The sequence below is a fragment of the Eriocheir sinensis genome, chromosome 9 (genome assembly GCF_024679095.1).
Source record: "Eriocheir sinensis breed Jianghai 21 chromosome 9, ASM2467909v1, whole genome shotgun sequence".
NCBI lineage: Eukaryota > Metazoa > Arthropoda > Malacostraca > Decapoda > Varunidae > Eriocheir > Eriocheir sinensis.
The window spans coordinates 20,583,112-20,654,357 of NC_066517.1; the positions used below are offsets into that span (position 1 = coordinate 20,583,112).

At 42.7% G+C, this 71,246-nt stretch overlaps 1 protein-coding gene and 1 long non-coding RNA gene across 3 annotated transcripts; both read left to right on the forward strand.

The window, feature by feature from the left end:
• Positions 1–309: 309 nt before the first annotated feature.
• LOC126996323 (uncharacterized) lies at positions 310–2,118 on the forward strand. Of its 2 annotated transcripts, none has more exons than XM_050856697.1 (2): positions 310–1,314; positions 1,435–2,118. In XM_050856697.1, the coding sequence occupies exons 1-2, from the start codon at positions 316–318 to the stop codon at positions 2,014–2,016; spliced, it is 1,581 nt and encodes a 526-aa protein (XP_050712654.1). In that variant the 5' UTR covers positions 310–315; the 3' UTR covers positions 2,017–2,118. The 2 variants fall into 2 exon arrangements, with proteins under 2 accessions (XP_050712654.1, XP_050712656.1); XM_050856699.1 differs by having other exon boundaries at positions 1,495–2,118.
• Positions 2,119–12,050: 9,932 nt separating this feature from the next.
• Positions 12,051–59,377, forward strand: LOC126996325 (uncharacterized). The gene is made up of 3 exons (XR_007751134.1): positions 12,051–12,371; positions 16,043–16,098; positions 59,277–59,377. It is a non-coding gene; the product is annotated as an uncharacterized LOC126996325 (long non-coding RNA).
• The last annotated feature ends 11,869 nt before the right edge of the window (positions 59,378–71,246 follow it).

Below are 71,246 nucleotides of genomic sequence, written 5' to 3' on the forward strand. Positions count from 1 at the left end.
AAACAAGGAGAAACCTCTTTGTGTGTTTTCTGTTTTGTCTTTTTCTCTGTTTTTTTTTATATTCTCTCTCTCTCTCTCTCTCTCTCTCTCTCTCTCTCTCTCTCTCTCTCTCTCTCTCTCTCTCTCTCACACACACACACACACACACACACACACACACACACACACATACACACGATGCTGTTGCTTGTTTCAAGCAAATAATGCTGTAAACTGAGCCTTGGCAGCAGTGCGGGAAGGGTCTGCCCTTCACGGGGCGCCGGCCGCCACCATCTCACTCTGTCGTAACTGCCGCCGCCTCGTTCACCGTGACTTATGTCAAACATTGATAATAAAATGTACACAAAAACAGTGAGCAAAGACAAAATCCGGCGCATCGTATACGGCACCTGCGTTGTGCTGGCCGCCGACGGCGGCGCCAGCGGCGGGGCGCGGCCCCGCAAGGTGACCATCACCCTCCTCCGGCGTCGGGGGTGCTGGCGAGCCCTCAGCTCGCGGAGGGTGGCCGTCTTCGCCTTCCCGGAGGCGTGCGGCCCCTTCTCCGTCCCTGCCCCGCTGGACCTGGAGTACCTCTTCAGGTGCAGCGGCAAGGCAGACGCCGGAGCCATGCAGATCAAGATCTGCGTGGCGTACTACTGCCGCGGTGCCCCTCGCAAGGCCCGCGTTAGCCTGGAGGAGTTCATGGAGCCGCTGCTGGATGGAGGCCGACCTGGCAGTTTCTACCTGTATATCTACGAAGACAAGGTCGCCCTCCAGCAGGCAAGCCAACAGTTCCAGGCTCTTCCCACGGCATGGCCACTGGAACAGAAACCCGGCAAGGGAAAGAAGGCCATGTGTAACGAAGGACACACTGACAATGACGACACCTACACTGAATGGAAGGCTTACCTGGAAAAGGTGTTTTCGATGGATGATGATGATGAAGAAAGCACCGACAATAATGACGACACCTACAGTGAATGGAAGACTTACCTGGAAAAGGTGTTCTCAGTGGAAAGTGATGAAGCAAACACCGACAACGATGATGACACCAACACTGAATGGAAGGTTCCCTCGGAAAAAGTGTTTGCGGTGGAATATAACGAACCTGACGAGGCGGTCCACGAGGTTGTGGAAGCCTCTGATATGGATGGCACTGATGCACACGAGGCGGTCCACGAGGTTGTGGAAGCCTCTGATATGGATGGCACTGATGCATACAAGGCGGTCAACGAAATGGGGGAAGCCTCTGCTGGCACTGCTGCAGAAGAGGAGGCCCCCGAGCTACACCCCGAGCTGGAGCAAGCCTCTGCTGGCACTGCTGCAGAGGAGGAGGCCCCCGAGCTGCTCCCCGAGCTGGAGCAAGCCTCTGGTGGCACTGCTGCAGAGGAGGAGGCTCCCGAGCTGCACCCCGAGCTGGGGGAAGCCTCTGGTGGCACTGCTGCAGAGGAGAAGGCCCCCGAGCTACACCCCGAGCTGGAGCAAGCCTCTGGTGGCACTGCTGCAGAGGAGGAGGCCCCCGAGCTACACCCCGAGCTGGAGCAAGCCTCTGGTGGCACTGCTGCAGAGGAGGAGGCCCCCGAGCTGCTCCCCGAGCTGGAGCAAGCCTCTGGTGGCACTGCCGCTGAAGAGGAGCCCCCCGAGCTACACCCCGAGCTGGGGGAAGCCTCTGGTGGCACTGCCGCAGAGGAGGATGCCACCGAGCTTGGGGAAGGCTCTCGGAGCGGGAACAGTGCCACAGACAGGGGAGTTTCCCGTCAAGGCGAGGCCCCTTCACCAGTGTCCGTCTCTGCCGCCGCCGCCACAGGTTTCCACGCCTACCGCAGCCTCACCGTGGCTCAGAGGTTCATCGCCCGTCTCGCAGGCCCCAGTGACCGCCAGCTGGAGGACCTGCAGCGGAGCCACGGCGTCAGCATCGTGCGGGTCAGGCGAACCCTGCACATCAAGGGCCACAGGGACGCCGTCCTGCAGTGCCACAGCCACGTGCGCGATGTGATCGTTGAGTGGCGGAGGCGCGAGGCCGCCGAGGCTCAGTAAGCGGCCCACAGACATGCCTGTGACCCGTGACGGCCTCGTCACCACCGTGTTTCTTAGCATTTCTTAGCATTTCTTAACATTCCTCTCAATCTAGATATTCTGTTGTGTTTGTTGTTATCTTGTTTGTTGTTGCTGATGCTGTTGTTGTTGTTACACCCACCTCTCCAACAAGATCACGACAGATCACTCGGTTCTGTTGAGTCATCGTGATCCGGTTCCGAGTTTTGGGTCAAAGCGCTGAACGGAGCGGTGCAGACCCCGGGAACCCGGACCAGGGGACGGATCACTGCAAGGCGAGAGAGGGTTTGACAGACTTGCAGCCAACAGGAAAACTTATGTCTTATATTTCTCTACGAGTTAATTAATCGAATTAATTAATTCTGACAGCCGCAACTAAGAGAGAGAGAGAGAGAGAGAGAGAGAGAATTAAGGAAGTATTTTTAGCACTAACAGGTTCCCCTTTTGGCCTATGATCTGTCTATTTATCTATTTATCTTTTTTCTGTCTGTCTGTATCTACGTTCATACAGTATTGTCTGTGTGTCCGTCCCAACTGCATATGTTCTCCCTTTCTGTCCATCCCTTCTTCCATCTGTCCATCCATCCCTCCTATTCATCCGTTGTCTTTCCCTACATTCACTCTAATCTTCTTATCTATCAATCCGTCGTTCTCTTCTTCTTTTCTCGTGTCCAGGTTCATAGCGAGGAACTTTGAGTACAGGACGCCGGGAGTAATGTTGTCCTTGTATAACTCGCTGGTGGGACCCCACCTGGAACACGCCGTATAGTTCTGGTCCCCAAATTACAAGAAGGGCATCGAAATGCTCGAGAGACCAGCGAGCGCTACGAAAATGATACCATCATTGAGGAACGACTCAAGCAACTCAGCTCTTTACGTTGGAAATTAAACGACTGCAGGAGGACCTGATCCAGGCCTTCAAATACTTGAACAAGTTCAGTCATGTCGATCATTCTAAGCTCTTCACGCCTCAAACAAACACGAGGAGGGGAAACAACGGTCATACAATTAATGTGAAGAGATTTAGCAGACATCAGCAGGAGTTACATTTCGGAGAATCGTCCGCCACTGAAACGGCCTTCCTGCAGAAGTAGTTTGTGCGAAAACAATTAATTTACTTAAAAACCGTAATGACCGTCACTATGCTGCGTCAAGGGCTAACTGAGCGTAACGGTGTACGTCCAAAAGTTGTTTGATCTTCCTACAGGTCACTCAATTGACTGAGGAACCGATTAAATGACTAAAACAGGCAGCCAACAGGCTTTCTGTTGTCTGCTCCTCCATGTTTCCATGTTTCCTCCTCCTCCTCCTCCTCCTCCTCCAGCCATCTACCTTTCACCTGCCGTTCCACCTTTAAACCCAAAACTCATCCTGACACCTGTAGACTTACCTATCCTACCCCTTCTCCCCTCTCCCCTCCTCCTTCCCCCCTCTTCCAGCCCTCCATTACCTGCCTGTCTCCTGTTCCTTCCTTTCCTTCCTCTTTCTTCTCCCTCTCTGTAACTTCCTCGTCGCACTCTCTCTGTAGCACTTTTCTCACCTTCTCACCTTCTTGCTCTACTTTTTTTTCTTCTCTGCCCCCTCCTTTTCCTCCACCTCCTCCTCCTCCTATTCCTCCTCTTCCTTCTCCTCCTCTGGGAAATGGAAAGAGATAGAAGAATAGACACAATATTTGAATACACAAAACGTAAACAAGAAAACAAGTGCATAGAAAAAAGAGTAAAAGAAAAGAGAAAGAGTGAGGCCACTGAACGTTGGAGGGGAAGAGGATATACAAACTAAAGCAGGAGGAGGAGGAGGAAGAGGAGGAGGAAGGGGAGGGCACTTAGAGGGCAAAACAGGATGAGGATCTTGCGCGAGAGTAAAAAAAAAAAAAAATGAAAAATGTAGTAATTCTATGCATAAGTGGCATAAGTGTGTGTGTGAGGGGGGAGTGTCAAAGAGAGAGAGAGAGAGAGAGAGAGAGAGAGAGAGAGAGAGAGAGAGAGAGAGAGAGACGCGAAAAAGAAGACTTAACACACCTTCTTTTATCTTAGTTCCTCCTCCTCCTCCTCCTCCTCCTCCTCCTCCTCCTCCTCCCTCACCTGGTGCACCTGTCAGCTGTTGGGCTCCAGGTGAATTCTCCTTGTGCAGGTTATGTTTATTTATGTGTATGTGCGTGTGTGTGTGTGTGTGTGTGTGTGTGTGTGTGTGTGTGTGTATGTAATAGTTTTTCTTATCTTCTTTTCTATATATATATTTTTGTTGTTAATCTTTGCTTTCTATGATTTTTAGGATTAATTAATTTATTACTTTTTTCCTTCGTATCATTCCAATTTTTATCCTTTTGAGTCCTCCATTCTTCTGTAACACTCTTTTTGTAGATATTTTGTTCCTGTTTCTCATTTTCTATCCAATCTTTTTTCCTCTTATATTCATCCTTATTTTCACTTCTTTCCCCTTTTTTTTCTTTCCGTCCTCCTTTCCCTCCTTCCTCCCTCCCGGGCTCCCGCAAGATGGAGTCGCGTCCTGTCACTTTCAATAATAAACTTTTCACGACGAGACACACCCACGAGGAAGACTGAGACGGGGCACCAGGATGTGAAGGCAGGGAGGAGGAGGAGGAGGAGGAGGAGGAGGAAACTAAGATGTGCATAAAGAAAGTGGGAAGTAAAAGAAACAGGAGTAAGAAAAAAAAACTAAAAAAATAATGAAAGGAAGCAAGAAATGAAGGTTTAGAAGAAGAAAAAAAAATCTTGTTGAGTTAGGAAGTGCGAATGGGGAACTTCCACAACGTTTAAACAGAGGGCGCCAGGCCACTGTATATACTCTCCCAATGCGGTTAATAAAACTCGCTTGCTTATTTACGCACTCCGAAATACTATACTAATTGTGTGTACCGCTCTCTGGGGCAATTTTTTAATACATTTGGAAAATATCTCTTGGGCTGTATTTCATTCGCGTCCACCACCAATTAATTTGAGGGTAATTGCTCTGATTGCTTATTAAATCACTCCCGTCCGTGCGGTTTTCAATTTCTCGCCATTGTTCGTGATGTGTTTTTGCATGGACTAACATCACAAAATAAAAGTATACGGGTAAATGTGATTGATAAAGAGACACATAAAGTGAACCAGGAGATACATAGGTAGATAGGCAGATAAAGAGATAGACAATAAAATAAATACATACATTAGTGTTGGAAAAATGAAATGAGGAAAACTATAGATTCTGGAAATGTAAAGGAAGAGGAAGAGAATGCAGAGGATTAGGAAGAAGAGGATAAGGAGGACGAGGGTGAAGATGAGGAGGAGGAAGTATAAGAAGTATAAGAAAAGAAAAGGATATGATTAAAACGGGGAAAAGGAGTGAGAAGGAAATATAAGAAAAAAGAATGAAAGAAACTAAAAATAAGGGAGACGTAAGAGAATGGGAAAAAAATGAGAGGAGAAGGAGGAGGAAAGGAAGAGGAGCAACAAAAAGGAGAAAGATCAGGGTTGCATTTAGACATTCCTCTCACCATTCACCCTTCACACATGAATTTGTAACTTGCTGAAATATATCACGTGAATATCCATGTACGTTATACCGGGACCCAGGTAACACGGGTATCAGAGCCTCTCGCTTTTCCACGTAAAAACACAGGTTGCCCCTCACCTGCGCACCTGCTCGCTCGCTGCACCTGCAATAAATACCACCTGTGCGGCCCCGGCGTGCATGCATTACTGATGGGTTTCTGTCCTTTAATTATGGATAGGTAGGATCGGAAGGGAAGGGAAATGCTGTTATACTGTTTTGTTAGGCTTGAGTTGTTTGTTGTGTTGCTTCTGTGTGTTGTATTGCTTTAATGGTGATTGTTTTAGTTTAGGTTACGTAAGGACAGGTTAGGTCATTATTTAGAGGCAGGATGAAGAGGAATGGGAAATGCGGTGATACTATTTTGTCAGGTTATTTGAGTTTGTTTCTGTTATTGCTTTTTCGTATCGATTCTTGTAAGGTTAAAATAAGGGGAAGTTAGTTAAGAATGGACAGATTAAGTTAGATTGGATAGGAAGGGAAATGCTGTGATACTGTTTTGTTAGGTTTATTTGTGTTGTTTGTTTTGTTGTTGATGTTTGTTCAAAAGGTTAGGTTAAAATAAGGGCAGGTTAGTTAAGCATGGACAGGCCAGCGTTGCCAGATTGTCATTTTCACCACATTGTATATATAATTTTTAAGCCTCAAACTCTCTCGTATCTACACAAATAACGAAAGAATATTAAAGTTAACGTTAAAACTGTTATTTGGTGATGTTTGTGTGTTTGTGTTTGCTATAGATATCAAGCAGAAACTACGAATATGCATTATGGTGTGTACAACAATTTGGGAATGCTGGGACAGGCTTTATCGGAGGGAAGAGAAGTGCTGTGATGCTATTCTGTTTAGTTTCGTTGAGTTGCAGTTTGTGTGTTGCCTGTGTAGTATTGTCGTGATGAAGAATGTAGGTTGCTTTCGAACAGTTCCCCTTAATTAATGAGAACATGTACGATCGGAAGGGGAAGGGAAATGGTTTGATGTGATGCTTTTCTTTTATATGTGTTGGTGGTGGTGTTGTGATCTTAATGTTGTTTTGATGTGGATGTTCAACCGAGAGATGGACTATTGTTCTGTGATTGTTGTTTCTTTATATTTTATGGACTGGTAGAATCGGGGTATCGGGTAGAAGGGGAATGATCTGATGTGATGCTTTTCTTTTATATGTATTGGTGGTGGTGTTGTGATCTTAAGGTTGTTTTGATGTGGCAGTTCGACCGAGTGATGGAATATTGTTCTGTGATTGTTGTTTCTTTATATTTTATGGACAGGTAAAATCGGGGGAGGGGAAGCGAAATGCCATGAGAGAATGCAATGTTTGGGTGTGTTGCTTTGCTTCATTGTTGGTATCGTTTATTGTTAGTGGGAGCGGCGAGTAGCGAGCTTTTTTTTTGTACTCTTTTTCTTGCCCTTGAGCCGCATCCTTTGACGTAAAAAAGAAAAAAATGTGGTGGTGACGGTTGGAAATGAACAATAGAGTTAAACCTTTTTATATACTATGTTAGATGTATTTATGATAGCGACTGGAGATGGTGAATAGCTAGTCCTTAGGAGCTGCCGCGTGTACACAGACCGGCCCATAATAGTCTCCTTGTACCCTTGTGTCGTTCACCTTGGTTCACCGGACTCGCGATCGGCAGCCATGTTTGTGTGCTTTGTGTTTTCATCATGTTACGGTTTTCCTGTTGATTGAATCCATCTTTTATTGGGAGTGTGATGACGTTGTATTATTTAACTTAGTTTATATTGTTTTGGGAGTTTCCTCAATATTGGTATGACAGTAATATATTCGTTTATAGCTGCGTTTATAAACAAGATGAAAGATAACGAGTGCTCTATTTACTTGTTTAAATCATTAAGCTAACGGCATGATGAAATTTTGGAACATATATCGACTTTACAGAATATAAGTACATTTGAAATAATTCTCTTACGAATTTCAGAACACGAGATACATGTGGCCAACGCAGCAGTGAACGTGTCGGAATATTGCATCATGGTTTGCGAGAAAAAAAATATAGAGAGCAAGTATGATATAACAGGAACAAATAGAATAATGGGATTGAGGGTTTCAGAGACAAGATGAGCGCAGAGACTTGCAGCCGTGCAGTGGAAATGCCTTTAGCAATAGTGCCGGACGGAAGAGGAATTGTAATGCAGCCAACCAATGAAAATTACAGAGAGAGAGAGAGAGAGAGAGAGAGAGAAGTAAAACTGATACGATTCATTAAGCATGGGAAGTAGACTGCATGAGAGAGAGAGAGAGAGAGAGAGAGAGAGAGAGAGAGAGAAAATAATGAGATGAATGACCCCTTGACTCTACCCTCTTTAACATGGAAAACGTTCTGCGTGGAGGACTGCAAGAGAGAGACAGAGAGACACAGAAGGATAAAAGAACTGAAGAAACGACTTGTCCCTAGTTAGCATGGAGAGCGTACTACATCGAGAGAGGGAGAGAGAGGAGCGTGTCGGCAACGAGTTTTAATACCCGTTAGAAATTGGGGTGTGGCAGCCGCTTCCGAAATACCTGACTTAATTGAAAGAGAGAGAGAGAGAGAGAGAGAGAGAGAGAGAGAGAGAGAGAGAGAGAGAGAGTGGAGGCTTTTGATCCTTGTTATACGCACCAAGTCACAAAACCTTCAAAATACAGCAGTACTTCAAAATATATAAATAAGTAAACCACGACCCTCCAAATATTAAAGCAAAATACATGGGCCGCCTTCTCACTTACTTAATAATAAAACAGATCGAATGTTTTTTGGGGAAATGAGGCGATACGAGATTAAAGGCGAAAAAACACAAATACCAAGAAAAAAAGACTTTCAATTTCCTGTGACTGAATAATGAAATGTGTGTCTAGTGTTTTTTTTTATGTGGGGAATGTGGCGAGACGAAATTAGAAGGAAAATACACATCAATACAAAAAGTAAACGTTCAATTTTATATGAGTAAATAATGAAATATGTGTGGAGTTTTTTTATGTAGGGAATGCGGTAAGGCGAGATTAAAGGACAAAAAACAACAACTAATTAGAAAGACAAAACAAACATTCAATTGGATATGCCTCCACCCGAAATAGATCTCTCTTTCGGCCACTCTTCCATACTCTTATATACGACCAGTGATTAGCGGACTTTGTTTTCTTCTCATTTATTTTATTTTTTTTGCTCTTGATCTGCTCCCTTTACTGTAAAAAGATGCCAAGTGTTTTTATATGGGAAATGTGGATTGCAACGTAGATAAGATGAATGTGTAAGAAGACAATTACTGAGAAAAAAATAGAGATAAGACAGATAACTGGTGACAAGGTTCTTAAAGGTCAGAAAAGGTGTTGGAAAGATTGACCTTCACCTGTGCCTTACCTGTATCTTACCTGTCCTCCTGCACACTTGTCCCCGCCCCCGCCTCTCGAGTACCCATAAGATTGACAGGTGTCCGATGGCGCCGCACACTCCCGCTCAGGTGTGTCTGTCTGTCTGTCTGTCTCTCTGTCTGTTTTTCTTTTATTCTGTTGGTGACGTTGAGATCTTGTTTCTTTCGTTCTCAAGTTTTTCTTTGCTAAACGTTCGTCCCTCTCCTTTTTTTTCTGTTTTGTTTTTTCATTATTTTTTTCTTGTTATCTTTTGTTTTAATGACTTTGTTTTCATCAATTCTTTTCTATTTGTACTTTTTTCATATGTTCCTCCATTTTCATTTTGTTAATACTCGACGGTGAGCTCCTTTTCCACTTATTTTTTTGTACAGTTTTATTCATTTGTTTTTTGTTTTTCTTTTTTTTACAACAAAGGAAGCAACTCAAGGGAAACAAAAAGAAAATGTAGGAGAAAAAGCCCGCTAATCACTGCTCCCATAAAAGACGAAGTACAGAGTAGCCAAAAGAGAGGTCAATTTCGGGTGGAGAGCTGTCTATTTTTTTTTTTTTTGTTATGTCTGTCCAGTGTCTTTTTTTTTGTTTCGTTTGGTTCGATTTGGACACTTTTTGGGGTATTGTATTTACTGGTATTTTTTTTTCTTTGTGTTCGTGGAATGTTTCGCGTGGCCAGAGTACCATTTCTCTTCCTTTTTGCGAGGTTGATCTGTTCCATTTGTCTTGCTTTTCCGACGTTTTTGTCCTGTGTGTCAGATCATTCCCCGTTACATTTTTCCTGTGAGAGGTTAAAGTTTTTGTTCCTTTGGTTGTACTTCTAGGAGGCCTTCGTTTAGTCCTATCGACTTCTTTATTCCTTTATATTTGTCCTCGTTTTTCTACTTTTTTTTTTTTTAAGTTTTTTTTGTTTATTTGTTGTACCTTTAGGGCCTATTTAGTTATATATTTTTTTTCGACTCTACTTTATTCCTTTATATTTGTCCTCGTGTGAGATTATTTCACTTTACTTTTCCGCCAGTTAAGTTTCTGTTCATTTTGTTGTACCCTTAGGAGGCCTTCATTTAGTCATATTTTTTTTTCGACTCTACTTTATTCCTTTATATTTGTCCTCGTGTGAGATTATTGCCCTTTACTTTTCCGCCAGTTGAGTTTTTGTTTCCTTTGTTGTACTTTTAGAGGGCCTTCATTGAGTCCTATGATTTTTTGCTTTTTTTCCGATTTTACTTTATTCATGTATTTTTTGCCGTATTTAAACCTATGATACATGACTGTAAACCCATTCAGCGCGTCCCCGGGTGACCATTAGAGGCATCCGCCACAACGCCTCGTAAATGGCCACAAAAAAGGGCCATAATGGTCTGAAAAATGTCCTCTGAAAGGCCTCGCCAAGCCCCTGCGAAGCATATACAAGCAATGGCAAGGTGCAGGATTTGGGGCCACGGAAAATAAATCGGTTTTAAATCCACGTCGACGCATAGGAAAGATGGAGGGAGAGAGAGAGAGAGAGAGAGAGAGAGAGAGAGAGAGAGAGAGAGAGAGAGAGAGAGAGAGAGAGAGAGAGAGAGAGAGAGAGAGAGAGAGAGAGAGAGAGAGAGAGAGAGAGAGAGAGAGAGAGAGAGAGAGAGAGAGAGAGAGAGAAAAGAGGAAAGTTTTAGGGTTAGGAAGAACGGAAAGAAAGGAAAGAAGGCAGGTCTTGTTTGTTTGTTTGTTTATTTGCGTGTGTGTGTGTGTGTGTGTGTGTGTGTGTGTGTGTGTGTGTGTGTGTGTAATTCAGTGATATGTGGGACCTGATGCCTAATGGAGTGTGTGTGTGTGTGTGTGTGTGTGTGTGTGTGTGTGTGTGTCCCTGGCAGTGGTTGATGGTAAGAAACTGATAGATGGAGAGAGGGAGATAGATGGATAGCAAGGAAGACGAATACGTGGAGTGTAGGAAGATGAATGTGTAGGAAGACAAACACTGAGAAAAGATAAACAAGTAGATAGATAGCTAGGGAGATCTATAGAAAAAATATACTGAAATTCATATAGTTTTTTTTTTTTTTTTTTACAACATAGGAGGCAGCTCAAAGGCACAAAAAAAGGAAACAATAATAAAAAAAGCCCGCTACTCGGTGCTCGTAAATACATAGAGGCACATTCAATCACCAACAGGTAGATATAGACAGGTATATGATGGATAAAGGAACAGGTATTGAACTAAGGATGAATTGAACAGATAGATATACGAATACAGATAGACAGACAAAGACAGACACAAAAAGCAAGACAGACATAAAGACAGGTAAGGGCATGCACGGACTGGTTTTAGAGGCGAGAAAAAAATCAACTCAATATGCTTGGAATGTCATGGTTTGGGAGAGAATGTCAGGAATTGAGTTTCGTTGTGAGAGATGACTCCGGCGAGACCTTAAAAGCCTTGGGCGGGGGACCGGGGGGGGGGGGGAGTGCGTGTGTGTGTGTGGGGGGGGGGGTTGGGAGAAAGGAAAAATAATGGTAAAAAAGAGAGATACGTACTTTAGTGTTTGTTTTATTTTTGTCATGTGAGTATTCATTTATTTTTTTTTATTTCCTGTCTTTTTTTTACAACAAAGGAGACAACTCGAGGGCACAAAAAAAGGAGACAATACTAAAAAAAAAAAGGCCCGCGTGTGAATCTGAACGTTAACCCGATTTCTTGTAGTGTCATATTTCATTTGTAACGCGTATATACTTTTCATTGATATAGTTCACTTTCAGTTATTATCTGCCACAGGCTCAAGGGATAATGCGACTAGGATGAGCACTGAGGCCACGCGCAGCAATAAAGTATGCCCAAAACTTTACTTTTAATATATTTGTACATAGTGTTTATCCCTACAATGTGGCAGCGTGGGTGTCACCTCCCCCGGAAGCGAGGGAGGAAGGATGGGGTGCAATGATTCGCTGCTTCACGCTGACGAACCATGTATTATGAAGCACCGAGACGGTGAACACTAAATGGCGATATGGATACTTCAACATAGAGAGCTGCCTAGCGTTGCCAAGTGTCCGGAATATAATGTTGGGCATGAATTAACGAGTTTAGTGTTATTTTCTTAAACTTTACATGCATGTCAAAACTATCCTATCTATCTCGACAAAATATACGGTGGGACATTATTGGTAAGGCAATTCAAAGCGGGGGATTGTGGGTAAAGAGCTGAGCATTAGTGACGAGGATGACGTGACGTGTTCCTCCCCTCCCCCAGAGCGGCGCGCGTCGTCCAAGAGGCAGGAAGTGTCTGTGACCTTGTGCGTGTGTGCCCGGCGGCGGTGCGTTTCCTTTGTCCCGTGTGCCCGGCGGGGGTGTTTTGCGCGACTCTTTTGTGCGCCCGGCGTTGTGTGTGTGTCTAAGAGGGGTCATGTATTTGGTGGAGGCGGCTGCATCACAACGATAAAGGTGAGCGCCAGAGATTCATTGTACTACCTGGAGGACGGAACGCGGGGGATTAAATAATTAAGGCGGTGGAAGGCGGCAAGTGGGTGTGTCCCGCCGACCCGTGTCTTCCCTCGTCTCGCCTCCTTTGTCCATAGTTTTCTTGATGGAATTGTTGAAACTGATCCATGTAAAAAGCTACAAACTGAGGGCCTAAAAGATAATGGGGAGCTGTGAGTGATGTGGGGCAAGGCGATTCGCAGCGGCAGACTGTGACGTCACTTCCGCCTGGCCAGTGATCTTGACGCCGGCGACCCACACGAGAGGGCGAGCAGTGTGTGTGTGTGTGTGTGTGTGTGTGTGTGTGTGTCATCACCTAAACGCAATGCTGGGTATACAATTGGCTCAGGGCAAGGGAAGGGTGAATAAGAGGGTAATAAAGAGTACTTTTTTATGCCCTTGAACTGTTTGCTTTAAAAAAAAAAAAAAACCTGTCCTTCGTCTTCCCCCTTCTGCACCTTCTCCATTAACCCACCTCGTCTTGTTATACCTTAAAAGTCATCGTACCTCAAGCTGTAGGGTTGAGGATGGGCGGGAGAGAACGGGAGGGAGGGAATGGTGAAATGAGTGGTTAGAGAGGCGGGGTTCGTGAGGCGTGAGTCGAAGCGTCTGGTGTCTCATAAATAGACTGCTCATTTTTATCTTGTTATTCTATTATTCATCGTTGCCTAACATTATATTTTTCTGTGACTTTCCATTCTTATTTTACGTACGCTAATCCTCCTTTGACCGTGATGCCGTATTGTTGATAGTTAAGTGAAGTTGCGAGCCAGATATTCTTTTTAGCAGCGATTAGCGTTTTTTTTTTTTTTTAACATTATTGCCTTCAGCCCCTCTTACTGTTAAAAAAAAAAGCTTCACTGTGACTCGAATAACCTAACAATACCTACCTAGGCTAACTCATCTGTCTTAACACATTATCAAGCGAAAGCTAACCTAACAAAGCACGCCATCAGGTATTTTGCTCTTTGCACTTTCAGTGAAGGTGTTAATGAGGCTTTCGTTTTGAGGGTCGTGAAGGGGCAGAAATATATTTGTTTCCCAACGACTGTGTTGGCTTGCGATCTTAATACAAATAATACGATCTAATTAAAATTGAAACCCGATGGTGGTGAATTCATGATAGTGTCAATGATTTGAGAGTGTTGTCGGTGAATTAGTGATCGTGTGAGTGGATCTTGATAGTATTATGGTGTTAATCGTGGTAGTGAATCGGAACAGTGTTATAAGGCTATTTATTTATTTTTTTGTTTTGTTTTATCATCAGTCGGTTGTGTTCAATATTCTTTTTAAATTCAATAATGGCAGTAGTAATGATAATGATAATAATAATAACAATAATAATAGTACTTATGACGGTGGAAGTGGTGAATTGGTGATTGTGTTGTGATTCGAAAGTGTTGTAGGTGAATTAGTGATCCTGGGAGTGTTAATGGCAAAGTGATGATCGTGTTAGTGGATCGGAACAGTTTTAGTGGCAAATTAGCTTCCCGAAGCAGACTGAATCAAATAGCCCCAAATTGTGTACCCGACTGTGTGATATTTTAATGGATGTTTTCCCTGCCCATCAAATGAGTCAATCACTGCTTATACCAGGACGGGCGTTGTCTGAAGTTAGAAGGTAACAAGAGATGGTAATAACCATAACAACACCTTGACAAAAAAAGGGCTTCACTTCCTCTCCTTTCTCTCTCTCAATTTGTTTATTATTTTTTTTTCTTTCTGCCTTCCATTTCATTTTGTTTGGAGAGGCGGTGGCTGAGTGGTTAGCGTGCCGACGCCGCGTCCGGGTGATCCAGGAGGGACGCGGGTTCGAATCCTGGCCGCCACACAGCTGGGATTTTTCAGTCACCGCCGAATGGCCTAAGACTACCCACATGGTGCCCTGAAGACCACCTATCAACCCGGACTCTAGATAACCCCTCCAAAGAGAGGCTCAAAGATGAGCTCCGGAGGGCAGTATGAGCCAAAACAAGATGGCGCCACTATAAACACTCGCCTGCGCCACAACGGGCTGCGCCGACCATCAGGCCCCACCAGTGAAAAAGCCTAACGGCTCAATACGCCACGACGTAAAAAAAACTATAAAAAAAAAACTTGCCTTCTTTGACCCTAAAACCACCGCGGTAAAACGCTCGTGAATAAATCGCTAAATCATTCGGTGGAGTGGAGTGGATGCGTCGAGTGGCAATTAAATTAGAAAAAGCGTTAAGTGGAGCCTGTACTGCTGGCTAAATACCATGATGAAAATACTTTTTTATCTATACTATAATTCTGATATATATACTACACATCTTTTTCTACGATCTGCTATTACTATTACTATTTTTTTATCATTATTATTAAATTTTCGCTCTTGGGCTGCCTCCTTTACTGTAAAAAAATGAGCTATTAAAGTAGGGAGCTATAAACCCAGGCAAATAAAGCGGAAGTTGAGGAAGAGAAAGGAAAAGGAAGAAGTGGAGGAGGAAAAAAATGAAAAATATGAAAAGGGAGAAGAGGAGGAGGAAGGCAAAAGTGTAAGGTATAGAGAATTTTTATTTATACCATGGAATGAAATAAAGGATTGAAGTATATAATTGAGCACTAACTTCTGCCTAACCGATACCGAAAGTGAGACCGATACCGTAAGACTAACTAATGGTCGGCCTTGATCACGAGGACACAACCCGGATTTAATCTCTGCCGGACAGGACTATGCACTAAAAGCTGCACGGATTTACATACGAGTCGCGTAATCAAGGCGCTGTATAAAATTACCCGGAATGGATGAACTGAGGAACAGAGAACGGATGAAATGTGGCGCGTGAGGTGAAGTAGAGATGGGAGGGAGAAGAGGAGGGGAAAAAGGAAATAGGAAATAGAAATAGGAAGATTTGAGGCAGGGAAAATAAATTGGAAGTTGAGGACGATGAAAGGTGGAGAGAGAGGTAAAGTAGAGATGGAAGGGAGAGGAGGAGGAGAAAAAGGAAATAGGAAATAGAAGTAGGAAGATTTGAAGCGAGGAAAATAAATTGGAAGTTGAGGAGGATGAAAGGTGAAGGGAGAGGTTAAGTAGAAACGGGATGAGTAAGAGGAACTGGAGGAGGAGGAGGAGGAGGAGAAAAAGGAAATAGGTAATACAAGTAGAAAGATTTGAAACGAGGAAAATAAATTGGTTGTTGAGGAGGATGAAAGGTGGAGAGAGAGGTTAAGTAGAGACGGGAGGAACTGGAGGAGGAGGAGGAGGAGGCGGAGAAAGAGGAAAACAGATATTAGGAGTAGGAAGATCTGAACCGGGGAAAATAAAGCAGAAGTTGAGGAGGAGGAGGAGTAAGGAAAAGAAAGAAGTGGAAGAGTAAAGATAATAAAAAAAAACTATGGAGAAGAAGAAGAAGAGAAGGTATAGGGAATTATGAAGTGAGGAAGGAAGAAGGGGAAAGGTACTATGGGAAGTAAAGAAGGGAGGGAAATAATAAGATAATAAAAAAAGAGGAGGTAGAAGATGGCAAAATATTCTAATGTACAGGAAATAAACTAAGGAAGAAAAAACAAAAAAAGTGCTATTGTAGGTTAAATAGGAAGGAACACAGAACAGAAATAGGAAGAAAAAGCATAGATGTGTTGTACTGACCTCTTTCTTTTTTCTTTTCCAGTGAAGACGAAGAGAAAGAAGAGCGAAGAGGAGGAGGAAAGTTTTGCATCCTTGGAGGTAAGACACGTAATTGCTTTCTCTTCCTCTTTCCGCTAATGACACTTGTTTAAATGCTTGTACGTGTGTCTATTAATTGGCTAACTTACGGGGAAAGGATGCGTCCGTTGTGTTCTATTCCTGCATTCTTTATTCTCCTGTATTCTTCTTATCCATTATTTTTTGTCTATTCTTTATTTTGTCTTTATTTATCCTGGTGCTTCTTTTCATGCATTCAGTTAACAGTTATGGGGCGATGTAGTGTGTGTATGTGTGTGTGTGTGTGTGTGTGTGTGTGTGTGTGTGTGTGTGTGTGTGTGTGTGCTTTTATACCTCCTTGCTCTAATTAATATTGATTTTTACTGGATTGAGTGAAGCTCGCGTAATGTTGTGTGTGTGTGTGTGTGTGTGTGTGTGTATTTACCTAGTTTACCTAGTTGTAGTTTTACAGAGCCTGGGCTTACGCTCGTGTGGTTCCGTCTCCGTATCTGTATTTGTCCAGATGTGTGTGTGTGTGTGTGTGTGTGTGTGTGTGTGTGTGTGTGTGTGTGCAGGAGTTTAAAGATATGGAGATACTTTTTCATCCTCTTTAATATCCATGTACTTCCCCATTTCCTCTTTTTTCCCTTTATCTCGTATGCAGGCGGCTGAGGAGAGCACACCCGCGGTAAGGCCACAAAGGGTTTATATATTTTATCCGCTATTGACAAGACCTTCCATATAAATGTCGTTGGGGGCGTCCGAACATGTGAGACTTGACTTCGAACACAACAAATTATCAAACACAAACGTAACACGACTTTTAAACCATTCACACCCCGACTATAGACTTCGACTCCCTTAAACCGAATCCATAAACCCTATCTGACCCTTTACAAACCAAGAGCAGGATGTTTATGAGAAAGATAAGTCGAGAGGAAGGAATCGAACACAGGTCTCCGCCGGTGACGTCACGGCTGCGGGGACTCGGAGATCAAGCGACCCAAACAAAAACATTGATTATAAAAAAAAACCGCCTCACCTTGCCACTTCCTTGCCGGAGAGGGACGAGTTTACCCCCGAGGCAGCCGAAGCACCCTCACCACCGCCCTGACGAGGCAACACGCGGAGAATCAAAGGGGAGAGGAGAAAGAGAAGGGGTGAAGGTTGTGATGGTGGTGGTGGTGGGGTGGTTGGGGACGAAGACGAGGAGGAAGAGGAAGGAGGAGGAGGAGGAGGAGGAGGAGGAGGAATGAAGGAACTAAGGTCGTGGAATATAAAGAGGTTGTATATATGTTTCCTTCCACTATGATCGGTTTTATTTCTTTATTTTTTGTTTTGTTTTATCATCAATCGGTTGGGTTCAATATTCTTTTTAAAATCAATAATGGCCATAGTAATGATAATGATAATAGCAACGATAATAATAATAATAATAATAGTAATAATAGTGTTATCAATCCTGTATCAGTTTTCTATTACTTCTTAAACTACAATCTTTTCCAACGTCCTCTCTTACATTTTCCTCTGAACTCAATTTTACTTTCTTTTCCCTTTTCACCGCTTTTTTTTTTCTTCCCATTGCTTTCTCTTTTCTCTTTCCTTCATTTCCCTCCATTTCTCTTCCATTCCCTTTCTTATTTCTCCATTTCCTTCCCTTTCCTTCCCGTCCCTTCCCATCCTTTCCCTTCCCTTCTATTCCCTTTCCTTCCCTTCCCTTCCCTTCCGTCTTTTCCCCTTCATTACACCCTCCATCTCCTGCTTCCGTCCACTCTCCTGTCCCCTCTCCAATCCCCATTACGCCATTTTCCCCTCCTCCTCCTCCTCCTCCACCTCCCTCTCTTCCTTCCCCTCTACCTCCTGATTTTCCTCCTCCTCCTCCTCAAATTCTTCCTATTCAATATAGAAATTCTTGTACTCTGCCTCATACCATTCATCTATTTATATTTTTTCTTTCTCCTCATACCTCAGTTTATCTATGTATCTATCTACCAGTCTATTTGTGTCCATCAATCTTGCTATTTTCTGTTTATTATTTATCTCACTGGTCTTGTTTTTCCATTTCCCTCACACCTATTTTTTTTCCTTTATGTTTCCGCTTTAATTTCTCACTCTTTGCTTCCTTGCACTTTTTCATCCTCTCTCTATTCTCTTTCTTCCTTATGTTTACTTGATCCCTCTTCCTTCTTCGGTCTATGTATCTTTTCTTCTTCTTTCTTTTTATTTGGTTGTCTCAATTTCACCTGTATCACATTTCCCACCTGTGCGCTCTCTCTCTCTCTCTCTCTCTCTCTCTCTCACGTGTTCATATATGCATTGAAAAGTCATTGATATTTAGAGTTTCTCAATATTCAATACCGGATTCGTCTGCTCCACGCGCGTGTCTCCTGCAGTCTGTGGGAATGAAGTCTGCTGCTTGCTTCCTCCTCCTCCTCTTCATCTTCTTTTTCTTCTTCGTCTTCTTCTTCCTCCTCATCTTTTTCTTCTTCGTCTTCCTCTTCGTCATCGTCTTCGTCTTCCTCTACGTCTTCGTTTTCGTCTTTCTCTTCGTCTTCCTTTTTTCCCTTTTCCTTGGTTCCACTCTCCTCCTCCATCTCTTCCTCTTCCTCCTCTTCCGTCTCATCCTCATCATTGACGTCTTCGCTCTTCCTTCTCTTCCTCCTCCTCCTCATCGCCTCATCCTCTTCCTCCTCCTCATCGTCTCTCTCCTCCTCCTCCCCCTCCTCCTCCTCCTCCTCCTCCTCCTCCTCCTCCTCCTCCTCCTCTTCGTGTACTCAAATCTGATCAAGTCGAAGTTTCAGGATGGAAGTTTTTGCTCGTTGGAGATTTATCGGGATTTTTTTCTCCTTCCGTCTCGTCCTTATTTGCACGTCTTTCTCTATCGATTTATTCATTGCGGTTACTCTTTTTTATAGCCCTCTTCCTTCCTTCATTCCTTTACGTCTTCCTATCACATCTTAAATTTTACTAACATATTTTTCCTTTTATTTTCTATACTCTATACCCTTTCTCTTCCTCCTCCTCTTTCTCTTCATCTTCATTTTCTTCTTCGTCTTCCTCTTCGTCATCGTCTTCGTCTTCCTCTCTCTTCTCCTTCATCCCACACAACACCACTCTTCCTCCTCTTCTCTCCTCTTCCTTCTCTACCTCATCTCCATGCCTTCTCCTCCTCCTCCTCCTTCCTCCTCACCGTGACACCCTTCGCCACAGCCTCACACCGGGGGAGGAACACAGGCGCAGTCCCTCGAAGACCAGATAGGAAGGTCCCCGCGGGAAGGTTAGCGGAGGAGAGAGTAAGATTTTTATGTGTCCTCGAGGGTGAGCGGAGGGCGGAAGAGTGTTGCTGGAGGAGGAGGAGGAGGAGGGGGAGATGCTGGTGTTTAAGAGTTGGGGTTCTCTATGTTTGGAAGACGAGGTAGAGGAAGAGGTGGATAAGAAGAAATAACAATGGATGAAGATGAAGGAAAATAAGAGGAAAACGAGGAGGAGGGAGTAATATGCGAGTGGGAGGAAGAAAGACATTAAAGGAGGAGGAGGAGGAGATAAGGAGGAGGTGGAGGAAGCATAATCGAAGAGGAAAAAGAAATAGAAGAGGTAAAGGAAGAGGAAAACAAGAGAATGAAGAAGAGGAGGAGGAGGAAGTAATGCGAGTGTGGGAGGAAGAAGGATGATAGAGGAGGAGGAGGAGGAGCAGGAAGAGAAGGAGGAGGAGGAGGAGGAGGAGGAAGAGGAGGAGGAAGATCAGAATACGCTATTTATCAAGGGCAGGATTGAGTCGGGGCGTATTGGATGCTTCAGAAGGAGGAGGGGAAGGAAGAAGAATAGGAGGAGGAGGAGGAGGAGGAGGAAGACGACGACGAGGAAGAAGAGGAAGCGGAGGAGGAGACACAAAATGAGAATGAGGTTGGACATAAGCCTCTTCCTCCTCCGCCATCACCTCTTCCTTCCCTCCTCCTCCTCCTCCTCCTCCTCCTCCACCTCGTTACTAACCTTTTAATCAACGTTATCTGCGCGTATCATCTCCCTCCCTCCTTTGCCTGCCAGCTCACCTGTCCCCGCGCGTCGGCCACACCTGTAATTAAGGCGTGATTACCTGGCAACGTGTGTGAGAAACTCCTCATCCCGCCGGAAGACGTTTTGTGGCGAGAACATGAAAGTGGGAAGGACCATAAGCCTGGCTCATTTGGGAGGGTGTGAGGGAGGGAAGGAGGGGGGGGGGTGAAGGGAGGGGGATAGGGATGGAGTGAGGGGGGGTGGGTGGGAAGGAATGAGGAAGGGAGAGAGAGAGAGAGAGAGAGAGAGAGAGAGAGAGAGAGAGAGAGAGCAGCAAACAGATAAATGGAAAAGTGAGATAGATAAGTACATATAGAAATAGATAGATAGATCGATAGGTAGACAGATACAGACAGATAGATAGAAAAAAAAGAGAACAGCTAGATAATTAGATGAATAGTTAAGTAAATATTTCAAGAGACAGGAAAGATAGATAAAGAGAAACAGCTGGAGGGACAGACAGGCAGACAGACACACAGACACACGCATAGAGACATACAGACAGACAGACCCCCAAACAGACATACAGACACAGACAGACAGGCAGTATAGAGGGGAGCGGGCTCAGGGCATAAAGATACGTGTTTTGTGGGTCACGGACGGCCCGAGATGATGTGTGACGAGCGGCCGTGAGTGGCTGAGGCGGCGGACCAATCAGCGGCCGAGTTGTTATTTATGGGCCGGTGTGATTGGCTGGCGCGCCGGATGACGTGAGCGCTAATTACCTGCCGAAGGAACACGTCACACCTTGATTAAAACACCTCCACGATGTCTCTCTCTCTCTCTCTCTCTCTCTCTCTCTCTCTCTCTCTCTCTCTCACGTCCCTTTTCTATGTCATTGTGTTATTTATCTCTCCTAATCCATCTTTCTTTTCCTCGCATTTTCTTTCTTTCTTTCTTTTTTTTCTTTTTTCCTTCTATCCTTCTTTCCTTCCTGCTATCTTTCTTTCCTTTTGTCATTCTCTCTCTCTCTCTCTCTCTCTCTCTCTCTCTCTCTCTCTCTCTCTCTCTCTCTCTCTCCTACAACACCTGAATAAGACATGAACCTTTAATTTTCGGTGAATGTCGCGAGAAAGGAGGAGGAAAAGGAGGAGGAGGGGGAGGAGGAGGAGGAGGAGGAGGAGGAGGAGGAGGAGGAAATGGAGAGAAGGAGAGAGGAAATGGAGGGAAGGAAAAGAAACCTGGTGTACAATTAGCCAGCATGAGTCTTAATAGCCTTGAGCTCCCACCTGCGTCATGGAGAGAGAGAGAGAGAGAGAGAGAGAGAGAGAGAGAGAGAGAGAGAGAGAGAGAGAGAGAGAGAGAGAGAGAGAGAGAGAGAGAATTACATAAAACAACATGCAATGCTCTTAGGTGCAGGTGTGAGTATGAGAGAGAGAGAGAGAGAGAGAGAGAGAGAGAGAGAGAGAGAGAGAGAGAGAGAGAGAGAGAGAGAGAGAGAGAGAGAGAGAGAGAGAGAGAGAGAGAGAGTCGTGTTTCTGAAGGTGTGCTTAGGAGGGAGCGGAGAGGAAAATCTTAATCTGGAGAGAAGAATAGAATCACGGGTGGAGGGAAAAAAAAAAACATTGATTGGCCTTTCTCAGGTGGAGGAAAGTCTTGCCTGGTGGAGGAAAGGAGAGGGAGGAAAAGAGGAAAGAGGAAGTGATGGAGGACGCTAGAGGAGGAAAGATATAGAGGAAAACAAGGTTGAGAAGAAAAAAAATGAAGAAAATTTATGGAGTAAAAAAATTGATCTAGTGCTGAAAAAAAACTTGAGGAAATTTTTGGGGAGGAATTTTTCTTTTTTCATTCAGAGAGAAAATTTTCCGGTTAGAGAGAGATACATGGATATAATTTTCCGGTTGAGAGAGAGAGAGAGAGAGAGAGAGTAACTCGTCATTCAGCCAATCGTGTGTGTAATCATTTCGTTTCCAAACAGAATGAAATTGCAATCCTATGTTTTGAGTGGATTAACAAACACGCAAAAGAGAGAGAGAGAGAGAGAGAGAGAGAGAGAGAGAGAGAGTGTGTGTGTGTGTGTGTGTGTGTGTGTGTGTGTGTGTGTGTGTGTGTGTGTGTGTGTGTGTGTGTTGCAGATAATTGCTTCGTTTGTATTGTCAACTGGAGGGAATCGGTGCTGCCTGAGGTGTTGCCCGTCTTGCTGTTTGTGTCTGTCTGTGTTTGTTTCCTTGTACGCGTGTGTGTTTGTGTGTTTGTTTCCCCGTTTGTTTGTGTGTTTGTCCGTATCATTACACTGCCTCGTTGTCGTTCGATATTTCATGCATAGAGATTGCATCCGAGTGTTTGTTTGTTTGTTTGGGTTTGGGTTTTAAAGTGTATTGGCTTGCGGTGATGTAGTGTGATTCTCTCTCTCTCTCTCTCTCTCTCTCTCTCTCTCTCTCTCTCTCTCTCTCTCTCTTACTTGTGTGTGTGTGTGTGTGTGTGTGTGTGTGTGTGTGTGTGTGTGTGTGTGTGTGTGTGTGTGTGTGTTTCATGTAGGTTCAAAGCGTGTCAGTCGATCTAAACCTGTTGCCACTCTGTAAAAGACTTGTTCCCCCTTTTCTGTTTTTTTTCTTTTATTCTTTTTATTTTCCTTGCCTGTGCCTTACTCTGCTTTTCCTCCTTCCCCTCACCGCAGTGCAGTAACGCCAATCTCTCTCTCTCTCTCTCTCTCTCTCTCTCTCTCTCTCTCTCTCTCTCTCTCTCTCGTATCATTTAATAGACGGATTGCCGTTCATTATAACTTTCTTTTCCTTCTGTGTTATTAATCACTTGCTTTCCATCAAAGTTTTCATTACTTCTTTTAATTGGTGAAGTTTTTTTCTTGTATTAATTTGTCCAGAAGGAACACCTAAAAATGTTCCTCCAAGAAGTTTTTATAGTTCAAGATTAGTGTTACTTATTGTTGATTTTTTTTTCTTTGTCTTTTTGCTCAAGTGAATTTATTGGTGCTATTTAAGGTCGGCACTAACTAATTACTTATGTATGATAAAGACTAAGTTTCGTTTTATATCCGTTTTATTTTGTTTCGACAATCTCGTGAAAACCAAACACCACCATATTTGTTCAACTCAACATGTAAAGAAAAAGCGTTATCAAGCGCAATTCATGTTATTTTGGCGAATATATCATCAATTAATTACTTTTACCACGATTGTTATATGCCAGGTGCTGATTACAGATATATATTTTCGTTCCCTTTTGTCTGCCTTATTGAATGGTCAGATACTTGTTTTACTCAGTTGTATTTTAATGAGTTAATGAGACGAACAAACTAGCAACTCATCCTTCTCTCTTTATGACTTGTATTTTGCTTTAGGTTAACCGTCATGATAAGTGTGATATGACGATAGATAGATAAACTTTAGGAAACTGAAACTCATAGGTCTATATTCTCAAGCATTTCAGGTCCTACACACCCACACATATTATAGGACCTTCGTAGAGGTTATGGATACTTCTTTGAGGAATTTCGTTGAGGTTATGGATATTTCTTTGAGTATTTCTATTGGCCTCGTGATAGTTTGGCAAGGCTCTGCATCATGAACTCGAAAATAACACTCATGAAAACCCGACTAATCTCCTTTGTGGACTTTGGAAATAGTTTTTTGAGAGCCGAAAGCGTCCTAGAAAACGGGCCTTAAAGTCGAGTATCCGAGGCGCTTCTGGTGGTTGATGGCCCCGAGGCGTCTCAGCGTTAGTCCCTCGAAGTACAGAATTTGTCCTTCACGCACCATAGCCGCTGGAAAATGCATCTCCTGTTGTCGGCCGATTTCTCCACACACACACACACACACACACACACACACACACGTTCACACACACGCACACGGTAGCGAGCCTGGCAAGAGGAGAGGCAAAAAAGAGTATATTGCCCTCATTTGTTTTGGAACGATGTTGGTTTCCTCTACTTATAGGGTTTGTTTGGTTTATGTGTTTATAGTCTGCTGGGTTGGAAAGTTGGGGGTGTAGGTTTTTGTTTTTTATGTTTTTGTTTTTATTTGTTTTGGGGTTTATCTTTGTTTGTTTTGATGCGTTTTTTTTTTTTTTTGCGTTTTATATGTTTCAGTCCGTATTTTTTGTTTACTTTCAACTTTATTATTTTACTGTTTTAACTTTTCTTGTGTGTTTTGTATTTCACGTTGTTCATATTCTTTGTTTCTTTAAATTTCCATGTTTTTTGCACCTTTATTCTCTGCTCCTTGCTTTTTTATCACACGTTTCTCCTCTCTACTTTCCATCCTTCCTTCCTTCCTTCTTTCTATCGTTCTCTTTCTTATTTCTTTCGTTTTCTTCATTTCTTTCTTCGTTCCTTGTCACTTGGTTCTCATTTCCCCTCCTTCCTTATTCCCCTCCTTTCATCTCATTCCCTCAACCACGTCTTCCTATCTTTCCTGTCCCCTCTCTTTATCATCCTTCTCCTCCTTCTCTCCATTTTCATCAGCATTCCTTCCGGTCGCTTTCTCTCCTCCACCCGTGCAGATCTTTCTTCTCCTTTCCCATCTCTTCCTCCCCTCTCTTCATTTACCTCCTCTTGTCTTCCTCCCTGTGTCCCCTTCCTCCTCCTCCTCCTCCTCCTCCTCCTCTCTCTTCCTCTTCCTCGTCATGGTCAGCTTAGTGAACGGAAAACCAACGCAGGTCATCTTCAAACCACCATTCAGACTGACTTTGTTTTTTACTTTTTTTTTAACTGGTCCTGAAGTTAAGATTGAACAATAGAACTTCTCCCTCCCTCTATCTCCCTTTTCCTTCCCTCCCTTTCTCCCCCTCTCTCTCTCTCTCCTTGTTCCCTTCTCTCCTCTCCCTCTCTTCCTCCTTCCGATGTCTACTATCCTTTTCTTTCTATTCTTTCGCATCTTTTAATTTTTCTTTCATTTTTTTGTGATTCTTTTCTACTTTGTCTTCTTTCTCTTCTCTTCTCTTCTCTTCCTACCTTCTGTTTCCTCTACTATCCTTTTTTTCTGTTCTTTCGCTTTTTTCATTTTTTCTTTCATTTTTTTGTGATTCTTTTTTACTTTGTCTTCTTTCACTTCTCTCCTCCTTTCTTCCTACCTTCTGTTTCCTCTTCTCTTTTGTTTCTCACTTGCCCTGTTCTTATTTTCCTTTGCTCTTTTTTCCCTTCTATACTACATTTCTCATTTTCTGTTCTTTTCTTCTTCCTCTTTTCTTCCATTTCTCCTAATCTCTCCATCCCTTCATCCCCTCTTTCCATTTTCATTTGCTTTTTTCTTGTGTTATTTGCTCTGTCCTTCCCTTTCTTCGTCTCTTCCCTCCGTCTCCCCTTTCCTTCTATTCTTTTTCCTGTGTCTCTTTCCTTCTTCCCTTATTTCAGTCTTCTTCTATTTCTTCTTCTTACTTATACTCGTGCACGTGTCATTATCCTCTTCCTCTTCCTTCTCCTCCTCCTCCTCCTTCACCTGCATCTTTTTTCTTTTCCTTCTCCTCCGTCTTTTTTTTCTCCTTCTCCTCCTCCTCCCTATTCATCCCTTGCCTCGTCCACGCTAGCATTCTCAGCCTGTCTCCTCGTTCTACTCCTCCTCCTCCTCGTCCTCCTCCTCCTCCTCCTCCTCCTCCTCCTCCTGGTAATGGGTGGTAGTCTCGAAATTGGGTTCTTCCGCGGCTGAAGTAGTGAGGCAGGTTCTCCTCCTCCTCCTCCTCCTCCTCTGCTCACTTGGAAGGCTTAGAGAACTCTGCAAGTTATTCCTCAGTTCTCGCCTCTTTACCCCCTCCTCCTCCTCCTACTCCCCCCCCCTCTCCTTCTTTCAATTCTTCTTCCTCCACCTCCACTGTCCTTCCCCTTCTACTCTTGTATTTCCTTCTCCTATTTTCTCCTCGTCCTCGTCCTCGTCGTCTCCTACTTCTTTACTCCTCCTCTTCCTTCTTCTTGTTCATCCTTTCCTCTTCTACTTTTGTTTTTCCTCCTACTGGTTCTTCCTCCTTCTCCACTTATTCCACCCTGTCCTCCTCCTTCTTCTCCTCCTCCTGCTCCTCCTCCTCCTCTTCTTCATACGGAGTTTCTTTTCAAACCGAGCCATCTGCCACTGGAACAATCTTCCCTCAAAAGTAGTAAACTCGAACACCATCAACTCCTTCAAAACTCGAATCGACCGTCACCTCATTGCGACAGGAGTACATTGAATATCGAGGTGCTTTCATCTGCTCCCCAGGCCCCAAGTGGCTGTCGAGCAGATTAAATCACCAAAGAGGGCAACCTCGTAATGAGCCAATAGCCTTTCTGCTGCCTGCATTTCCGTGTATCCATGTTTCCTCCTCCCCATTCCTAGCACATCGAACTCACACTCCCTCCCGTAAACTCTGCCCATTCTGGTGAACTTTCTGTGGACCGAAATATGCCAACGAATGGACTTCTTTTCGCCATTGTTCTTCGTTCTTTCTCCATTGTTGTCCTCTCTCCTTTCTTTCCCTTCTCCGCCTCTTCTTTCCCTTACTCTTTTCTTTCATGCTTCGTTCTTACTCCATTATTTTCCTCTCTTCTTTCCTTCCTTTCTCCGCCTCTTCTTTCCCTTACTCTTTTCTTTCATGCTTCGTTCTTCCTCCATTGTTTTCTTCTCTCCTTTCCTTCCTTTCTCTGCCTCTTCTTTCCCTTACTCTTTTCTTTCATGCTTCGTTCCTCCTCTATTGTTTTCCTCTCTTTTCCTTCCTTTCTCCGCCTCTTCTTTCCCTTACTCTTTTCTTTCATGCTTCGTTCTTACTCCATTATTTTCCTCTCTTCTTTCCTTCCTTTCTCCGCCTCTTCTTTCCCTTACTCTTTTCTTGCATGCTTCGTTCTTACTCCATTGTTTTCCTCTCTTCTTTCCTTCCCTATTATCCGCCTCTCCTTCCCTCACTCTTTTTTTCATACTTCGTTTCTTCTTTATATTCTTCTTTCCTTGCCTAGTTCGTCTCTCCTTTTTTCTCGTTTTCCATTTCTCCTCCTATTTCTTCCCTTCGTCTCTTGTTTCCCCTTCCCCTTCTTTCTTCATGTCACTACGAATGTGCTTTTATCATCCTATTCTCTTCTCTTCGCTTTTTCATTATCACTTCCTTCCTCCTCCTATCCGTTTCTCTTCGTCTTTCTTCCATATGATCTTCCCTTTATTCCCTTATGTCACTACGAATTTACTTTTATCATGCTCTCCCTTTCACTCTTCCCTTTTTTTCATTTTCCCTTCCTTCTCTTCCTCCTCTCCATTTCTCTTCGTCTTTCTTTCTTTTGTTCTTTGTCTTATTTCTCTTTCCTTCATCTCTTCCGCCTCTCCTCTCCGTCTCTCCGTTTATCATATTCTTTCTTCCGTTCTTATCCACTTTCCACTTTATTTTTGTCTACCCTTCACTGTACAAAAGCTGTCATTCGCATTTACTTTTGTCCTTTTCTTCGCCTTTACCTTCGTCTTCGCCTTCGCCTTCGTCTTCTTCCGCGGGGCCGAAATCGTGATTGGTCGCCGAAATCTCCACACTCCTCTAGGTCGTCGACTCTGGCTCTTTTACGCGTTGGGAGAGCCGCTTCTGCCGCTGCCGTGCGTGAAAAGCCGAGGCACAGTGTTTGTTTCTGGTGTTCATTTGGGAGATAGAAGGTAGGAAGGAAAGCGAGAAGGCAGAAAGGGAAGAAGCAAGGATAGGCGGGCATGCAGATAGGAAGAGAACAGAAGAGAGGAAGGAATGGGGTAGACAGAAAGGGAGGGACGTAGAAGGAAGAACAGGAAACATGGAATAGAGGAGGAGGAAGGGGGTGAAAGGGAAGAGTAGGATGACAACTGATAAAAAGGGAGGAGGGGAAGAGACGAAGGGAAAAGAAAAGGAGGAAAGAAAGAGATGGACGGAGGAGGAGGTGGAGTTTGGTGTAAGTGATGTTGGAGGTAAGTAAAGAAAGAAAGAAAGAAAGAAAGAAAGAAAGAAAGGAAAAAAGGAAGGAAGAAAGAAAGAAAGAAAGAAAGTACTGGTATGTAAAAGTAGCGTAAGGAGGAGGAGGAAGAAAGAAGGATGGGAAGGTACCTGTTTTAAATATTCCAGGTGAGGCCAAGGCTGGTAACAGATTGAGGATACTATTGCACTCTTTGTTAGTAAAATAAGAGAGAGAGAGAGAGAGAGAGAGAGAGAGAGAGAGAGAGAGACGGATATATGAGTGAAATTGAAATTCGACAAAAACAAAATAAGAAAAAAAATAGGAAGGGGTTGAAAGGGTGAGGGGTGAGGAAAGAGAAAAATAATTGAAAAAAAGAGAGATGCAGGTGAAAAAATGAATATGTGAAACAGTGACCGTAAAAAATGTAAAACGAAAAAAAAAAAGAAACGAAGCTCCGCAAAATGTCAAAGCGAGTGAAAGTAAAAGAAATAAACTCGTAAAACTAATGAATAAAAATAATGCAGAAAATTTATGACTGAATAATTAATAAAAGTCAAGCGTCAACTCCCAAGGATAAACAAAACTATCACTTCCAAGAAATGAAAATAAATGTAAACTGTCGATTCCAAAAACGAAAATTAATAAAAAAGTTAAAAAAAAATCCTTCACAGTGAAAAGGGAATAGAAAGAAAAAGTATAGATAAGAAAAACTGAATGAGAAAGAAAGAAATCGACGAAGAAGAAAATTAGAAGTAAAGATTAATGAAGAGTAGAAAAGAAAAAGGAAATGATGAACAAGAAAATTAGAAGAAAAGATTAATGAAAAGTAGAAAAGAAAAAAAATGATCAAGAAAATTAGAAAGTAAAGAGTAATGAAGAGTAGAAAAGAGCAAAGGAAAGAAAACGTGCGAAACTTGAACTATAAATAAACCGCGAGACAACAGAATTAACCAACAGACACACACACACGCATGCCAAAAAAAAGCAACGCACGCAGAAAGTTAAATTAGGGGCAGGAACTGACTTGCAAATTATTGTTATCATCATCAGAATTAAAAGTTTTGTTTATATATATTTTTTTTTTATACTGACGCGTTAACTGGCAGAGCAGGGGAAGACAGACAGACAGACGGACAGATAGACACAGACACAGACACAGAGAAGTAGGCAGACAGACGGACAGAGAGGCAGACAGGTAGACAGACAGATATAAACAGGCAGGCAGAGAGAGTGATAGGCAGGACGAGTGACAGACAGGTAGACAGAAAGGTCGATACACACACACACACACACACACACACACACACCACAAAACAGATTCTCACATCTCTGTCGGCCCTGTAACCACTACCACCTCCTCCTCCTCCTCCTCCTCCTCCTCCTCCTCCTCCTCCTGCTTCCTGGCCGAATATTGACAAGCACCGAAAGCTTCCCAATATTTCGTGTTCGAGGGAGTATTTGCTCCTTCGTTTTCGGCTCCCTGTGAATATTTCGGCTCCTCGAGGGTTGGTTCGCCTAAGTGAAATTTCGGCAATGGTACAATTTCGGGTCCTTGGCGGCGAAATTTTTCAGAATCGGAGAGAGAATTGGGCTGTGCGGACACGTTGAGATTTTGTCCGAGGAGGAGGAAGAGAGAGAGAGAGAGAGAGAGAGAGAGAGAAATTCTGAAGTCGAGCAATGAATGTTTCGCAGCGATAAATTTCGATGAAGAGCGAGACAATTGAATACATAACCTCCCTCCCCTTGCAGTATCGAGAGAGAGAGAGAGAGAGAGAGTAATAAAACTAAGTAAAGCTCTGAGTAACGGCAAGACTGACTGACAGATAGGAAAGAAGACAAGAAAGAATAAACAGAAGAGAGAGAGAGAACTGCCACAAGGAGAATAAACATTAGCACCATACAGAGAAAGAGTAGGAGAGAAGGGAATAAGGAAGAGAAGAGATGAAAACAGGAGAGCAAAAACATAAATTACATAAAAAAAGAAACCTAAGAATTAAACAGAATAAGAGAGACAGAGAAAGTGAAGAAGGATGAAAGATAATTAGACTAGATAAATGCAAAGATAGACGGGAAAAATACAAAAAAAAATAGACAAAGAGAATGGAGAGAATGGAATAGGGAAGACTAAGAGAGGACGACAGAGAGTAGAAACATAGATAAAACAACCTAAGCATTAAACTGCACAAGGGAGAAAACGGGAAAAGGAAGATATAAGAGGAAGACAATTAGAAAAGAAAGACAAAGATGGACGGCAAGAAAGACATACAGACAGACAGACACAGATGAAAGCAATGAGGGCAATAAACCATCATAGACTCGACGACAAGGAGGGAAGAAAACGGAAAACGACACGATGAAAAACATACACAGGAGGGACGTGGAGATAGAGCCATTAAGAGACCAATAACGTAAAGAGTTTTCATGGCTACTAGTGAGGCGGCCATGCGGGAAGGGAGGAAGGGAAGGGAAGGGAAGGGAAGGGAAGGGGAGGCGGTGAAGAGTTTAACACCAGTACAGGACGATGGTTCTCCTTTAAGCACAGACACACCCCAACGACAACAACTATCTCCTGCAAATATCTCACTTCCTGGCCTCTCCCTCCTCTTCCTCCTCTTCTTCCTCTTCCTCTTGCTTCGCCTTGGCTTATGTACTTCTGCTTCCTCCTTCCTTTCTTCCTTCCCCGTCCCCCTTCTCTACTTCCTCTTCCTCCTTTTTTTTATATATATATTTCTGATCTTCCTAGGTTTGTACTTTCGCTTTTCTTCATCCGCATTCTTCCTCTGTCCTCCTCTTCTTCCTTCTCCTTCTCTAATTTCTCTTCCTCTTCCTTCTCCTCCCATGTATTCCTGGCGTCCCGTTATCGTTTGTGTGTGTGTGAGAGAGAGAGAGAGATTCGTTATGGCACAATCTCCCATTTCGTCTACACTGCCACTACAATAAAGAACAACTACTACAACTACAACTACTACTACTACTTCTACTACCACTACCACCGCTACAAAAACTACAACAACAACCATTACTACTACTATTACTGCTACTGCCTGCCGTTACTTTAAATGATAGAGGCACATATATTCAACAGTTTGTAAAGAGGACGACGACGAGGAGGAGGAGGAGGGGGAGGAGGAAGCATGAACGGATAAGGAAGAAGAGGAGGAAGAAGAGAAACACTGGTCAGGGAGGAGGAAGAGATGAAATGGAAACCGAACTGGGGAAGAGAGGGAAGGGGACAAGGAGGAGGAGGAGGATTAGGACGAGGAAAAGGGAGTGGAAGGGGGTGGGGGAGTGGATGTTAATGCTGAGTGATTTCGGTGATAATTAATTTGCGTCCCTTTGGCTACCTGTCGATTTCCGTGATTTCGCTTTCCGGCGCCGCGCTGGAATATCGGATTAAGATGCGTCGCCTAAACGCTCTCGGTACAGCAGAAATCGCTTACCGTGGAGTCCGAGTCGCGCCTGATGCCGAGCCGAACCAGTTAGCAAGGGCCGAATTTGTAGGTATATATCTGTGTGCTTACCTTGCTCGACAGGTATGTATATTGCACTCTCTCTCTCTCTCTCTCTCTCTCTCTCTCTCTCTCTCTCTCTCTCCTCTCTTCTCTCTCTCTCTCTTCTCTCTCTCTTCTCTCTCTCGATGCCATCATTAATCTTGCCTTTTTAATCGTATTTTTGTTATATATTGTTATTAATTATCATATTTTTCAAGTTTTATTTTTTTACCGGCCTACAGGTGTGGCTTTTAAAGGGCTCACCTGGATGCTTTAATTGATTACCTGTCGTATCACACACACACACACACACATCTCTCTCTCTCTCTCTCTCTCTCTCTCTCTCTCTCTCTCTCTCTCTCTCTCTCTCTCTCTCTCTCTCTCTCTCTCTCTCTCTCTGTCTGTGTTTGTGTGTGCGTTTGTGTGTTGTAATGTTTGTGCTAGTTGTTATTTCACGTTTTCAGGATAAGCGTTTTGTAATTATTATTATTTTTTTTTATTACCACGATTTTATTCTTATTGGGATCGTCATCATCATTCTTCTCATTATTATTATTATTGTCTTGAAAGTCGTCCGTCATCTTCGGCATTATCACCACCATCGTCATCATCAGGAACAAAATGGCGGCGTCCTGGTCCTCGCAGTCCGCCTACGGTAATGGCCGCTTATCATAATTCCGCCGGAGCGATGGGTAATTATTTTTGATGAAGGTAATTGTGCTCTGTTACCTGTCCCTGCCACCTGCGTCACCTAGCTCTGTGCTGCGTCTCTTTCTCTCTTTCTGCTTTTTCTTCCTCTCACATTTTTATCTTTCTTTCGTTTGTCTTTAACTCTCCTCTTCTTTTTTATATTCCTTCTTTTTTTTTATTCCACTTATCTTTGTGTCTCTGTCTTTCTCCTCCTTCCCTCTCTCTGTTTCTGCTTTTTCTTCCTCTCACACTCTCGTTTGTCTTTAACTCTCCTCTTCTTTTTTATATTCCTTCTTTTTTTATTCCACTTATCTTTGTGTCTCTGTCTTTCTCCTTCTTCCCTCTCTCTCTTTCTGCTTTTTCTTCCTCTCACACTCTCGTTTGTCTTTAACTCTCCTCTTCTTTTTTATATTCCTTCTTTTTTTATTCCACTTATCTTTGTGTCTCTGTCTTTCTCCTCCTTCCCTCTCTCTTTCTGCTTTTTCTTCCTCTCACATTTTTATTTTTCTCTCGTTTGTCCTTAAGTCGCTTCTTCATATTCCTTCTTTCTCTACCCCAGTTATCTTTGTGTCTCTATCTTTCTCCTTCTCCTTCCCATCTTCATGTCTTTCTTTTACTTTCCATCGTGTGCATATTTAACTTTCACTTTATTTATACTCCTTTTTTCTCTACTCCACTTCTCTCTGTCTCTCTTTCCTCTTCCTTCCCTCTCATCTTTCCTTTTTTTCTCCTTTACTTCATATCACGTGTCGCTATTTCCTTTCTTTCTTCACATGTCTTCTTTCTTTACTCCTCTTGTCTTCTTTCCTTTCGCTCTCCTATTACTTCTTTTCTCTCTTTTCCTTTCTATGTATTCCCTTCCAACTCCACATTCCCCTTTCTCCACTTCATCACTAACTTCCATCCTCACACAATCCACTTTTTCCTTTATTCCTTTTTACCATATCTTCTTTCTTATCGTTCTCGCGTCTCTTTCCTCTTAAAATTTCTTCTTGATTCCCTTTTGTTCTTCCGTCCTCAACCGCCGCTTCTTCCTCCTCTCTCCTCCTACATCTCTCACTCTCACTCTCTCTCCCTCCCCACCTGTCTCCTCCTTCACACACCTGTCTCTCCTGGCGCCCATTTACACTTTATCATCTTAACACCTGAGCGCCGAACCTGCCCACAACATTCTCTCCCTACATGTTTCTCCCTCTCCTTCCCTCCCTTCCTCCCCCTATCTCTCCCTCCCTCTCACACATCGCTGTCTACACCTTCATCTCTATTTACCTTTCTCCTCTCTCACCTTCCTCCCTTAAGCCCATCCCTGTCTCTCTGTATTCCGGTTTCTTTCTCCTTTCCCTTTTCCTCTTCCTCCTTCTCCTTAGTATTTCAGCCTTCTATCTCTCCTTCAACTCTACGTACGTTTTTCCTCCTTCCTTATTTTCCTCCTTAAAGTCTCTCCCAGGTTCTCTTTATTATCCATTTTCTTTTTTTTCCCTCCCTCTATTCCTTTTTCGTGCTCCTTTATTCCTTCCTTCGTCTCTTCTGACATCTTCTCCCTCAAGTTCAGTAAGGTCGATCACTCAAAGAACAAGTGAGACGATACAATACAATCATCGGAAGAAGTTGTTATTTATATTTAGCAAATCGAGTCATCCGCCACTGAAACAACCTTCCTGCAAAAGTAGTTAGTGGGAAAACGTACAACTCCTTTAAAAATCACAAACGTACAGCAAGGGATTTTATATGTTTTGTAGTCCTCTGAGATGCCCAACAAGGAGAATAAATGACTAAAGCAGTCTACCTTGTTATAAGCTCACAAGACTTATGTTCCTTGACCTGCTATGTTTCCTTATCAAAGCCTCTGTTTTTATCTCTCTGTATCCCTTCTTTCTCTTTTCCCTCTTCTAACTTCACCGATAAGCTTTCTGTAGCCTGATTCTCCTAGTTTCTTCCTCTAAGCCTCTTCCTGTCTGTTTGAATCTCTTTTCCTCTCTCATCTCCTTCGTCCATACTTCACATTCCTTTATCTCTCTTTCTGTGTCCCGTTTCTCTTCTCTCCCTCCTCTATGCTTCACCCATAAGCTTTCTGTTGCCTGATTCTCCTGGTTTTGTTCCTGTAAGCCTCTTCCTCTCTATTTGAATCTCTTTTCCTCTCTCTCATCTCCTTCGTCCATACTTCACATTCCTTTATCTCTCTTTCAGTGTCCCGTTTCTCTTCTCTCCCTCCTCTATACTTCACCGATAAGCTTTCTGTTGCCTGATCTTCCTGGTTTTGTTCCTGTAAACCTCTTCCTCTCTATTTGAATCTCTTTTCCTCTCTCATCTCCTTCGTCCATACTTCACATTTCCCTATCTCCTCCTTCATCTCCTCTTACCTTCCTCCTCCCTTACCTTTCATCCTTCACTTTATTACCCATTTCTCTCTCCTCGCCCGCTCCCTTTCCCTCCCCTCCTCACAATATCTCCCCCTTCATCTCTTCACCCCTCTCTACTCAATCTCTTTACTCCTTCCATTTATCTCCTTACCTCCCATCTCCCTCCTCTTTTCTCTTCCGCACCTCCCCTTTCATCTCTTCACCCCTTTCTCCTTCCATTTCTCTCTCGTTACCTTTCCTCTCCCTCTTCTCCTTATATCTCCATTTCCTTCTTCATCTTTTTACCCCTTTCCTCTTTTATCCTGTTTTATATTCCATTTTTCTCTTTTCCATCTGCTTCTCCCTCCTTTCCTAACACCTCTATCTCCCCTTTCATATCTTCCCCCTCTCTCCTCACTCTTATCTCCTCGAATTTCTCTCTCCTTACCTCCCTCCCCTTCTTCTATCTCCCGTTTCATCTCCTCGCCCCTTTCTCCTCCTTCACCTGCCTCCGCTAAGCCCTTCCCTGTCTCTCTCTGCTTCCAGTTTCATTCTTCATTTCGGAGCTTACGAGACTCTTATTTTCTGTTTGGTCAGTATGGCGAGAGCAGTTTATGTGGTGTGGGTTTAATACGACTTTTATCTCGTGTTAAGCGTGATGGCTGGGGAGGGTGAGAGCCAGCGAGGGAGGGAAGGAAGAAGGGGAGGACAGAGGAAAGGAGGGGAGAGGGTATAGTGAGAAGGAGGGAAGGGAAGGGAAGGGATAGAGATGAAAGGAAGGTCATGGAGTAAAGGAGTGGAGTAAAGAGAGGAAACGGAGGGAAGGGAGGAAAGAGAGGAGAGAGAGAAAAGAGAGGAAAATCAAAGGAGGAAAGATTTCACCTCCACTGCCATATATTATTAACACACACACACACACACACACACACACACACGGTAAAGAAAAATGCAATCTCGTCATATTTTCTTTTTTTTATGGTAATGTATTGTCAGTTTTGAGAGAGAGAGAGAGAGAGAGAGAGAGAGAGAGAGAGAGGTATACAATTTAAGAGTACACCTTCGCTACCCTTTGTTCCATTAGTTAAGTTCCTGGTATCTCTGGTCACTTCTTAGTCTACAGGGCAAGATTCTATTGTCTCGCCTCAGTGACATCTGGTGGCCAAGTGTTGACTCATCTCCTCCTCCTCCTTCTCCTTCTCTTCGTTCTCTTTCTCCTTCTCCTCTTCTTCTTCTTTTTCTCGCCTTCCTAATCCTCTTCCTCCTTCTCCTTTTCTTCCGCATTTCCTCTCGCTTCTATTTTTTTTCTTAATTATTCTTTGTTGTTTTCTGTTTCTGTCCCCTGTTGTTTTATTTTTCTTAGCTTTTTTCCTTCTGCTTGTTTATTTTTCTTCTTCTATTCGTTGTCTCATCCTTCTTTTCTTTTCTTTCTTCTCCTCTTTGTCTTAGTGTTTTCTGCATGATGATATCCGTTCATATATTTGTTTTTCTTCTTGTGCTGCATATCCTTTGTTGCTAGTATTTTTAATAGTAACGTTTTCCCATTATTTTGTATTTTGTTATTCTAGCTGTATATTGATTGGGTTTTTTCACCTTTTGTCTCTTTTTTACTTCATTTCCTCTTTGCTATCTCGTTTTCTTTTTCCTCTTTGTGATCTCCTTTTCTTTTTCTCTTTGTTATCTCCTTTTCTTTTTCTCTTTGTTATCTCCTTTTCTTTTTCTCTTTGTTATCTCCTTTTCTTTTTCCTCTTCCGTTTTATCCTTTTCCTTTTCTTATTCAACCTTATATTTCTCCCGTTCGTACCGTTCCACTCGTCCTCCACGTATTCCTCCTCCTCCTCCTCCTCCTCCTCCTGCATTCCTTTTATTCCTCCTCTCATTGTGTATCTGGCTCCATATTTTCAAGGAACTACTCTGCTAATGTTTACTTGAGTATTTTTTCCTCTTTTCCTCCATCCTCCTCCTTCGCTTTGTCTCCATCTTGTACCCCTCTTCCAAACCCTCCCTCCTCCTCCTCCTCCTCCTCTTCCCCCCTCTCTCTCCCCTTCCTGAAAGCCTCCCTCCCACTCTTCCTTCCTCCCTTCCTCTCCTTATCTTTCTCCCCTTCTTGTCCCATCCTCTTACCCTCCCCTCATTTCCTCCCTTCTCCCTCTCTCCTTTCCTTTCCTCTCTGTCCTTCCTAGAATCCGTTGTACCCTGTTTTCTATGCTCTTTTCCTCCTCCTCCTCCTCCTCCTCCTCCTCCTCCTTTCCTTCCTGCCCTCCCTTTTTCCCTCCCCTTTCTCTCGTCCACTTTCCTTCTTCTTTCCTTGTCTTCCACTCCCCCTCCTCTGTTTCCCTGATTATTTCTCTCCTTCCCCTTCATTTCCCCTTCTTCCTCCTTCCCTCCCTTTTTCCTTTCCTTTTCACCATTCCTCCTCCTTACTTAACTCCTTCCCCCCTCTATCCCTTCCTCACCTTTTCCTTCATTTTCTCCTTCCCTTCCTCCCATTCTTCTCTTTATCATCGTGAAGGGAAGAGGAGGAATGGGTAGGAAAGTAATTGCCTGTAATCAAGGGGAGGGGGAGAGGTGTGTTCAAGGGCAAAGGGCAGTCGGGGAGGTAAATCTTCTTCTACTCCTCCTCCTCCTCCTCCTCTTCCTCCTCCTCTTCTTCTTCTTGCCTCTCCTCTTTTTCCTGTTATTCCTCTGCTTTCGATATCTTCACGTCCTCTTCATTTTCCTCCTCCTCCTCCTCCTCCTCCTCCTCCTCTTTTTCCTGTTATTCCTCTTCTCTCGATATCTTCATGTCTTCTTCATTTTCTATCTCCTCCTCCTTCTCCTCCTCCTCCCCCTCCTCCTCCTCCTCATCTTTTTCCTGTTATTCCTCTTCTCTCGATATCTTCATGTCTTCTTCATTTTCTATCTCCTCCTCCTCCCCCTCCTCCTCCTCTTTTTTTCTGTTATTCCTCTTCCTTCGATATCTTCACGTCTTCTTCATTCTCTATCTCCTCCTCCTCCTCCTCCTTTACAGTCGCCTCCTCCTCCTCCTCCTCCTCCTCCTTTACAGTCGCCATCCTCTTCGTGTCTTCCTCTTCCTCTTGTCTTCTTTACCTCCTCTTCCTCCCTTCCCTTTCTCTTAATGCGCCCTGACTGTTACCGCTCTTGAGGACGCTGATGGAGGAGGAGGAGGAGGAGGAGGAAAATAAAGAGGAAGTGAAGGTATAGAATGAAGAGGAACAAGAAAGTGAGAGTGAGATGGGGATAGATAGAAGAGGAGGAGGAGGAGGAGGAGGAAGAAGAAGAGTTGAGTGCGATTTTTTCCTCATCTTTTGTCCTCAAAGTACAATTAATCTTGTCTTTGTTCTTTTCATTATTTATATTATTGTCTCTTCCCTTTCTTTACTTCCCTTTTCTTATTCACTAAAAAAATAAATAAGCGAACCAACAAAATCAACTCGTATTCATTCGCTCCAGGCAGAAAAAAGCAAGATAGTTTCGCAAATCTCAAAAATGAAAAACAATGGAAAGCAAAAGAAAGGAAAAAAAGAAAGAAGCGTTTGATCAAGAAGTCGCTGGAAAACAAAACAGAGATAAGAGTCCAAGGAAACCAAGAATTCCAGTGAAAGAAAACGGGAGGTTAATTTTTTGGGGGGGACTTTACTGTTTATGAGAGAGAGAGAGAGAGAGAGAGAGAGAGAGAGAGAGAGAGAGAGAGAGAGAGAGAGAGAGAGAGGTATATTCCTCCCTCATTTTCCTGTTCTTTCTTCCTTGCTCCTCTTCCCTTCCTCCTTCCTGCAATGCTACTTTCTCTCACTCCTCTCCATCTCTTCCTTCCTTCCTTCAGTTCTTTCCTCCATGTTGCCTTCCCTTCATATCTCTGTTTCCATGTTTCCATCTTTTCATTTATTCATTTTTCTCTTCATCGTTTCCTCCAGTTTTTCATTCTTCCCATTATCTCTGCTTCGTCATCTCTCCTTCCCTCTCCCTTCTCTCCTTCCCTCCGCTAATCTCCTTTCCTTCATCTGTTTCCTCATTTTTCCATCACTTCCTTCTCACATTCTCTCTCCAACTTTCTCCTCCAGTCGTTCTCTCCGCTAATCCCCTCCATTCCTTCACTTCTTCCTCCATCTCTCTTCTTCGCCAAACCCAGAGGCAGGAAAGCAATCTGATACCGCTCCTCTTCCTCCTCCTCCTCCTCCTCCACCTCCTCCTCCTCCTTCTCCTTTTCCTGCCCCGCTCAACATCGAATCCCAATCACGTCGTGTGTATAAAAAATGGATTTTGGGATCCTTCTCCTCTTCGCATATTCCTCCTATGAAAGATTATTATCCTTCGGGGGGGGGGTGATAGTGGTGGTGGTGGTGGTCGTGGCTGCGGTGGTGGTGGTGGTGGTGGGACTCAGCTTAACTTTAACTGTTTTCCTCTTTTGCCTCTTCCTCTTCCTTTTTTTGTTTCTTTAGAGTCTTCCTCCTCCTCCTCTCCTTTGTTTTCCTTTTCGTCGACTCTTCGAAAACATGGCTCGTAAGCCCCTTTACGGAAAGGTAGGGTCGGAGCTGCCGTTGAGGAGGCAAAGGCGCCTTTTAGCGAGTCAGTGGCGGAGAACGCCCGTCTCGTAGCTCACAGTTACTTAAAAATACAACCTCAGAACTTGGTTTGAGTGAAACACATCATTTCAAGAGTAATTACTGGGTGGCAGCACCGTAGTAAACTTATATTACCTAATCAAATAAGGAGTTATGAAAGATTTCTAGGGATTTTGAGTTGTAATTCATGAACACTTATATAATGCTGTGTTATCCACTCACTGTGCCTAGTGAATGGAGTTACGTTACTTCAGTAGGTAGAACAATCGATGGTGTTTTATTAATAAGGGTTCACGGGAATGTGGTTATTGCCGAGTATTAGGCTACGTATTGTTTCTTCATAATTTTCACAAGCTCAGGGGTGTTAATATGACCTGTATTAATTGTAAGGAACACGTACTTCTGTTAAGGTTTCTGCGTAAATTTGAGTATCGCTACACGCGCAGGAACGTTCACTGCGTAGAACAAACGCCAGGGTCCCGTAGTCTGTATAATGTTCCCAAACAGGCTTCGATCTGCAATCGGCGACTTAATAACTAACAGATACACAAATACCACAAATACATATATGCATAGAACTAACAGATACATAAATACCACAAATACATATATGCATAGAACTAAGAGTCAAACCATAGCTATTATTAATCCGAATCACAACACCGCAAATGGATAATAAATGCCCAGGGGATATCGTTAATAACAATCAGTAACACAGGATTAAATGCACAGGGCTAACTGTCAAACCATAGAGCTATTATTAACCCAAATCACAACATAGTATATCGATAATAAGTGCCCAGGGGAGAACGTTAATAACAATCAGTAACACAGGATTAAGTGGGGAAATTACATTGTAAAGTTGGTACAATATTAAACAATTAATAATTAACACTAGGAACAAACACTGCATGGATATACTACTCACAACACTGGCTCCTCTTGGAAGTTTCTACCTTACAGGTAAAATTGCATAACAACCGTTTAGGCCGCCCGGTGGCCCACCCATCCGGTCCGCTCGGGGTGAACTCCGCCGTGTGAAACACACACCACCTGAATCCTGGGGCGGCTGCTCGTGAACTGAGCGGTTCACCCCGACACCTGACGTGGTAAGCTTCTCCACACACAAGAGACATACAGAATGTGCAATACAATTCCCAGAGTGAACTCCGCCGTGTGAATCACACACCACTTGAACCCTGGAGTGGTTGCTCGTGAGCTGATCGGTACACCCCGACACCTGACGTGGTAAGCTTCTCCACACACAAGAGACATACATAATACGCAATACAATTCCCAGAGTTTAAATACGTTAATAAAAGAAATACCACATGGTGATACAACACGCCCAAGAACGTTCACTACACGCGCCGGAACGTTCACTTCACGCGCCGGAACCTTCACTACACGCGCAGGAACGTTCACTTCACGCGCAGGAACGCTCACTTCACGCGCAGGAACGTTCACTACACGCGCCGGAACGTTCACTACAAGCGGAGGAACGTTCACTACACGCGCAGGAATGTTCACTACACGCGCAGGAACGTTCACTTCACGCGCCGGAACGTTCACTACACGCGCAGGAACGTTCACTTCACGCGCAGGAACGTTCACTACACGCGCCGGAACGTTCACTACAAGCGCAGGAACGTTCACTACACGCGCAGGAACGTTCACTACACGCGCAGGAACGTTCACTTCACGCGCCGGAACGTTCACTACACGCGCAGGAACGTTCACTACACGCGCAGGAACGTTCACTACACGCGCAGGAACGTTCACTACACGCGCAGGAACGTTCACTACACGCGCAGGAACGTTCACTACACGCGCAGGAACGTTCACTACACGCGCAGTAACGTTCACTTCACGCGCAGGAACCCACTTCACGCGCAGGAACGTTCACTACACGCGCAGGAACGTTCACTTCACGCGCCGGAACGTTCACTACACGCGCAGGAACGTTCACTTCACGCGCAGGAACGTTCACTACACGCGCAGGAACGTTCACTACACGCGCAGTGCTCAACTCAGGAACGTACGTGCTCAACTCAGGAACGTACGTGCTCAACTCAGGAACTCAACTCAACTGAACTCAAGGGATAGGGGGGAAGAACGGGGAGAGACGGGATTGAGGGAGAGATACATGATAGAAAATTAGTATGGAAGAGAGAATGAATGAAGGTTGGAGAGAGAGAGAGAGAGAGAGAAAGTAGGAATGGAAGAGTGAATGAATGAAGTAATGGTAAAAGAGAGTGGGTTAGATGAAGAGGGTGAGATGAGTGGAAGGGAGAAAGGGTGAATGGAAATCAAGGAAGAGGGAAGAGGGGAGGATGGTAAAGGAGAATAGAAAGAGATACAAGAAAGTTAGAGGGAATGAAGTGAGGCTTAGAGAGAAGGGAGTAATTTAGATGAAGGGGAAGAAGATGAGGGGAAGGAAGAGAGGAAGGAGGGAGGGAAGAAGAGGACGAAATTCAACAAAGCAAGGAGAAAATTAATTGAAGTTAGAGTAAAAGAACAAAGCTAGGTGAAGATTTAGGAATAAGAGCAAAAAAGAAATAAAGAAAGAGAAGAAGCAAGGAATTAAGTAAGAAAGGAGAGAAGGAAGGAGAGGAAGGGAGGAAGGAAGAAAGAGAAAAAGTTGAGGGGAGGAAAGAGAGGAATGAGGGAGTGATGGAAACGAGGAAGAAAAGGAAGAATTTCGATAAAGCAAGGAGGAGTGAATAGAAGTTAGAGTAAAAGAAGAAAGCTCGCAAACAATAAAGAAAGAAGGGAAAAAAGTTAGGAATCAAGTAAGTAAGGAAAGAAAGAAGGAAATAAGTCTGTTTAAAGGGAGAAGAATGTAAGAGATGAAAATAGCTCGAGAAAGAAGTAGTAAAGAGGAAAGGGATTAACAAGTAAGGAGGGAAATAAGTATGTTTTAAGGGGAAGGAGTGTAAAGTGAAAAAAATGGTCGAGAAAGAAGAAGTAAAGAGACAAGGAAATAACTAGTAAGGAGGGAAATAAGCGTGTTTTAAGGGGAAAGAACTTGGGGTAAAAAAGAGGTTGGGAAAGAAATAGGAGAGGAGACGAGATTGATTGATTTATTGGGGGTATGCAGTCATGGCGCTGAGGAAGAAGACGCGGAAGAAATGACAGCAAGGGTAGGAAGGAATGACGAACCGAAGGAAGGACAATAAAGTTAGGAATGAGAGAAGGAATGAAGGGTGGAGCGAAAATTAAAGATACTAATGAAACTGTAGAAATAGAAAATGAGGGAAAAAGAGCAGGAGAAGAAGAGAAAGAATACAGAAGAGGGAAAATGAAAAGGGGTCTGGATGAAAAGGATGAGATGGATGAAAAGGATGGATGAGAAGGAAGGAAAGAGAGAGTAGGCAAAGAGGAAGAGGAGGAGGAGGAGGAGGGGGAGGAAGATCTGAGAGTACCGAGACTTGTAGCGTTCGTAATGGTGCTAGACGAAGCTTCAGACTTGACTCTCTCATCTTCATCATCTCTCGCTTGTATTTCATTTTTTTCTTTTTCTTATTTTCCTTTCTTATTTTTTTCTTCTTGTCCTTCATCTTGTTTTCGTCTATCTTTTTCCTCCTACTTTTCTTGTATTTCATTTTCTTGTTTTTTTTTCTCCTTCATCTTGTTTTCGTATATCTTTTTCCTTCTTTCTATTTTCCTCTCATTTCTTCTTTTTCTTCTATTCTTCCATTTCTTTTCTATTTCATCTTTTCGTTTTATTGTTTTTCTCAGTTTATTCTTGTCTTTCTTATCTTTTCTACCTTCTGCATGTGACATTCATATTCTTGTTTGTTCCTCTCTCTCTCTCTCTCTTTTTGCAAGGGGTTGGGAGAGGAAGTTCAACTCTCTTTTTTATATATATTCATGGGAAGCATCAAAGCCGGTGTTCAGCCTTGCCTATCGCTCTTCCTCTGGTTTTATTTGCTCGGGTAGCGCTGGTAAGGGTTCGTCGGGGTTCGGAAACTGTCTCGTTGGTTCGGACATTTCGGTGAAGCTTCGAAAGTGGCGATTCGGTTGCAGAAGTGTTACGAGATGGTTCATGTTTTCTTTTTTTCTTTTTTTGTGTGTGTTTTGGAAAAAGTGGTTCTGGTATGAGTGGTAATTTTTTTTCTTATAGTAGTAATGGTAGTATTGGTGGTAGTAGTAGTAGTAGTAGTAGTAGTAGGAGTAGTGTAATTTTGTGTGCATCATCCTTTTCTCTCTCTCTCTCTCTCTCTCTCTCTCTCTCTCTCTCTCTCTCTCTCTCTCTCTCTCTCTCTCTCTCTCTCTCTCAAGGGCCTTAGTCAGCGCTCTTAACGACGTGAGTTCATTGCATATCTATCGATGTTTCACCCTTGAGTGCTTTACCGGTGGTGATGGAGGAGTTAACACACACACACACACACACACACACACACACACACACACACACACAGTAATTGTCTTGTGCGTGGGGCGTGAAAAATATGTATACGGTGTAGTGGTTGAGAGAGAGAGAGAGAGAGAGAGAGAGAGAGAGATTCACTGCATGAGAGCAAAATCTTGTCTGGGCACCTTGCCTTCTCTGCTTCTTGTAAAAGAGATATTAAATTAAGGTTGATTTTCCTCTCTCTCTCTCTCTCTCTCTCTCTCTCTCTCTCTCTCTCTCTCTCTCTCTCTCTCTCTCTCTCTCTCTCTCTCTCTCTCTCTCCAGTATATTTTCTTTGCTCGCCATTTTCTGTTTTCCCCCGTTTTTCACATTCTCTTTTGTCTGTTTTATTCATTGTTTTTTCTCCCCGTGTCCTTACGTCATATTTCCTCTTTTCCTCTTTTCCTTGATAACTGCGTGTGTGCCCAAGGTAAAATATATGTGAGCCGTTTTTGTCTATGGATTCCCGTTGCAGGATTGAAAATACATGCGTTTATTTCTCGTACCCAAGTCCATAACAGGTGCCCGGAATGACTTTTATACCTGGATGTGATTAATAATAGTTGACCCACAAAGACTTTTACACCTGGAGACAATTTATACCGTGTAACCAGAAGTACTTTTTTTAACCTGAGACAATTCCTAAAAGTTTACCATAAGAGCTCATACACTTGGACGGACACAATTTATAGCAGGTAACCCGAAGAGCTATCACACAGCCGCACACTCCCTGTTAAAATATGTAGATAGATTGGAAGAATAAAAACTCCCTGGATGACTGTGATAGGAAGGCCAACTCCTCCGGGAACGTATTAGAAATGTATGAAGGTGGTGACATCTGTCGGAGCGCTGCGGGGACTTCAGGGACACGTTGTAATAAAGATTAAGTGGTGGTGGACGGGAGAGATGGTGGTGATGGTGGTGGTGGGGGGGTGGGTGGGGGGGTGGGGGGGGTGATGACCTCAGGGACGCTTCGGAAGGCATGTCTGTTCGTGTTACTAAATATTTTTCATCAAAGCGTCGCACCTGATAGAGAGAGAGAGAGAGAGAGAGAGAGAAATGATGAAATAAAGAAAAAGGAGAAAGAAAGAAAGAAGAAAGGAAAAAGATATGAAATAAATAAACAAAAAAATGAAAGAAAGAAAGAAGTAAGGAAAGAAAGAAGGAGAAAAAAACTAAGGGCAGGTCCACGTCAAATTTTCACAAACAAATAGGAAAAAAAATCACGAACGGGCCAGACAAAAACACAAGTAAAAAGTAAATTCAGTCTTTTACAAGGAAAAAAAAAATCACGAACGGCCCAGACAAAAACACAACCAAAAAGTAAACTCTGTCTTTTACAATTTAACGATTTAACAAAACACAAAAAATTGCTTCAAAAAACGGCAACGAATTCCCCACTTTTATTTCCTTACATAAAAAAAGACATTAATCAGCCGCTCTTAATGGCATCGTTTTTACCTGGCGACTGAATCATTGAGGAAGGCAATCACGGGCGTAATGAGAGACAGGTAATTAATTAGTGAATGTTCCCTGTAACCACACCTGGCGGGACGTATTGGCGCCGGTGTGTGTGTGTGTGTGTGTGTGTGTGTGTGTGTGTGTGTGTGTGTGTGTGTGTGTGTGTGTGTGTGTGTGAGGGTCAGAGAGATAAAAAGAGAAATAGATAGAAATAAATGGAAGAATATACTAAAGGCAATATAATTATTAGACACATAGACATAGCCACAATCACAGACAGACACAAAGAGTGGTAGATAGACAGACAAAAAGAAAGACAGACTGACAGACGCATTGCTAATTGAAAGGAGTGGGTGGTAATTTTTTTTTGTGTGAATGTGTTAATTAACTTTGACACTGTAGAAGAATTAAGTACATTTCAAAGGAATTTTCATTTATGTATTCAATTATTTTTATCCTTTTCATCACAGTAGTAGTAGTAGTAGTAGTAGTAGTAGCAGTAGAAGTAGTAGTATAGTAGTAGTGGATATTATAATTGTGTCGATATTATACTTCTCGATATTATACTTGTGCGTGTAATATTTAAAATGTCACCATCAATTAATAAAACAAATATTCACCAATAAACAAATTCCCCAACAAAATGTGAAGTCCTTTTAACTAATAAAATATATAATGACAAATGAAACAAACAAACGTTGCTGATTATCACAACGAATATATTTATGAAACATAAAATGATCATGTGCTTACAATGTTACGCTAAAAAAATATATCATCATCATCATTATCATTTTTATTATTTTTCTTTTATTGTGATCTATGAAAGGGCATCAAGCGTAAATAAGACATTGATAAAGATTCGAAAAGAGTTACCTCGATGGGCAGACAAAAAAAATAGAAATAAAAGAGAGCGAAGAGGGGAAGGGGGCATAAATGGTAGTATTGTAAAAAATAAAATTGGTACATTAGCATAATTTCACTTCATCATTTGCATACAAACATGAATACATTACTCAAGAAGAAATAATATATGTGTGTTTATAGAGAGAAAATTAAAATGCATATTAGCACAATTCAGCCGGACCTAAATTATTGGCATGTACACTAACTGGAAAAAAGTATCGGAACGTGCGGGTGAACGGTGACTTTAGGGAATATAAGCATAAAGTGTGACCCGCCCATCCCAATATTATCGCCGCTCTCAAAATATTTAAACTAGAAAATTGTGTAGCTGTAGAATATAAAAAAAAAAACATATAATAAATGTATGTACAAATATATACACAATTTAATGAACGAAAACTGCAAATATAGCTGGACCTGTATTTAGAAATATGTTGTAATAAAACTTGCAAATACATATATGCATATCAAATTTCAAGTATCTAAAATTTGTCTATGAAGTTAAAACAAAATCCAAAAAAATACATAAAAATAACGTGATATTAATGAAGGTCAATGGCACTGAAACAAAATGAGAAATGGAAAAGGAAAATAATAGGAAGCATGAAAAAATTATATCCACATTTAGTACACTGATATAAACACTTAAAAGCTTGTGCCTAGAGACAGAGGAATAGCTGACTGGGTGGCTGGCGAGCGGGAGAGGCGGCCGAGATTAAAGGGATTCGGAATCTATCTCTGAGGAAAGTAAGCGATCAGGATCCTCCATTACGGCCGAGGACAACCAATTACACGGGCGGACGATACGATTGAACCCCATCTGAGCAGCCTAATGGTGTTGTTTTGATACGCGAGACTTTGTGCCGCGTCTACCAACACTACCAATCACCACCATTGTCATCACCAACACCACCACCACCACTCCCTCCACCGCCAACCACAACCACCACCACTACCACCATAGTTATCACCAGCACTACCACTTCTTCACTTTTGGCAAACTATCACCACCACCATCATCATCATCACATCGTTTTCATCACCACAACTACCGATCATCACCATCTTTTAGTCATCTCCACCAACGCCAGTTTCCTTACATTCGCCAAAATCACCACCACCACCACCACTATCGTCATCACCCTTTTAGTCACCTCCAGCAACACCACTACCGCAACCTTATCCAAACCATCACCACCACCACCACCACACCCCCACCACCATACGTTCTCATTACCACCACAGCAACCACCACTTTAGGCATCATCACCACCACACCCATTCCCATAAAGGAACAGGAGCAATAATGACAACAACAGAGGCATTTTTAGCATCATTTTAAAAGCATCACCACCACCGTCATTATAATCCACACCACCACCACCACCACCACCATTACCATTACCATAAAAAGCAATAACAACATCATTTGCATCACATTAAAACAACAACACAAAGAATAATAATAGATGTTAAAGTTGTCGTTCTACTACTATTACTACTACTACTACTACTACTACTACTACTACCTTCCGCTCCCTATTATCTTCAAAACAGACACACTAACAGTCCACCTCCACCCTCCATCTTCTAATATACCTCTTCCTCCCCTTCCTCCTCCTCTTCCTCCTTCCTTCCTTCCTCTATTACGTCTAACCTCGTAACATTCTCTCTCTCTCTCTCTCTCTCTCTCTCTCTCTCTCTCTCTCTCTCTCTCTCTCTCTCTCTCTCTCTCTCTCTCTCTCTCTCTCTCTCTCTCTAGCTCTCGCTCTCATCCCCCCCCCTCCCCTTATCTTCTCTCCCCGTCCCTTTATGCAAATTGCTGCCCATTTCAAGTCCATTCTTACGGGGAGAGGAACTTTTTTTCCCTCCTTAGTGTAGTGCCATCAAGCGCCAATTGGGTGAGAGAGAGAGAGAGAGAGAGAATGGCTTTGAAAAAATTGTCTTCTGTCCATATACGCCACTTAGATGTTTTACTCCTTACATTTTACCTCCTCTTCTTCTTCCTCTTCCTCCTCTTTCTCCTCCTCCTCCTCCTCCTCCTCCTCCTCTTCATACGTGTCACTAATGCGGCGCCTCTTCCTCTTCAAATCAGTAAAGCCTCTTTTTGAAATTGACTCTCTAGATGGACTTCAAGTTTATTTACATATCTCCCGCTTTCCTCTTCTTCAGCTTATTCCTCTTCCCCTTCTCGATTTGCTCCTCTGAGTCATAATCTTTTTTTTTGGTTCCTCTTTGTTATTGCCAGTATTGTTCTTGTTGTTCTTTTCTTCTTTGTTTTCTCGTACTCTTTCTCCTCCTGCCCCTCCTCCTCTTCCTCCTCCTCCTCTTCCTCCTCCTCCTCTTCCTCCTCCTCCTTTTTATCACCCTTTTCCTCTCTCGCCATGTTTCCATTAGCTCTTCCTACTTTCGTTTTCTTCACCCTCCTTCCTCTCCTCCTCCTCCTCCATCTCATCTCCTTATTCCCTTCCCCCCCTGCTCCTTTTCCTCTTCCTGCTCCTCCTCCTCCTCCTCCTCCTCCTCCTCCTCCTCTTTCTCCTGCTACTTCTCCTTCTGCTCCTCCTCTTCCCTCTTTCCTCCTCTTTTTTCAACCTTTTCGTTGCTCTTCTACCCATGTTTCCATTCGCTCTTTCTTCCTCCTCCTTGGCTTCCTTTACCCTCCTCCTCTTCTTCCCCCCTTAGTCCTCCTCCTCCTCCTCCTTCTCCTCCTTTGTGCGTGGGGGAGGAGGAGGAAGAAGCGTCATTTGGGCGGGGCGGGAGAGGTAATTAATCACCTGAGTGAAAGGTGAAAACAAAGAGAGTGAAAGATGCTCACTTAACCTCAGCCACCGGAGAGAGAGAGAGAGAGAGAGAGAGAGAGAGAGAATATACAGCATTTAAGCATTTACTAGACATCATCAATTATTTCTCGTAGGATTATATTGTGTGTTTATGTATGAGAGAGAGAGAGAGAGAGAGAGACCGTAAGTGATTGTTTTTGAAAGCACTGTTTGTTTTCGGTATTATTTTTTACACATTTTTTCCTATTTTTTTATTTCATTTGAGTCGTTAGTCGGTGCGAACATTTTCCTCATATTTTGTCTTTTTTTGTGTGTGTAAAACGTTTAACGGGGAAACACTATTATTTGTTTTGAGAAATTTTGGCTGTGTTGAATATGCCAGGCTTCTAATTATTTTTTATTTTTATTTTATTATTTTCTTTCTCCTTCCCTTCACCTTCACTTCCCCATTTTCCCTTCATCCCTTCCCTTTCCGTTCCTCCTCTTCCCGTCCCTTCCCTTTTTATTGCTGTTGTATAAAAAAATAATGATATGATGATTTAGCGTTGAAATAAAAGCAATGACAATGGTGATAATAATAATGGTAATAATAATAATAACAATAAGCAAAAGTTGTAAAGAAATATAGGAGTGAACCAATTTCCTTTTACATGGCAGTCCTCTCTCTCTCTCTCTCTCTCTCTCTCTCTCTCTCTCTCTCTCTCTCTCTCTCTCTCTCTCTCTCTCTCTCTCTCTCTCTCTCTCTCTCTCTCTCTCTCTCTCTCTCTCTCTCTCTCTCTCTCTCTCTCTCTCTCTCTCTCTCTCTCTCCCCCCCCCTGCAATATATCTCCCCGCCTGTCTCTCACTCCCCCTCCTATCTCTTAGCATCACATCATCCCATAAGTTAGCTTTTCCTCCTCCTTTCCTCCCTTCCCTCCACCCTTCCCTTCACCATCCTCTCCTTCATGTATTTCCTCCTCCCTTCCTTTCTGTCTTCCCTTCCTCTTTCTCTCCTCTCTTTTCTTTCCCTCTTCTCTGCTTCTTCTTCCATCTTCTTCTCATCTGTCCTCTTCTTCTTCCTTCCGTTATTCCCTCCTTTCTTCTCTCTCCTCTTCTCTCATCTCTTTGTTTCTCCTCTTCTCTCCTTTCTTCCCTCCACCTTTCACTCTGTTTTAACTTTATTTATTCCATTCCCTCTTCCTTCCTTTCTTCTGTCTCCCCTTCCATCCTTTCTTCTCTTTCCTCTTTTCTCCTTTCTTCCCTCTCCCCTTTCGTACTATGTTTCCTCCTTTCTTTCCTTCCTCTACCTTTCCTCGCCTTGCCTTCATCATTCCTTCCTGTCTTCACTCCACTCTTTACATCGTCCATCTTGTCTTCCCTTCAACCTCTTCCCTTTTACTTTTTTTTTATTTCCTCATCCACTCTATTTTTCCTGCTCCCCATCTTTTAATTCTTCTCTTTTCCTTTTATTTCGTTCTTTCTTCCATATATCCCCTCTCCAACCTTTTTCCCAGTTTCCTTTCTTTATCTTTCTATCATTTTCGTTTAGTTTGGTTTTATTTTCCCGTTCTCTACACATTTTTGCCTATCCTATCACTTCCCTTACTTTATGATCTTTTTTTCTTTCCCCTTCTCCCCCCTCTTCTCACTATCCTCATCTCTTCTTTTCCCTTCCCTTCCTTTCTCACCTTTTCCTCCATCCCCATTTCCCGTATTTTCCATCTTATTTTTCACTCCATCTCTTCCTTTCCCTTCCTTTCCTTTCTCACCCTTTCCTCCATCCCCATTTCCCGTATTTTCCATCTTATCTTTCACTCCATCTCTTCCTCTCCCTTCCTTTCCTTTCTCACCCTTTCCTCCATCCCCATTTCCCGTATTTTCCATCTTATCTTTCACTCCATCTCTTCCTTTCCCTTCCTTTCCTTTCTCACCCTTTCCTCCATCCCCATTTCCCGTATTTTCCACCCTCCTTTTCACTCCCTCTCTCTTCCTTTCCTCCTCCTTTTCATCTTGCTTTCTCCTTCCCTTCCATTATTTTCTTTTCCCTTAACTCCATTTTTTCCTCATGTTTACCCACTATCCTTTACTCCACTACTCTAATTTACCCCTTCCCTTCGTCTCACCTTTCATTTTCTCCATCGTCACCTTCTCTTCCCTGTCTTCTTCCTTCTCCTTCCCTTCCTCATCTTCTGGAACGTCGCCCCTTCCCTGGCAGCTCTTCACATTCCCTTCCCCATCTTCCCTCACCTTCCTTTCTCTACCTTCCCTTCTTCACCCTTTCCCCATTAATCCTCACCTTCGCTTCCCTATCTTCTTCCCTTCATCTTCACTTCCCCATTATCCCTTCACCCCTTCTCCTTCATTCCTCACCTTCTTTTCCCTATCTTCTTTCCTTCACCTTCCCTTCCCCATTTTCCCTTCAATCCTCACCTTCTCTTCCCTACCATCTTCCCTTCACCTTCCTTCCCTTATCTTCTCTTCACCCCTTCCCCTTCAATCCTCACCTTCTCTTCCCTGTCTTCTTTCCTTCACCTTTCCCTCCCCGTTCTCCCTTCACCTCTTCCCCTTCCCGCTCCTCACCTTCCTTTCCCTTCCCCTTCCCTTCATCTTCACTTCCCCATTTTCCCTTCACCCCTTCACATTCCGTTCCTCATCTTCCTTTCCTTTCCCCTCTCCTTCCCTTCACACCTTCTTCCGTTCCTTCCCTTCCCTTCCCTTCCCTTCCCCATCTACCCTTTACTCCATCCTCTTTCATTCCTCCCCTTCCCTTCCCTTCCCTTCCCCATCTACCATTTACTCCCTCCTCTTCCGTTCCTCCCCTTCCCTTCTCTTCCCTTCCCTTCCCTTCTTTTCCCTTACCTGAGTGATGGCGTGGGTGTCCGGCACGGTCTCGGTCATTTATCCAACAAAAACAAAGAGGAAATAAGAATCGGTCTGTTACCCCCGAAAAAAATGGTTGGCTGAAAGAGAGAAAACGGGAGGAGAGAAAAATAGTATACGTGGATGAAAAAAAAAGTATATAAATCACGCTGCTAAAGTTAAAAAAAAAAAAAAGGAAAAAAGGAAAAAATGAAGAGCGTCATGCCGTGAATTATGTATGTGCATTTGTTAGTGTTATTTTTTATCTTTTTTTGGGGGGGCTGGGGGGGTGCAGGGGGATAAGTTCTACTCTACATTTTTTTTTTTTTTGAGCAGGGGACATTTTTTCATATCTGGGAAGTTGATTTAATTTCTGCAGCGCCGGCCCGTGTCCAGTTAGTCAGAGATGAGTTTTGTGCATTCATTTCCAGCAGTATCAACTCACGAACACACGCCCACTCGAACTAGCGCGATGTATCTCTCTCTCTCTCTCTCTCTCTCTCTCTCTCTCTCTCTCTCTCTCTCTCTCTCTCTCTCTCTCTCTCTCTCTCTCATTATCCTGCTTTTTTTTTGCCAATGTTCTGCTCCCCAGTGTTCTTTTCCAGCGTGTTAGCAATCTTTACAGCACACCCACACCTCCACTCGAGTACCTACATTCCTTTACACTATCAACCTGTTTTTAAGCAATGTTCTGTATCAGCAGTAATGACCTCTTTTGAGTATTATCTTTTCGCACTATCAGCCTGTTTTCTTTGTTGATTGCGTTCCAGTATTGTTTTCCTGCGTGCTGGTAACCTTTTCAACGCACCAACACCTTCCCTTGCGTACATTATTTCCCACCATCAACGTATTTTTATCAATATTCTGTTTCCCAAAGGTATTTTCACTTAGTCCGCAATCTTTTCAGCAATAACACATTCTTTATACTACATATTTTCGCACTACCGGCCTATTTTGAGTTTATATAGTGCGTTTCTTGTGTTTCTATCTTCTCTTAGTTAGAAGACAAATACGAAAAAAAAACACAAGGTAGGAAGTGCACAAAGCGAGTAAATTCATTCCGAGGCCAATTTTCAACTCTTTCTAGTACCAGCGCTCTGTTTTTTGTAGCCTTTTATTCTGCTTTTATACCTGTTTTTCAGTGTGTTTTTAGCAGTTAGGTGGCGCGCGAGGTGACGAGTGGGTGCTACAGAGCGTGAGTGGGTGGATGGGAATTTGATAAGGGGCTGTATCGAATTTGTATCAGCTGTTTGTTATTTTTGCTCATTATTCTGCTATTTACTGCTTATTTTTAGCGTATTTCTTATGGTGTATAGTATTAGTATAGCATAGTATAATATAGTTTAGCGTGATATAATATAGTATGTAATGAATATAGATAGCCTGTGATATGAGGAGACGCATAAATAGAAAGAGTAGAGAGAAGTAAATCTAATGAGTTATATAATTTCCAACTATTTCTTGTAGTGTTCTATTTTTAGCATTCATTCTGCACTTTAATATTTTTTTCCTGAGTGTCTTTTTCATCGTTTTTTTTTAGGCAGTTCAGTATTCTGTGATGTCAAAAGAGCGTGAAATGCAAAAAGCGAACGGAGAGCAAATTGATCAGTTATGTTAATTTCAACTGTTACCGTTTCACCCTTTGCCCTGCGCAGCTCTTTTTTACTGCATGATTTCCTTCCTCACTTTCCCTTCATGCCTTTCTTTCCCTTACTCTCTCACCTTCCCTTCCTTTATCTCACCTTCCCTTCCTAACTTCCCCTTCCTTCCTCTGTATTCCTCACTTTCCCTTCATGCCTTTCCTTTCCTTACTCTCTCACCTCCCCTTCCTATATCTCACCTTCCCTTCCTAACTTCCCCTTCCTTCCCCTGTATTCCTCATCCTCCCTTCTTTACCTTCTATTCATCTTTATTAAATTATGAATAGTAAGATTGAACCGCTCTCAGTCCCTAGCTCATACCTATCAACACCTAAATCATCACTTCACCTGCAAACCAAATTTAACATTCACCTTAAATGCCGCCTCCATCACGTGCAGCGCCAAGTAAAATGCTGCACACTGGAAAAAGTTAGGCCTATAAAGATTTTTCCATCCCCTTGAGGCAGCGCAAAGGCCGTCCCATCAGCGCCACCTGTAGGCCTAACGCGCCACACACTCACCTTGATGAAAATTGTCACCTGCCACACACCTGCGTAAAGGTTTCCAGCGTTATTTACCTGTACGGGTGTGTGATCGACGTGTGTGCTAACTTGGGTCTTTATCAGGACTTTATTGGGGCTTCTCTCTCTCTCTCTCTCTCTCTCTCTCTCTCTCTCTCTCTCTCTCTCTCTCTCTCTCTCTCTCTCTCTCTCTCTCTCTCTCTGTCTGTCTATCTATATCTATCTATCTATCCATTTATCTTTCTCACACACACACACACACACACACACACACACACACACACACACACACACGAAGAAGCAGGTTTTTTTTATTCAACTTGTCATCTCTTCATCTATTTATTTTTATTTATCTATCTCTTTGCAGGGTGAAAATGACGCAATATAAAGCTTTACCGCATAACGTTATCTCTTTCCTTTTAATAAATAATTCACCAGACGGCATAAAATCATCCGTCAACAAATATTTGCTGGACAGAATTAAATGATTGTTTCCGCGCCCAAAGCAAGAGTAATGCATCGCCGGGGTTCGCTCACTCAGTATTCGGAGTGAAATGCCGAGCTAAATCGTATTCCAGGTGAGGAGTAATTAATCGGCCAGGTGTTCCGATGTCACTAAATGTTTTTCGTTTTGGGGGGCGCTGTTTTTTTGTCACGTTTGCGTAGTTTTCTGGGGAGGGGGGGGGGTTGTGAGGGGGGGGAGGGACGGGAGAGGTATTATATTCCGTTGCTGTATATCACGTTGCAGCATTAATCAGGTGTTTCTGTATCACTAAATGTTAAAGTGATTATTTTTTTTCACAGGGAGGGAGGAGGATTTTTTTCCGAGTCTGTGCATCACGTTTCAGTATCAGTCAGGTGTTTCTGTATCACTAAATGTTAAAGTGTGTCTGTTTTCCCTTAGTAATTTTCTATTTGATTTATTCTTGGTTTAGCGAAGTCTCAAGTTTGTCTGTCATTTCCCTTCCATCTCTCGCTTATCACTTGTTTCCTTTACTGATTTCTCCAGATCTGAAGAGGAAGTATCTGAGGAGGAAGTAAAGAGCAACTCAATTCTGGAAGCAATGAAAAAACAGCAACTCACCACATCACTACTTAAAAACGCAGAAGTCCCTCTCTGTGTCTCTCTCTCTTTCTCGTGTTTTTTGGCTCTTTTTCTCCATTACATATAAGAAATAACAAGAAGCCATTTCGTTCTCTGCCTCCTCATTGCTTATTCCTTTTATAGCATACAGAAACCCCCCCCCCCTCTCTCTCTCTCTCTCTCTCTCTCTCTCTCTCTCTCTCTCTCTCTCTCTCTCTCTCTCTCTCTCTCTCTCTCTCTCTCTCTCTCTCTCTCTCTCTCTCTCTCTCTCTCTCTCTCTCTCTATCTCTCTCTCTCTCTCTCTCTCTCTCTCTCTCTCTCTCTCTCTCTCTCTCTCTCTCTCTCTCTCTCTCTCTCTCTCTCTCTCTCTCTCTCTCTCTCTCTCTCTCTCTCTCTCTCTCTCTCTCAGGAACACGGCAGGTAATCACTCTTCGCCCTCAGAAACGCCTCAGCCTCGCCTCTTCCTCTGACACACACATATGGCTTGGAGGTGAACCGAGCCCCTTCTGTCTGTATGTGTGTGTGTGTGTGTGTGTGTGTGTGTGTGTGTGTGTGTGGACGGGGAGTAATTACACAGACCTCCTCCATTACTCTCCCAGCGTTAGGAGGATAGAAGAAGAGCAGAAGGAGGAGGAGGAGGAGGAGGAGGAGGAGGAGGAGGAGGAGGAGGAGAAGGAGGAGGAGGAGGAGGAGGAGGAGGTGGTGGTGGTGGTGGTGGAGGAGGATAAGTAAAGGGAGAAAAAAAGGGAAGAGGAGATATTGGAGGAAGAGGACTAAGTAGAGTAAAACGAGCAAGCTGAGATGGAGGAGGATCAGGAGGAGAAGGAGGAGGAGGAGGAAGAGGAAAAGATCATGATGGAAATTGAGACTAAGAACAAATGATTAATAATATAACAAAACGAAATAGGTTGAAAAAAAAACTTAGAGCAGGGAAAATAACTGAATTAACTAAAAAAAAAATAATGAAAGAATGGATGGGGCAAGTTTAGTAGACGGATGACTTGAAGAATAAGACGACTTAACGAATGCTGAATGACACACATAAGTAAGCAGATTAAAGGGTACTATAGGGGATTATGTAAATAGGAATATATGGATGCTGAGCTGCAGAGGAAAGAATGATTAAGATGCTGAAGATGGAGATGGAGAGAAGAAAATGAGAGAGTGAGAGAAGGAGTAGGAGGAGAAGGAGGGCATGGAAGAAATAAATAAAGTAAAGACAAAAGAAAGAGAAGTAGAATGAGGAGTTTGAAAGATTAAAACTCTGAAGATGCAGACGGAGAGAAGAAAATGAGAGAGTGAGAGGAGGAGGAGGAGGGCATAGGAGGGAGAAATAAAGTAGAGACAATGGAAGGAAAAATAGAACGAGGAGTTTGAAGGAAGAGGAGAAGAGAGGATGAAAGTGGACATAGAAAAGAAGTGGTGATAATAGGAAAAAAAGGAAATAAGAGAGAATAAGAATACTGGAATAAAGGGGAATAAAAAAGATAAATTTGAAGTTATAGGAGAAAATAGAAAGTGGGGAAAGAGAGAAATGAGAAAAGGAGAAGGAAAATAAGAGAGAGAGGAAAGAGGATAAGGAGGAGGAGCAAGAAGGTAAAAAGGAAGAAAAATGAGACTGGAAGAGCAAGAGATGAAGTAAGAGGATGAAGATGAGTGGGAGGAAGAGGAGAAAAGCATCAAAGAGGATCGGAAGAAGGAAAGAAGTGTCAACATGAATTAATATGTGCGAAGAGCTAATGGTCTTCTATTATGCATGTAAAGAGGCGGAGGGAGAGGGCGTAGGTAAGGGAAAGAGAGAGAGGAGAGGAAGGTAAAGAAAGAGACGAAGGAAGGTTGAAGGGAAAGCAAGGAGAGAGAAGGGAAGAGAAAAAGAGACTCGAAGGGAAGGACGAGGGGCAGACAAAGAGAGGGAAGAAGGGAAGGGAGAGAGACACGAAGGAAAGGCAAAGAGAGACGAAGGGAAAGGAAATATAGAGATGAAAGAGAGGAAAAGAGGCGAAGGAAAGGGAAAGAGAGAAGACGAAGGGAAGGCAAGGAGAGAGAGCAGAAGGGAAGAGAGAGACGAAAGGAAAGGAGAGAGAGAAGACGAAGGGAAGGGAAAGAAGGGCGAAGGGAAGGGAAAGAAAAGACGAAGGGAAAGGAAAGAGAGACGAAAGGAAGAAGAAAAGAGAAAACGAAGCGGAGGGAAAGAGAGATGAAGGGAAGGGAAAGAGAAAACACGGAGGGAAGGGAAAGAGAGAGGCGAAAGGAAGGGAAAGAAGTACACGAAGGGAAAGACGAAGGAAAGGGAAATAAAACGGTGAAGGAAAGTAGGAATTAATAACCTGCAATTACTTCTTCAACAAAAACGAAAGTGAAAAAATCATGATCACTCTTGAAATGTATGTTAATATAATGTTAGAGAGATATATGTTAAGAAGAAAAGAAACAGAGGCAAATAAATGTCGAAATGGATGAATTGAATAAAATAATAAAGAAATACATGTGGAAATTGAGAGAGCAAACATGTAAGCACTGCGGAATGAAATATTTTATTGAAACTTACCTGATCTTGTAGACTTAATCATCTTGCTCTTACATAGCGGTTTACCTGCACGATCACATGTTCCTTAATTAATTTCCAGGTGTGTTAGCGAGAGAGAGAGAGAATCACATAGATAGTTGGACGGTAAAAAAAAAAGAGAATAATGAGAAACGAGCAGAAGAGGAAATTGATTAAAAGGAAAGAGAGAGAGAGAATGTATTGGAAAGGCGTCTCTTCCTCACTAAATCTATCTTCTTTCCTCTTCCGTTGAGGGTATTTACCTGTCTCTATGGCAAGGCTGTCAACAAGGTTCCTTTTAGCCGCCAGATCTATAGGTTTTTGACCCTTAAAGCCCTTCCGGAGCTCTAAGAGTGAGGCCCATCGCTCCCTTCCTCTCTCTTTCTTTCTTTCCTTCTATCCAACCCCCATCCTCCTCCTCATCCTCATCCTCCTCCCTCGTACCTTCTAACGTCATCCCCTCCTCCTCCGTCTGCTCCTCCTCCTCTTTTTCTGTTTTCCGTCTCCTCCTCCTCCTCCACCTTTTCTTCCGCCTCTTCCTCCTCCTTCCTCCCCCTCTTTTCTTCTCTCGTCTTCTTTCCTCTATTTTCCTGTTTTCACCATTTATTCTCCTGCACCTCCTTTTTATTCTCCTTATCCGCTCTCTCTCTCTTCTTTTACCTTCCTCCTCCTCCTCCTCCTCCTTCTTTTCCTCTCCATTCGCCTCATCTTCCTCCTTCTCCTTTTCCGTTTTTGTTTCCTTTCGCACGATCTCCCCATTCACTCTTCCTTCCTTCTTTCTCTTCCTTCCTCCTCCTCCTCTACCTCCTCCTCCTCTTCTTCTACAGTCCTCCCATTTCCTCCTCTTCATTGCCTTCTTCCTTTGTTCCTCTTTCTGTGTGTCTCTCCTCTTAATCTTGGGCGTTTTTCGATTATTTTTGCTCCTCTTCGTGTGCTCTGTCTCCTCTTTGCCTCTTTATGCGTTTCCTTTCTTCTCTTTTTTTTCTCCCTTCTTCCTCCTCCCTCTCATCTTCCTCTTCTTCCTGTGTTCATTTATCTCACGTCGCTCGACACTTCGTCTTCGCCCTACCCCCCCCCCACCCCCCACCTATTGCCCCGCATCTTCCTCTTCCTCCTCCTCTTCTTCTCCTTCTTCTTCCCCCACCCCTTCGTCTTTCTCCTCCTTTTCTTGTCCCCTTCTTCTCCTCCTCCTCCTCCTATTCCTCCACTACCACTGCTATTGCCGAAGCTCTCATCTCCTCCTCCTCCTCCTCCTCCTCCTCCTCCTCCTCCTCCTCCTCCTCCTCCTCCTCCTGTCCTACCCTCACCCTCCATCTCCTCCCTCTCCTCCTCCTGTCATACCCTCATCCCCCACCTCCTTCCCCTCCTCCTCCTCCTCATCTCTATCCCCTACTGTTTCTCCTCCTCCTCCTCCTCCTCCTATCGTTATTTTCCCTCCCTCTTTTACAACAAGAGTCTTCCTCCCTTCTTTCCTCCATCAGCCTCCATTTCCCCTTAACTTTTTCCCTTCCTGGTCAGAATCACTTCTAGACTATATTTTTTTTCTGATATAATTTTTTTTTCTCATCCTCATGTTCTTCAGTTCTATTCCAGGGTTATCTTTGTCTTTATCTCTATCTCTCTGGCTGTCATGTGTTGTGTGTCGTGTTTTATCTGTGTCTGTGTATCTTTGTATCTTTCTGTCTCTCTCTCTCTCTCTCTCTCTCTCTCTCTCTCTCTCTCTCTCTCTCTCTCTCTCTCTCTCTCTCTCTCTCTCTCTCTCTCTCTCTCTCTCTCTCTCTCTCTCCCCCCCCCCAGGGTGTGATGTCAGGGCTGAGATGTACAGTATCCTGCCGACTCTCCTTTACTTCCTCTCTCCTTCCCTCCTGACCTTCCTTTCTCTCCTCCTCCTCCTTCTCCTCCTTTACCTACGGTGTGTTCCCTTCTTCCACCTCCTACTCTTTTCCCTCCTCCATCCCCTACTGTTTCTCCTCCTTCTGCTTCTTCTCCTCCTCCTCCTCCTCCTCCTCCTCCTCCTCCTCCTCCTCCTGCGCGGCCTCCCTGCTGAGCTTCTGACGGCTGCCTTCGCCTAACTAATGCCTGTCATAAATTTCAGGACTCGCCTCCCGTTCGTTTCTCGGAGCCGCTTTTAATTCCCGCCTTATCGAGGGTGACCTGCATCGGGAACACTCCGCCGGGACCCATCGAGGAGCCGGTAAGTGCTGCTCAGGCTACTGTTGGCATGTTTTTGTTTTATTTCAATTCGCTCCTCGGTTTTTTTAAACAGCGGAAATAAGAAAACGCTAGTGAATATTTGTTGTGTTTTGATTTGTATCAGTAGACTTATGTAAACCCCCCCCCAAAAAAAAATATTGTTTTTCTTTTTTTGCGTTCGTTGTATCACCAGTCTTACAAAGCTGTGCCGAGAAGGTATCCTTCAAGAATATTCCCAGTCTTAGGAACAGAAAAGACACTGTTTGGTAGTACACTTTTTCTTAGCTCTACTAAATATCTAATCTATTTTAGCTTCTGAGTGTATCGCTTTAAGTTTACTCTCACCTTTAAGGACATATAAATAGCTTTTTATCTGCTAAATGTTATTTAATTGCATCTCTTAAGATAAATAATCTCGAGGTATTTTAACCCCAGAACGCATTCGAGAGCAACCGTTTGTGAGCCGCGTCTCCTTTGGCCGCGCGGCCCACGTGGGCGGCGTTCCCAACAGCTTCTGGAAAAATTGCGCTGCGTTGGTGGAAGATTACTGGTTTACGTTCCCTGGCTCGGTTTTGCACATAACAAAGGTGTGGGCTGTAATAGCGTCCACGAATGTCATATCAATAGACTGTCATCGACTCTTGGGTTGTAATAGTGTCCATGAACATATTACCGTCATCGAGTGTGACACGCAGGTATTATTTTCGGTATAACAACACCTTTTTGTGAACAATGGCTGCCTCTAAGAGGCTAAATGACGAAGAGTTGGAGATACTTATGAACTCCACAGGTGCTCTGCCTCTCGCAAGTGATGCCACTTGTACTGATAGTGTTGAGACCGAATCCAACTCTACTAAACCTTCACTGCTTCATCTGCAAACAAGCACTTCGCGACGCCACTTCTCCCTCAGTGCGTCAGCTGCTGTAGTGCTGGCAAGTAAGTAATGACCTCCTGTTCTTTGCTGAATGAAATAAATCCTACAAGTAATATTTATAGATAATATTAATATTCTTATATTTATATTTAATCTTTTCCCGATTCCTACACCACTACAGCAACTACATCTACTACAACTGCAAAAGCAGCAGCAACAAAAACAACAACGACAACGATTACTACTACTACTACTACTACTACTACTACTAGCCAGTAGTGGCACACGGTGCCTGGCTGTAGCTGACTGGAGGCTGGAGGGTTAGTGCTTGGGCTACACAGCTCCCCTGTAAATCCTAACCTAACCTAACCCAGGGTCACAACCGTAACTATATATTATTGCCGGTAACAGACAAATACATATATAATACATACATATAATTCAATCATTTAAGAGGATTAATAAAGAAAAGAAAATATAATATTTATTTCACAGAATTCGTTATTGTGAAAACATTACCTTTCCTTGAAAGTTCCGCCATCAAGATGTGCTGCCAGGAGGCTGCGGGTCAGCCCCCTTCCCCCGCAGCCCACTGGGCCACGGACTCAGGAATCCACGTATCCTATTCTTAACTATGGTCTTATTTGTTAAACTTTCTCAGAAATTACCCTCTTAACTAGTTTTCTTTACTTACCGATGCGTACAGCATAATTTTTTAATTCTTTCTTTCAGACTGTGCTATTTAGATCAGATTTAAAGTCAAAAGCTTGAAAATTAAATATAAAAGCAAGTGTAGGTTTATTTTTATTTTCTAAAAAAAAACGGTACTCAATCGTGACCACGAATGTGGTAATAATGAATGCGTTCTAGGTTTAATGAACTTACATTTCAAGCTTATTTTCGTGCATAGAGGCAGTAAGTGAGTGTCTTAAATCCAGTCTGAATCTTATGGAATTGGTGAGGATTTCAAAGCTACTGAGAGTTTCTATTTTATGCTTATTATCCTGTACAAGGACTGAAAATGGAGTGGAAGGTGTCTGCTGTCTTTTCTTTGCGTTAGTAACTTACTGAAGGCAATTGAAACTATTGGCAGTAAAAAATGTACGCCCATTCTTAAGTTTATATATATCATTGAAGGTTTGTTTTCTTGCAATTTTACATTTACAAATATATTGTTTGATGTTTAAACAACAAGGGCCTTATTTCAACGTTATCGTGTTTAGAGGTCAAAGTGAGTGTCTGCTTGTTGCTCTTTGTAACGTTGTAGCATTTTTGTGGAGCTACTAAGCATTATAACGTTATTGAGAGCTCCTGTTGTAAGCTCATTCAGGTGCTGGAGTCAAAGTTGAAAGTATAATTATAGATGTATGTCTTTCGTGCATTTTGAAGTACTTTTTGGGTATGAAGGTCTGATAAAGCTAGTGGAAAAATTATTTAAGCCTTATTTTCGTGTTTGACAGGACAAAACGTAAGTAATTTCGTAGTTAAAATCCCCGAGAAGACCACTTTTTAGCCTGACAGTTTTCAGTGGCTATTAAAACTACCTAGAGTATCATTATTCTCTTGAAGCTAATTCTCTTGTTAAACGTGGGAAAATAAAATATATGTATCTGTTTGCGTCCCAGAGAAGACCATTGTCTCAGTGTTTCAAAGCAGAGGCGAGGGATTTTCTGTGCTTCCTCGAGCCCCGTTGTGTTTCCCCGCGTCACCCCCTCAAGGTCTTAAGTGCTCGGGAATACTGCTCGTGCCGGGGAGAGGCTTGACAACCGGAAACTGCCACGTGAAGATTCTGTGCTGAGAGAGAAGAGCTTAAGGCTTGGCAGGACGAGTTGGGGACTTACGAGGAGGACAGGAAGCTTGCGTTGGGACTGAATGTGCGTGTTTGTGTGTGGGTGTGGGTTGGTTAGGGGGGGGGTCGAGGAGAGGGAAAGGGGGAGGGCTAAATGTCTGCGTTGGGCGAGGTTGGGTTGGATCGGGATAGGAGGAAGGAAGGGGAGGGAGGAAGGTGTGTGTGTGTGTGTGTGTGTGTGTGTGTGTGTGTGTGTGTGTGTGTGTGTGTGTGTGTGTGTGTGTGTGTGTGGCGGGAGCTGTTTCTTTGTACTTTTAATGAGAGGTGCAGAGAGAGAGAGAGAGAGAGAGAGAGAACAAATGGGGAGGCTGTGGTCTTGGCTAATGGAATGAAATAGATGGCTGTCGAGAGAGAGAGAGAGAGAGAATTAGTTGGAGAGGTGGAGAGCTCTATTATGAGAAATGAGGTATTGCGTCTAAGTCTTTCTCATTTTCAAAAGTTTAGTGTGTGTGTGTGTGTGCGTGTGTGTGTGTGTGTGTGTGTGTGTGTGTGTGTGCGTGTGTGTGTGTGTGTGTGTGTGTGTGTGTGTTATGTATTTTATGGAGGTTATATTGAAGAAAAGAATAAAATGAGCCATGTACATCACTACTACTACTACTACTACGACTACTGCTATTTTACTATATCTGTTACTTCTACCACTAATAATAATAATAATAATAATAATAATAATAATAATAATGGCGACAGTTAAAATATTCCCTGCACAGGTATGCCTCAAGGTGAATGGATGGCCGCTAATTATAACGTCACGTACGGCAATGTCGGCGGCGGTATTTATGGTGATGAGCGAAGTTACGCGCACTGCCGCCTCCTCGTCGCCGTGATTTACCTGCACTGCGCCTCTTTGTCTCCTCCCGCACACGTTCGCGTCCTGTGGCAGATTTTCATGTTTGCCAATATTATTTTTTGTCTGCAGCAAGGAAGCACCTCAAGGGAAAACAATAACATAAAAAAGCCTGTTAGATTCTGCTTCAAACAATAGAGAAAAAGAACGAGAAGTCGAGATTATTCGGTATATTCTGTTTGCTTTTGTAATATCAATATTTTATAATCATTTTGTCTAGCTCTATTTTATGTTTTTCCATTTGCCATTTTTTTTTACTTTAATTTTAATTTTAATTTTTAGTTTTTACATTATATTTGTTTGTGTTTTATGGTTTATTGTATCGATTGTAAGACGTTATTCCTTATAAGTCTATTTTTGCTCTGTTTTTGCGTGTTATAATTTCCTGTCTTCAAGAAAACTCAGAGGAATGCTTTCGGAAATATTAAAATTCCTCATCTGCTCAATTTCAGATTATATTTTGGATTTTCGTGAGGAATGCAAATGAATGTAGTACTGTGTTTCTAATGAAGGTATAATATTAATTTTTCTTAACGATATGATTGCTCTCCTTGCATAACACGTAAGGCGGTCGATTAAGGGATAAATTGATGAAAGGATAATGTATGGATATAAATATAAGTTAATAGATCAGAATTAACGTGGAGGATTAAATGATACGGTGCTTTAAAGGATAAGGTGGATTAAAATGTGAGGCAGTTGATTATAGATAAGGAAGTGGATTGAAAGACAAGGGAATGGAATAGATGAAGTGGATTGAAATGTAAGGTAGTTAGTTATAGATTAGGAAGTGGATTGAAAGACAAGGGAATGGAATAGATTAGGTGGAATAAAATGTAAGGTAGATATTTATAGATAAGGAAGTGGATTGAAAGACAAGGGAATGGAATAGATTAGGTGGAATAAAATGTAAGGTAGATAGTTATAGATAAGGAAGTGGATGGAAAGATAAGGTGGATTAAAATGTGAGGCAGTTGATTATAGATAAGGAAGTGGATTGAAAGACAAGGGAATGGAATAAAAGATAAAGCGTTGGATTGAGAATATATGTGGACGAGCCGAAAGACTTGACATAGAGGCCCATGAAGTAAGATAAATAAACACAGACTTAAAACAAACGAGCGAACATGAAACGAAGCAGAGACAGATAGAAACACATGCAAACGAATCCTTCCACCAGCACACACACACACATGCATACATACATATACATACATACATACATACATACATACATACATACATCTTCATGAATAAAGGAAAATAGAAGGGATGTGTACGTGTGTGTTTCTGCATTTGTTGTGGTGTCGAGAGGTTGACCGGACACAGAAACACACACACACACACACACACACACACACACACACACACACACACACACACACACACACACACACACACACACACACACACACCACTGACCCTTTCTGCCCTCTGTGTGACCTGAGGAAGCGATGTCAATAATACTTTACTCCTCCTCCTCCTCCTCCTCCTCCTTGTCCTCCTCCTTCTGTTCCTCGTCTTCCTCGTCGTCGTCTTCCTCCTCCCTCGGTTCTTCCTTCACAATGGTTGGGTCGTTGGAGGCTCCGTAACACAACCTGGAGATAAAACCTTCCTTATCAGTGGTCAGCGGGAGACAATGGGGCGCTTGATTCATTGAGGCCCGGCGGAGGTCAGGTCATATTTCCGGCGGCACAGTGGTGGGTCAAAGAGAATGGGTCGTGGGCAGGAAAACGGTGGAAGACGGTCAGCTGATAAGACGGTGACACACACACACACACTCACACACACACACACACACACACACACACACACACACACACACACACACACACACACACACACACACAAACACACTTTGGCAGTATGGTTTTCGTTTTCGTTTTCGTGTTAGAGACTCAATGAGGGATAAACAGCAGAAAAATAACGCTTTCTATTTTCGTTTTGAGTTTTGTGAATATAGAAGAAAAAATATTGGTTGGAAAAATGTACGTAAGGAAGAGGGAAATGGAGAAATAACGATGAAATGAATAAAGATTGAGGTGGAAAAGAATGGAAGTGTGTTGAAATATAAGGAATATCGATGCCACTCCTCTCCAATCTTTTTAGGGGCAGTAAGTAGCGGGGTTTTTTCATTATTGTTTTTTTTTTAAGCCCTTGATCTGTCTCCTTTGCTGTAAAAAAAAAAGGTGTTGGGTGGTAAACAAAACGATACACGTGTGAAATAGGGAAGATAGTTGTAGGAAAAGAAGAAATAATGAAAACGATGGGAGGAAAAGAGGAAGGATCAGGAAGAGTTTCTGTTATAGTTTGAAGTATAAAGAAATAAACGATGAAGATAAAGGTGCTGGGGGATAAAATAAAAGCGATAAAGCCAGCAGAAAAGAGGAAAAAATAAGAAAAGTAGAAAAATATCGAGGAAAAGAGAGAGGAGAGACGGTTTATTGGGTGACTAATATTTTTGAAGGAAGAAAATGGCTAAAAAATGGTGTCCCCTCTCCCTTATTTTCTTCACCTTAGCGTCAATTGACATACTCTTTTCTCCTCTTTCTTAAAATTTCCTTTGCCCTTCCTTTATTTTTTCCTCCCTTCTCACCTCTTCACTCGTCTTTTCGTAATCCTTCATGTAATTTCCTCCCCTTCTCCCTGTCCTCCTCATTTTTTCCTTCCTCTCTCCTTCATTACATTTATTTTCTTGTTCCGTCTTCTCTTTCTATTCTCTTTACGTATCCTCTCTCTTTCTCTTCCTGCTGTTGTTTGTTCTTTCTCTGTGTATCTCTGTGTTTGTGTTCATCCCATCTCCTTGTTTCTTCTCTTTTTCTTCTCTTCACACCTCTACTTTTCTCTTTTTTTTCCTCCCTTTTTCCTTCATTGATTTTTCTATCCTTGCCTCCTCACGTCTTCTCCTTCCCTATTTTTTTCTTTTCTTCTCGTTTTCCTTCCTTTCGCTCTCCCTTTCTTACCTCTGTTTTCCTCCTTACATTCTACTTGTCTCCTCTTCCTTCTCCTCTTCCTCATGTCCATATTTTCACCACCTCCTCCTCCTTCTTCCTCTTCGTCTTCCCTTCCCAAAAGAGGACAGATCTCCCCTATTTATCAGCATATTAATCACCTCCATTTGCATATTAGTAAATTATTCTACCCATCAACGAAATTTTCCATCTTTCTTCTCCGTCATCACCCTTCATTATCATCATCATCATTACGGTGTTCAATTCATCAACAGAACTGCCAGGAAACCCAATCACCACACGCACTCCTTTCCCACTCCCCACTCCCGTCTCCCCACTCCCCACTTCACACACCCTCCCTCCGTAATCCCCATCTCCCCACACTTCTCACTCCTACTCCTCATCACTAGTATCATTATCATTATATCATCACCTTTTTCCTCGGTCTTAATATACTTTACCTTTCATCATCACAGGAAGGAAGGAAGGTCAAAGAAATGGGTTTACGAGGAGCAGTTTAGTCATCACTCTCTCTCTCTCTCTCTCTCTCTCTCTCTCTCTCTCTCTCTCTCTCTCTCTCTCTCTCTCTCTCTCTCTCTCTCTCTCTCTCTCTCTCTCTCTCTCTCTCTCTCTCTCTCTCTCTCGTCCTCTTCCTCCTCCTCATCCTTCTCCTCCCTTTATCTTCTTCCCTTTTCTTTCTCCCTTTCATGATATATCTTCCACTCACCTGAATTCTCCCTTTTTCTACCTGTCTCCTGGTGCGTACTTACTTTCTTTTTTCTAGCTGTCAAAAAGAAGGTGAAAGTGGGCCTAAGTTAATTTTCTCATTTTCCTTCGCTCCCAGCACTGTTATTTCCATGGAAGTTTGGTGCACTTACCTTAATTAAAGTTTTCGAGTAATTTATATAATGACTGATATCTCCTTGTCTTCCTCCTCCTCCTTCTCCTCTTCCTCCTCTTTTCTTCTGCTCCTTCCCCTCTTCTTCTTCTATAGTATGTACATGTATTGCTTTCCTTCATATGGTTTCCTGTATCCTGTGCAAAATCTAATCTCCTCCTCCTCCTCCTCCTCCTTCGTCTCTTTTTCCTCTCCCAAGTCTTCATCTCACGTTTTTTATTGCCCTTTTCATTTTTTCTCTCCCTTCCATCTCCCTTGTGTTCCTCTTCCTCCTCCTCCTCCTCCTCCTTCTTCTCTTTTTCTTCTTCCTCCTCCTCGTCCTTCCTCCACTTTTTCCTTCTATTCTTTTTTCCTGATCTCATTTTTTGTTTCCTCTCGTCATCCCTGTCTTCGCCCTTGTCTTTCACTTCCTCCTCCTCCTCCTCCTCTTCGTCTTCCTCCTCCGCATCCTTTCGTCTTCCTGCTCTTTTCTCCCCTTTTTCCTCCTCCTCCTCCTCCACCTCCTCCTCCTCCATTTAGAAAGAAGGAAGAGGAAGATGATATTGGATAGCCCTCAGAGCTTTCAGAACCTCTCCTCCTGTGATGTGCATGAAGGAGAGAGAGAGAGAGAGAGAGAGAGAGAGAGAGAGAGAGAGAGAGATGATGGTAAGGTTGGAGATAAAGAGAAGAGTGGAGGAAGCGAGCCTGAAAGAAAGATAAGAAAAAAAGAAAGAAGGAAAAAAATGAAAATGAGTGTTAAGAAGGTTATCGTGTTAGTTAGTAGAAGTAGTAGTAGTAGTAGTAGTAGTAGTAATAGTAGTAATAATAGTGGTAGTAGCAGTAGTAGTAGCAGAAATGATAATAATGATAATAATAACAGTGATATAGATGATAATAATGAAATCAGTTAAGCTCGAAACGCTTTAACGAACTGAAATCGAAGCCCCCCCCCCAAAAAAAAGGAATATATATCTTAGACAGTGAAATACAACAATACAATACAGTTACAAATTAAACAAAACAGAAAATACAATACAAAACACAAAAGAATCGCGCAGAACAATATATCTTTCAGGACCAAATCATTCCAGCAATCATGCGAAGACAATACCACAATCAGGTGTTTTGCGACGACCGCTGATAACCTGAGTCGGGGAATTACGGCGAAGAATAAACGACATAAAACACGCGCAGTATGCAAAGGATTCAACTCTATCAGGCGTTGATTAGAGACACGCAGAAGGTAATCTAATTGTCTGAAGGTATTTGTGAATCATTATTATTATTATTACGAATTGCGTCGCTGGTGGGTGATAATTCTAACTTCTCTTTAATTAGGTGTGTGTGTGTGTGTGTGTGTGTGTGTGTGTGTGTGTGTGTGTGTGTGTGTGTGTGTGTGTGTGTGTGTTGCCCTACAAAAATGACAGCGAAGTATTATAGATTGTTTTGTTGTTTACTTATTTTTTTCGTTTTTCGCTTGCTCTGTTTTCCCCTCGGCCGGGCAGCTTTAGAACAATAATAATAAAGGGTGGCGGGCAGGGGCAAAGACTGACAGAAAGAGGTGTTTGATTCCCCACCGGATACCATATTTCACCGGCTCTGACGTGTTAAGGGATGGCGCGGGGGCTGTATGGATTGTGCCTTTACTTTCAGTGCTCCGTGACAGTCCAGAATAAATAACATGCCGCTGGGAAATTGCTTGGTGCCACGAGAGAAAAGACGAGTTCCCTGAATATTTTGCTCTTCTATCATGCCATATTGCTTTGTGGGAGCCTATTCATGTATCAGTTGTTTATTTAGTTATTATTTATTTGTTTATTAGTTGTGGACATAAGAACGTAAGGAGTCTGCAATAGGCCAGTATAGGCTTGCAAGGCAGCCTCTGTGAACCTAACCCCGCCTAACATCACTATCCATGAATTTATCTAATCTATTTCTGAATGTGACTATGGTATTGGCACTCACAACATGACTGCCAAGTCTGTTCCACTCATCTGCCACTCTGTTGGTAAACCAGTTTTTGCCTATGTCTTTGTTGAATTTAAATGTATTCAGTTTAAACCAATTGCTACGTGTTCTACCTTTTTACCTTACCATCAGGACCTTATTAATATCCCCATTTATTAAATATTAACTTGTGTATTAGTTTGGTCGTTTATATATTACTTTATTACTTACTTGAAAACAAAATAGTTGAATGAAGGAAATCCTCCACTGATCACCAAAGGAAGGTGTTGAGTTAGTAGCGAAGAAGGAAAAAAAATGTAAGTGTGTGTGGGTGGAGAGAGAGAGAGAGAGAGAGAACAAAAAGGCTAACGAAAATAAAAACAAAATGGGAGCGCGTTATAAAACAGCCCTTGGGATCAATTCTTTGCAATGTTTTATTCGGTGATTCCGTTTCTGAGCCCATGAATGCGGCGACAACAAGAACAATGACGACAACAACAATATCGCAATGCAAGACAAAAAAAAAAAATATCATGCATCAAGGAGACAAAGGCGTGCTAGAACTCCGACGATAGTTAGGAAAACGAGGGAATTTCCGACCCAAACTCTATTGAAAGCTCTATGTATGAGGCAATAGGAAAAGTTTGTTGGAGCAGCGGAGAGGGGGAAAAAAAAATAAGGAGAAAAGAAACTAGGTGTAAAATGTGTGTGGTTCTGTGGGAGAAAGTTGTCCTTGGAAGAAAGTTCGTGATAGTAGGGGGGGGAGGGGGGGTTCTATCATCTCTGTTTGTTCGTTTGTCTATGTACCTTTCTTTATCTCTCTGGGTTTATCATTATCATCTCATCTTGTTCTCTTTTATCTCTAATGTTCTCTATCTATTTGTGTCTCTCGCTATTTCTCTGTCCCTGTATTTCCCTTACTTGTCTTTTCCTTTCTCTATCTCTGTATGCCTCTCCCTATATGTCTCCTAGCTTTCATTTATGTCTAGTTATTTGTCTGTCTCTCTGTATCATCCCATTTTTCTACCTATTCGCTTTTCTTGTCAGTCTATTTGTGTGTTGGTATCTGTCCTTTCTCTGTCTATCTATTTCTATTGTTTCGTTCTGTCCCTCTCCTTCTATGTGCGTCTGTATCTGCCCTTTGTTCTATTTATTCCTCTCTCAGATTGTCCCCGTCTGTTGTCCATCTGTCTCTCTTTCTCGTCTTTCTTGTCCGTTCGTGTGTGTCTGTTTCTCCCTGTGTCCCGTTTTCTGTTTGTTCATCCCTCCACGTCCCCTGTCACTCGTTCTTTCCCTCTCACCCTTTGTCCCTTTGTGTCTGTGTTTGTCCGTGTCCACACAACACGCATCCTTCAACTGACCCACGCTCTCTGACTCAATTAATAAAATCTGTCTTTTTTCACAAGTTCCTAGAATCACCATCTCATCGCTTTCAATTTCCCTTTTACTTTTTTTTCGCTACGGACTTAATTGTACCTTATTCTATTCCACCTGTTATCTGACCCTCTATATAAACCTTACTAAATTGTGAAGCACCTGGGGCGTAGTCTGCCGGGTAAACATATACGGCTGTCTCCCTAATCATACCTTCTGGAGGAAAATAAAGATCAGTTTTACGAAGAACGTTTTCTACATGGTCCATTTTCAAAATATAACAAGACCCATGACTACTTTCTTTCTTGCACAAATAAAAAATAGTGAATTATGTGTGTAAATATAAGAAATTATGTTGCAATACTCTTCAAGGTTTAAAGAGATCTTAGTGTTTGATTAGATAAAAATACTCGAAATCTCTTTATATTCGAGAGATTGAAGATACAGAGGAAAGAAAGAAGAGAGAGTTAAAAAGAAAAAATATATAAAGATAGATGGACACACACACACACACACACACACACACACACACACACACACACACGGTATACATATACATACACAATGTCCTTATCTGCCTCATTTGCTTCCTATTAAACTTTAAATTGTATAACTTTTGTGATCCATTTTCTTCAAGCAAGTTCCTTCCTCTTATACCCCCCCCCCCCCTTCTCTCTCACACTCTCTCTCTCTCTCTCTCTCTCTCTCTCTCTCTCTCTCTCTCTCTCTCTCTCTCTCTCTCTCTCTCTCTCTCTCTCTCTCTCTCTCTCTCTCTCTCTCTCTCTCTCTCTCTCTCTCTCTCTCTCTCTCTCTCTCTCTCTCTCTCTTCCTTTATTTGTCTTATCAAGCAAAATATATAAAATCTGAAGATCATTTTATATTTCTGGTTCATGTTTATTAAGAGCTCGTAAGTTTCGGGAAAGTAGAAAAATATAGAAGGTGTTTTTTTTTTAAGAAAAAAAAAACAGCAAAAACTACATTTAATTACACTTTTTATGCGAATCGATGACAGTGTTTATGTCCTTTAATTAAGGCATCAATTAGAACAAGACATAAATTTAAAGCAACATTAGCATAAAAATACCAGGGCGATAATAATAATCAAACTGAGAGAACTATTCCATTTGAACATGGCACACATTTCTCTCTCTC

Coding starts and splice junctions, on each gene's coding strand:
- LOC126996323 (XM_050856697.1), top strand. CDS start 316: ATGTCAAACATTGATAATAAAATGTACACAAAAACAGTGAGCAAAGAC. Junction 1,315..1,434: donor GCACTGCTGCAGAGGAGGAG/GCCCCCGAGCTG, acceptor GCAGAGGAGAAG/GCCCCCGAGCTACACCCCGA.